Source organism: Lepeophtheirus salmonis, chromosome 6 (assembly GCF_016086655.4).
Source record: "Lepeophtheirus salmonis chromosome 6, UVic_Lsal_1.4, whole genome shotgun sequence".
NCBI classification, from domain to species: domain Eukaryota; kingdom Metazoa; phylum Arthropoda; class Copepoda; order Siphonostomatoida; family Caligidae; genus Lepeophtheirus; species Lepeophtheirus salmonis.
This window is the reverse complement of record NC_052136.2, coordinates 56332912-56405000: the sequence shown is the minus strand read 5'-3', so window position 1 is coordinate 56405000 and position 72089 is coordinate 56332912. Positions and strand designations below refer to the sequence as shown.

The window sequence follows — 72089 nt, the reverse complement described above, 5'->3', positions numbered from 1 at the left end:
TATTTATCCTAGAAACTTGGTAAATAAGACGTTCCAAAGGTAAACAATCTGCTGTTGTTCTTTATTAATGTAACTTCTGCATGAAGTTAACCAGAACCTATCAAAACGCATTTAAATTTTCTGCCGTTAATTGTTGCCTCCCATTAGAATTGGTATTTTTAAACATACTAAAAGACTTCAACATTAGTATTTAAAGCAAATTTGAAGTTGAGATTATCATCACCACCACTGCTTATATGGCAAACCTTTTGCAACAAATGGAAGATCAGGACTTCACATATTGGCGCAAAGGTATTCATCTTTTGTTGCAAGATTCAAGAGGGATTATTTAACAGTCAATTTTGTGACAAATGTTCCCTTCCTCTGATTGGCTGCTATCAAAATCTGACTCCCTTAAATATCCAATCATAACCATGGTATCATCATAATCATAGTTTTACCTCCAAAAAGAGCCCCTTATGAATGAGGTTTTTGGAGGTGGATTTTCTTACGAAGAATCTAAATTTTCTCTTTTTATTTATAACAAAAATGAGGAATTTCCCCAAAAAGACCAAAATGAGCAATGTTTTGAGTGATCGCCTACAAATCGTAAGTCGAGTGATGAACCAGCATATTTTTGGAGGATTATACATATATAGTTAAATGAAACTTATTATATAAAATAATTTAATGAAGGATTTCCCGTAGGTGTAAAACCCCAAAAAATCCTGGGAAAAGATCATTTGAAGAGAGAAACTATTGTATGCACATTGTACATATATCAATAGAAATAAAAGGTAAGACCATCACGTAATGGGCTTTCTAGAAATTTCAATCTGATGTATTGTACCGACTACTGGGCAATACAGGCAGATTTTGACAAAACACACAAGCACTCATAGTCTATGACGTCACCATTGCTAGAATTTTCACTTTGATATATAGTACCGACTGCTGGAGAAGAAAAACAGATTTTGGCAAAACACGCAACCACTCATCTCGTCGATATTAAAAGCGTGGTGGGAGTCAACTAACAGTCGTACACGCGTTAGGATATATCTTTGTATTTCTATTAACCTTGGTACATATTACATTTTATACAATATTTGAAACAAAACACAAATGATTACATTTTATAAGTAAAAATCTTGAATAGTCGTGTATTTGGTTTAATGTAATTATAAAATGGCGCCAGATATAAACTACAAAATTTGAATGTAAGTAGTTTAACAGCCTCTTTCTTTCTCTCTTTAAGTATATAAATTAAAGGCATTATACAAACTAAAGTACTTAAGCGTATAAATGTAAATATCTACATTAACGTCTGTCTATACAAAATGGCGCCACAACATCATAAAATACAACAAAATTAATCAATAGTGCATATATGTACACATACATAGTTCTACGGAGGTTCCATTTTGATAATTTCGAACCTGTTGTGTTTTTTTCTTTGCAATAATGCAAATATATACATATATATATTTATATATTATTTTTTGACCTTGTATTGTGATGATGTCTGTCATAAATCAGCAAATATATCTATCCCTGAAAAGGAAGGACATGCAGTCCCCTTCTTCCCCAGATCTCAGCCTAATGGACTTCTCCATATTCTGATGAGGGAGGTTAGTGTAACTTCCTACTGCAGAGTCGAAGACTTGAACACTACCATAGTGAGACAACTTGTCAGAGAACGCAGAACGTGTAAAGCAGTTCGGAAGCGTCTGAGAGATGCAGATACCGCAAATGGCAGCCATGCAGAATGAACTAGCACTCATTCTGAAGAAAAAAATGGTGTAAAAAATGTTTCCAGAAATGAATATTTGTGTACTTTCTTGGCTGTTGTCCTATGCTATCTACCATTAATTCAACTTACTTCAAAATATTGTGCGGATACTTATGCCCACCCCTGTAAATGTTCCCTTCTCAAGAATTAAATAATAAGAAACATCTTTATAAAATAACAAATCTTGCTCAGAGGCAAGGAAAAAAGTCTCATAGGCGTTCTAATTTATATTTTATACAGTCATGTATGTTTCTTTTTACAGAACCTAATGTATCGGCGTAGCATTAATTATTGTAGTGATGGGACAATTTAAAAAAAAATCAAAAATCCATTATTGTTCACAAAAAAATACTAATTTTTGGAAAACATTTAAATGTTACATTTTTTGGAGAAAAAAAATTATTAAAATATAAATTTAAATCGGAAAAAGTTTAAAAAAATTAATTAGAAATATAAATTTTGTTGAAAAAAGAGAGTTCTAATATTCAATTTTTCTCCGAAAAATTTAATCAAACTTCAAATATTACATTTTCTTGTAAAAAGCAAAAATTTCTTAATTTTAGAGGGGTATAGGTATAGAGTCGGAATCGCAAATCAAACATTCTTTTGGCGATCACGATTCCAGACAAAACAGCTGATCCTCCTTTTCCGATTAATCGTTCCATCACTAACTAATTGTGAATAATTCTTTCATTGGTTTGAGTTGAATTAGGTAGTTGACTAATGTATGAGTGATAATGAATCTAAGGAAATGGCAAGCAATAATAATGCCATAAGTAATATATTACTCTTCAAGTTTTGTACATATGTTTACTTCAGTAGAGAAATAAATAGATCGATAAGGGAAAAGTAATTTATTTAGAAATGTGAGTCATTTAAATGGGAAATAAAAAGCACACAAACAGCAAAATATTAATAATCAAATCCATATTATTATGAATGTCATAATATCAGACACAATCATAAACAATTCATGCATATATAAGTACATTTATGCAAATATGCAAATATTCATAATGCAAATTCCTTAGCCTTGTTGTTTGAGTAGTAGTCAAGTATTTCAATCAGTTACTTACTTAGGTAAGTACATATGTATTTTAAATTAGCTTATGTAACTCCTCTTGATTCTAAATTCTTTCCAAATCTCCATCATCTCTTGGTTTTTATTGTATGACCTAAATGATTCATTGTTTTTTCACGTTTAAGTACGGGGGTTAATTCATGAAAATGAGCAAATTAAATTTGAACCCAAATTTTGGGATGCAAAATGATCGTTTAACTACTGTGGGGGGAAAAAATTCAGGCCATCCCCTACCCCCAAAAAATTACTTTTTGACCCATGATGCAAATTTTTTTAATATTTTTTCCAAATAATAAGAAGAAACTATCATTAGAGCCTTTTATGCTTAAAGCAATAGTTATGTAACATTTTATGCATATAAAGTACAGATTTAAGGTCATATAAAAGGTTACAAAAAAGGTCTAGTTCTTCTGAATTTACTTGTAGTGTGTGTACTAGGCAGTCCAATTTATAGGGTGATTTGACCTTCTGTTGTAGGTATTTTAACGAAAAAATTGTATTTGTGAAGGTTTCAGTCTTCAAAGGGCGTTTTTTGACTCCTATAGTTATTACCTTCTCTATTTGTAAAGGGATTTAATTCTAAAATTAATTTGCCGAATATTATATAACTTTTACTTTAAGTCTAAAAAGGCTTTAATGATCCAAATATATTCACGATTTTTTTCTTATAACTTTGACAATAGATTAAAAAAATGGGCATTTATGGATCAAAAAGTATTTTTTGAGGTAGGGGTCGGATTTTTTTTGTAGAATAATGTCGTCGAAAAAATAACTCACTATAACTGTTTTATTTTTCCAAATATTTTTAAGAAATATATAAATTTTTGTGGCATTTCTTCGTAAAAAGAGAAAATTGACGTTTTATGAAAAGAAAAAGAAAATTAATAAAGAAACTTTACTTACTTTACAAATTTCATTAAAAATTCTTCTTTTTTTTCCCCCTGAAATAAACAAAACTGCAATTTTCACTTCTTTCTTCTTTTCCTTTAGCTTTTTTTTATTTTGAATAAAATTGAAAAATGTTTTTAATTTTTATAGTTGGTTTTTCAGACGCCAGTCACTTTTTGATTTATAATTCAACCCCCTATCTAGTTTCCTTGACCTCCAAAAAACAGTTTTTGTGTTTAAAGTATAGAATATATCCTCCACATATATTGGCACACCGTCTCAGCCTCACCAGATTAAAAAAAGAACCAATTCAAAATTTCAGCCTCCTAGGTCCAACAGTGTAGGCACCCATAAAGGAAACACTCAAGCTATATATATATATATAGACACATTTTATTTTATATAAACAATTAAATCTCAAAGTGGCCTCCTAGGCCTAAAAGGACATCTTCGCGTATTCCTCCAACATGTCAGCCAACTCCTTCTCAACGGCAGCCTTAAAGGCATCCACATTCACATGAGAAATGACGCAAGTCTTCTTGCCATGGCGCCCCTGATACCATAGCCAAGAGGGTTGCAGTCGTGTCATGACTCATTGACCCAGGGATAGAAATTCACCTAGTTGTCTCCACATCAATTTTTTGGTCTTGTGGCTTCCAGGCTTCCTCTCTAGGGTATTGTTGTCTTCATTAATCTTTTTAAACTTGTTAATGAGACTCACAGAGTAGAGGACGATGCGGAGATGTCGTCATAACTCATTTCTGCGTCAAGAAGCGCTGAAAAAATAAAAGGACAAAGGTGAAGAATTACTCCAATATCGATCCCCAATTCTACTCTGAGTCAAACAATGACTTACAGTTATAACACTGCAACAAATCCTCAAGGTCTTTTATGTGCACACACGAATGTTCAATCAAGTTTTGAACATAATTAAATCTAAAGAAGGAAAGGAAATTCACTGCTCAGGAATTATAATTAAGGCAACTGGTAAGGAAACGAAAATTCATTCTTGAGATTACTAATTCCAAAAAAACGGACCGGGTAAAAAAATTACACAATTTACATAACTACTTATTAAATAATAAGTAAAAAAGAAGAAAGAACACATGCATCCATCGTTTTTCTATTCACCCTCTCTTCAGTCTTTACATGATGGGCAAGGACGAAGAATATATTAGTGTATTCAATCATTAAGAAATTTAGGGAAGAGGGAGAGTATCGTATGAACAAGTATATACATGATATACAGGGTAGAGCAGCAAAACGTGGACTATTAATTCTCTCATTACTATGGAAAGGTTTAATGATCATTTTTTGATATTCTGATTCCGCCGTTCTTTTTACATAAACAAACTATACTAATACTATAAAATGGAGAAAACCTCTCTTGGATGTCATAAGCAAAGATCATATTTTATAGAGGGAAACAAAGTTTTTGTTAAGTTTGGAAAAGAATATAAAGGGGGATCCCACCTAGTTGATGAATTGCCTCGCCAACGACTTTTCTCTGGCTAATTGGACCATCAGAAGGGCTATCAAACACAAATTAGGAATATTTTCTTTCATCCGGAACCCACACCATCTTCTGAAAGAGAGTAGGAAAGCCTGGATGCTCCAGAGGAGCAAGAAAATCCTCACATGGATCATACAAATGGGGCAATTGTGAAAATTTTCACGGACAAGAAGATTTTCACAGTTAATCAATTCCAAAACCTTTGGCACGACCGTTTGCTTGTTGAAAAAAAGGAAGATGTCAAAGTGGTTTACCACACCAAATATCTGGCCCAAACAATGGTCCTCCGCGTTATGGCCTCCCATGGAAAAAAGATACCTCTACTCTTTTTTAAGCCTAGACAGAAAATCGTCCAAGGGGCCTACTATAATGTACTTAGGTACACCATTTTGCCATGGCTGAAGACCAACTACCCGGACAGTAACTACACGTGGACTCAGGAGGACAACTCCTCACACAGGTCTGTCAAGTACCAAAAGTTCTGCGCAGATAACATGGCTCGATTCTGGTCTAAAGACATATGACCCCCTTCCCCACAAGATTTGAACCGACTGGACTTTTTTTATATGGGGCTCTTTGGAGAGGAAAATCAACAGGGCTACACAGACCAAATGTAGACTCACTAAAGTTCTCCATAGTTGATGTATGGGACAAATTGTCGGAGGAGTTTGTCATCAACTCCTGCATAGCCTTCAATGATGGTGGCCATATTGAGTGAAAAAAGTTTTGCAAAAGCCTTGTCTACATATTTTGTTAAAATAACATTATTTATTTCTAAATCCATCTCTCGAGTACACGTTTTCCTACCCTACCCTGTATATCTCTGGTCTAAACCAAAATATATACAAATGTAAAAAGAGGATAGAACCATATACTCATTATCCATCAATTCATTTAAGGAGCAAAAGAAAGAATAAGACTTATAGCCCCTTTTAAGACGAAGAAGAGTCAAAGAAAATGCTTTTATTGGAATGATTGATGAAGAGTGAAAAATGACACAAAGTTGGGATTTTATAGTATTTTTAATTCATGGGGTTTTACCCCAAAAATATATGTAGGACAGACAATTGGAAAAGATAATACAAAGTTAAATTCACAAAATTGGTCCATCCTCAATAATTGTGGCAAGTATTTTTGTCTACCGTGCTCAAAATGTACAGGTCGGATAATTTAAACTTACACACTTGGTCAGAAAACTCTGCCATTTTTTATTTATACATTTATCAAAAAAATGTATTAATCTTTTTTCTGATACGATGGCGAGAAGCCTCTTGCAAAAAGAGTTGCAAGTATTTGAAATTAAGTTCGGCCACTCATCGTCAACAGAGGCATTTATGGATTCAACGTTCGGAAGACAGATGCTACAGGCCCTCTTCTGGATGTGCAGTCAGAAAGAAAAATTGAGGGGATTGACATACAGACTGTGTATTGGCCACATTCTGTGAGCGGGAGCTTCTTTTTGCAAAAAGACAATGTTGCAGTGAGGTAAATTTGCCTGAACCCTGAGTTTCATGTTGGCATTAAAACGTTGATGTGCATGTCTGACGTTACGTGATGTGCTAGCCTGCAGATCATGGCGTTCTTGAGGGCATACACAATAATGATGGGTTTTTTCTTGAGTTCCTTCCTCTCTATAGTCTCATTATGGTGGAGCCTTCTCTTAACATTATAGATAGGCATACGAGCCATTACCGTCAGCCTGATCACCTCTGCTGGAATGTAATAAACACGAAGAAGAGTTGATGCCCTAAGCCTCATTTAAAACATTCAAAAGCAGCAGGCGCTTGAGATAAATGACTACCTATACAATTACTAACAGTTCTAATATCTTCTAACATAACGTCTCAAATCAATATAATACAAGTGTATAAGTTTCTGCCAGCTATTTCGAGAGGAGAAGGTAGCAGGGTCGTGACTAAGACTTTTATTTTGGAAGTTGTTTTTTTTTTGTTTTTTTTTATAATGGCAGAATATTTTTTTATATTTAATTAACAAGGTTAATAGGGATTCACGAAACCTATGTGTAACAAGGTACACGTCATTCCTGACATCTGTGATATTAATTATAAATCAAGAGGACATAAGTGATTTTCTACCTATTCATTCGATTAAATAGTGATATAAGAGCCTGTGAACTCTTTTTGAGGACTTTGACTGACTTTTGACTGCCTAGATCTTTCCTTTTCTTCGTTGGAAAGTTATCAAGGGATTCAAAAATTAGGAAGTTTCAGCTGTTCCTTTGTCTTATACTAATTGTAATAAAATAAATATATATTGAACAGAACTTTTCAGATTTCAATATTGTTCAACCTCGCTCTACATAGACATAATATATAACTATATATATTAATTTATGTATAAATACCTATTAAGGATGATTTTAACATCGACCCAACAATGGGTAGTAAATGGGGGAAGAGTGTTATATCCCAATACAATGACCTAAAGACGGTATTAAAAGGGGACTCAAAAGAGGCCAATAAATCCTGATACAAAGAAGAATAAATCAAAGCAATCCCATAGCATTATGAAACGAGGGAGAGGGGGCCCAACTAATGAAACCCCTCCTTCAAAGAGAACTCATATTCTTCAAATACCTGCTGAGAGCAATAAATAATATAAAAAGAAACTAGACCCAAAAAAAGCTTCATTACGCCGACATTGCTAAGGAGGCAAACGAAATTGTCATTATAAGAAAGAATCATTGAAAAGAACAAAGTTATTAAAATACTTGACACAGACTACATACGTTTTCTGTCTGCGCCAATCAGAGGCTTTACGAATAAAAAAGCGGTAATTTATGTAAATGATTATGCTTAATTGCAAATACACCACTCCTCCCCACCTCATTGGATGAAGTAGAGCGAATGAGGTGTTAAGGAGAGGTGTATTTGTGACCTCATGGAATGAAGCAGAGCGAGTGGGGGAACCCAGAAAAGAGAAAAAATACCCCACCGGTTTCGCTCGTGGGGTGACTGGTAACATTGGAGGCAAGGTTTTTGCTTGCATTACAGCACACCAATTCAATATTCTTTAGATTAAAGGTAAGGTGGAACTTGCAAAATCTTAAATGACTAAGTTTATTAAGGTACTCTACATATACCTAGACCCACTGGTATTTGAAGTCCTACAATTGATAGACTTCACTATCAGAATATCCTCAGCAGGAAAAGTACGTTTTCAAGAATCAAGGAAAGCACCCATTATCCAACAAGAGGAAGAAGAAGTAGAGAGGGATATCACAAAACTAAATCAACGAGATGATAATAAATCCCAAACAACTTGTGACATTACTATAAAAGGTTATACTACCACTAGCAAAAGAGATAATACTTAAGTTAGTAAACAAACTGAGATTGATAGTGGTGGCAACAAATTAATGGATGTTGATGGTGCCACTGATGCCAATTGTTGAGGGACTGAAACTCTCAATGAAGATGACGGACCAAAATAACAAGCAAAAGCCAAGCCAAGTACGGAAAAAATCGATGAGGACCCAAAGATGGAAGTTAAAAATCAAACTAGGAAGAGTCCGAAAAATCAATTCCAAATAGACAAGTTATTTGATAGTGCTGCAGAAGAATTGATCTAGCTACAAATACCACTCAAAAAATAGTGATGATTAGGAGGTTGTATATTAACACTGAACACTATGAAGCAGCAAACTCGGAGCTCAAATTGCAAACATCACAAATATCCCTAATAACTGAGCCATATCTCAATAATGCTACAACAAAAAGTCTTGCTCTTAGAGGATTTATAATCCATGACTTACCTGGGTCAAGTGCAAGGGCTTGTATACGATCTGTTAACCATTTTGCAAGCATGATCAGTTCCAGAATTTTTAGACAGATACCTCTGCAAGGTATGTATGAAAATAGATGGTCTAGTAACGTATATACCTGTTGCTTACCTTGCCCCATTATTACCTATTGAGAATGAAGGATTGTTACGTCTCATTAAGCATTGTGAAAAAGAACAAAAGCCACTTCTCTTAGCTATGGATTCAAATGCCGGCAATCAACACTGGGTTAACGGAGGAACTGACATAAGAGGAGAGTCTCTGGAAAACATCATGTTGAATACAATCCAACTGTTATAAACAAGGGGAACGAGCCTACTTTCATCACCCAACGAGCCAGTTTAATCATCGACATCTCAATTGTGAATCAACAAGTTCGAGATAACAGGGTGTCATGTAGATCTTAGACCATCAATATCTGACGATAGATATATAGTCTTTGAATCTGGCAAATACATGCCAATCGCGGAGCAATTAGGAAATTTTAGAAAATCTAACTGTGACATCTTCAGGTACCACGCAGAATCAGCATCCTTACCGGTTATAGGTTCAAACCCAAATGTTATTGATTAGTGCACTGAATCGCTTAAGAAGGGTATCAACATGGCATTAGACATTGGGTATCCAAAAAGAAAATCTATCAGAGCAAAATCAATTCACTGGTGGACCCAACATTTTACCAGCCTAAGGTATAAACTCAGCAAACTCTAACCAAAGAGTCATCACAGTTCCCACAGAGATGAATACCTTATTGCAAAGAAGGTTATCGTTCAGCACTTAGAAAATAGCAGAGAGAATCATAGAGGAATTTCTGCAGCAAAGCGGAAGGTCCGAAAGATATTGCTCAACTTATAAGAAATCACAAACGACGTACAAACTGATCAGGACTACGCGTAATCACCAGCAAAATCACTAAAAATACTCATGGAAACTCATTTCCCACAATGTAGACTCAGTACGTTTTCTGGAACATCCATGCAAGTAAATGATTTTAACATAGACTTCTTGGATAGCAACAAAGTCAGAAAATCCTTTAACTCCTTTTGCTCATATATACAAAAGCTCCGGACCCGATGAACTGAAACCAGTTTTACTGCAACAACTTGGGGACAGCATCATCGCCTATATCGCAGAACTTTATAAAGTCATCCTCATCCTGGTTATACACCAAGATGCTGAAGAGAAATGAAAGTAAGTATTCTGCCAAAACCAGGTAAAAAAGATTACAGCCTAGCCATATCCTTCAGACTTATAACTCTTTCTAACTTTATGCTTAAATTGACTTGAGCGGATTTTACACTGGGAAGTTGAAGAAGTTCTTCCATCACTACACTCACAACATGCCTATAAAAGGGGTTTATCAACTGAGACGGCTTTTTCACAAGTGACCGATACCATAGAAAAATCCATCTATCAACAACAATGCATACTTATTGTCAGTTTTGATTGCACAGGTGAATTTGATTAAATACAATTTCATTCAGCTAATGTATCAAAAGAAAACTTCGTATTCCAGAGTATATCATATCTTGGTACAAAAATTTACAAAGTACTGCATGGTTACAGCCAAGCTTAATGGCAAAAAAGTTTGTGTCAATTCATCCTGTGGGAGCTAACAAGGGGGTGTTCCATCGCCGCTCCTTTGGAATATGGATAGTTTCCTTTATAAATTTAAAAAGGAGCAATCAAGGTCAGGTCGTTGGCTATGCAGACAACATCCTCCATTTAATTATTGGAATATATTATCACACCCTTGTCAATGCAATTCAAAGGGCAATCAAATACTGTTATTGAGTGGGGAAAAAGAAAATGGTATTACCTTTAACCTATCAAAATCAAGCGCTATAGTCCTTTCAAAAGCTTATAAAACTTAGATCAAAATACTTTCAACAATTAGAAATGGATGGCAAAGTGGTGGAATATGCCACACATATGATGTACCTAGGTGTGAACTTTGATCGAGGACTCACCTGGACAGAGCATTTGAAAAAAAAAAAAAAAAACCTCCACATCTTCTGGATATGGAATATGGCCAAGGTAATCATAGGACAAAAATGGGGACAGACCTCAGACAAGATTATCTGGTAGAATGAAGCTATGATCAGACCTATCATCTCCTTTGGGTGTCTAGTATGGGACACTACAAAGAAAAGTACAAGGAAAATATTAGACACCATTCAAAGGAAAGTTCTCCCGCCAATAATTCATACATTTCGATCCACACCAACCGCAGCAAAGGAGGCAGTTTTGGGTATTGCTCTTCTGGACCTTTATATTAAAGAACAGGCAACGAAATTAAGATGGAGAACATTAAAACATGAGGATTAATTGGCCTTATCCTCAAACATGACCAGCTAGATTCCATCGCTGATGACATGGAAAGTCTTTAAGGTACAACTTGTGTTTCCAGACTGTCGGCAGATACAGATTATACTTAGCGATTTTTTTTTCGAAATTTATTTCCAACGTGATACCTGGGATGGAATTTGTAATCTTCCAAAACGTTGTGGGTATTGGTTCCATAGCGATAAAATATTATACTAGTTGGAATGGATCAACCAAGTGACTACATAAAAAGTGATAGCATATGAATAAATAAGTCACATTAAGAATCCTGACAAGATCATCTATACGGACGGGTCTAAAGACGAATACGGAAACACTGGGGCTGGATGGGCTCTCACCAAAGGTCATGTATCAATTTTTCATTCAATGGCTTCATTGAATAAAGAGGCTTCTGTGTTTCAAGTAGAGGTTTTTGCCATAACACAAGGTGTAGAAGTGCGAAAAAACACTAAACAATGTAATAATCAGATCAAACTCCCAATCAGCAATTGCTCCAATCTTTAATCCACTTACTACTAGTAAAGAAGTTTTATAATGTAAAAAAAACCATCATCAAAGGAATGAGTGATAAAAATATACACGGTGCAAAGGACATTCTGACATTACAGGAGATAAGTATGCAGACCCCCTTGCGAAGAGGGTACTGAGAGCCAACCCAGTTTACCGTTGGGATGTCTCCAAGCTACATACAGAAGTTCATTCATTACTTATTCTGTCTATATTGGTGTGTCACCGATATAGAAAAGATCAAAGTATGAAACATACGGAACTATGCTTAATAAGCCAAGGTCAAAGTGTTTCAAGCTCGGAAGAGAAAAGTTGAGACTCATTGTACAAACCTAAACTGGACATGGCCCTTTTCTAGCCCACCTAAGCAAGTGGAAAGATATAAGCTCAACTTGCAATGTCTGTATAGAAGAACTGCAAAGTGCAGACCATCTCAGCAATAGATACCCGCCCTATCTTACGAAAGGCATCAATGAATGAATGAGGAAAACAAAGACTTTCGTATTTTAAAATTTATGAAATGTAAAAAAATAAAAAATATTACTGAACAAAATTTTAATGTAAACTAAGTTTTAGAATCTGCTGCAGTAGCACAAATCCCCTGTTGGTGGTTGTGTTTGTTGCCTTTTATTTGTAAAATTTTATCTTATGTATGTAAGGCAAGCAGTGATAAATATTTAACTAACTAAAAAAAAAAGCTAAGGTTGATAGAAATACAAGGGTAAACCGTAACGTATGTATGACTGATCAAACAATCTCCCACACTTTTTAATAGTAACTTCATAAAATATGATTGATTGCGTGTTTTGCCCAAGAGTCATTACTATACATCAAATTGAAAATTCTAGTAACAGTGACGTCATATAATATTATTGGTTACTTGTTTTGCCAAAATCTGCCTGTCTTGCCCTGCAGTCGGTACGATACCTTAAATTGAAAATTTTAGCAAGTCTGATTACATAATGGTCTAACCTTGTATTTTTATAGTAACCTTGATAAATAAAAAATTTGAAAAATAACTTTTTTTTATAACAAAAAACTTTTTTGAAAAGTATTACAGTTAAAGAAAACTTTTTAGATTTGGTAGGGATACAATTGAAGAAATTATCTTTTTTTAATATAAGACAATTTTTTTTTAATCACAAAAATATGGCATTTGAAATTTTTTATAAAATACAAAGATTTTTTTTTTTAGCATTGGTGTAAGTATACAGATTTATTTGAAGTAAGGGGGGCAATGCCACCTATAGTTCTGGTGCAACTGCTACAAGGACATATATCCTAAAAAAAAAAATAAAAAATATATTTCAGATATATTTACTTATAAGTACGTTTAAAGTGGTCTCACACAATGAGTCCAAAATGATTGAAAAAATCATTCTGAAATTTAGCGTGTAGAAATATTAAATAACCAAGCATTTTATATGATATTTTTTGGTCCTCTCTGTCTCATACCTCTTCTCTTCTCCCTTTGTTTATTTCAACATCTCTGTTTCTTTTCTTCTAAATTCATTTTTTGTTTCTATTCGCCTCTATTCAGTTCGGCACCCTCAGTTGGTATATATATAAAATAAAACTATTTTTATAAGTAATAATATAATGTTGTTGGTAATTTTTGGGGCTAAGTCCCCTTATTGATGAAGGGTAGCAACGTCCCTCAATGTAAATATTCTCTATTGGGATTCACGCCTATTATTCACTAACGGAATCCCTTTCAACTACAATTTTCGCGGTAAATGAGAAACTCTAGTGATTATGTCTCCTCTATTCGAAATATTACAGTTAAATGTTAACTCTGTCGATAACTTTCTGACTTTTTAAAATTAGAATCCTTGTCTATTTCTAAATACAAAAATATTTGTTATTTTTTTGAAACACAAAGATTTTTGAGTTTTTAAATAAAAATTGAGATTTAAAAAAAAAAATTAAGAGTAACTAACTGACTGTTCTTGATGTTTCTAAAAAAAAAAAATGATTGTTCCATATAATGCCTCTAAAATTATATTAGTAATTCTCTGAAAAGCACATTGTTTTAATACTTTTTTTGTGAGGCAATACGTTTGCGTCACTAGGAGGTCACAAGTAAGAAATTTGCATTGTTAAATATCTAATGACAAATAGTTTTATAATCCCATACCGAACTCTTTTCAAAATTTCTTCGTAATTCTTTAATGAAATTATGTGTCAAATTCTGTAGAATTTTCTTCATGTACAGAGGCAACCATAACCCTAATGGATGCATTGTATTGTACTTCAGCGACAGGACCGTAATCACTGGGGAGCAGAGTCCCATATAACAAAATCTTGATTACAGCAATGTATTTATTTTGTATATCATAATTGAAGTGCATCAAAAAAATCATAATGAAAATCCCTAGAAAGAGCGTAATATTAATTATGCTCTTTCTTAGCATCACATTTTTATATTGACCAGTTACTACATAGTAATCTATTTCTAATTAGACAGTAATTGACAGCTCATTTTTTGAATGAGTGACACTACAAATATTGAAATAAATTCATCTCTTCTAGAGAAAAGCACGATTAAAATATTGGGTCAAAATTACAGAGACAACGAGGGGGTTCTGAAAAGTGTCCGAGCTCACCGTAAAGATGGCAGCACTCCTAAATAAAAGCTAAGTAGCATCTGTTGACAGATACTCAACAAAGTTTGAGCCATTTTGAAGGTGTAGTTGTTATTTAACAGTACTTTGAGTGAGTTGATGTGAGTGTTTTTGTGAAAGTGAACAAAATTCACCTTTTTATGTGCTTTTGCTTCGACATTTTTACAATTAGAGACATGACATAAATAAAAACTTGTTTATTTTTGTTACAGCTGTTGTATGATTGCATAATCAGCTCGATACTCAATTTTTGTGCATTTTTACACAAACACTCACATTAACTCACTCAAACGACTGTTACATAACAACTGTGCGTCCAAAATATCTAAAACTTTGGTGAAATAATGTCAACAGACTCTAGATAGATGTGACTAGCTTTTATTTACGAAGCCTGACATCTTCACATTCAGGTTGGAAACTTTTCAGGCCATCTTTCTATATAGATTAAAAATATATCCAAGCAACTTCAAACCAACTACTCTTCAAAAGGATTAAATTATTATGACTTAGAGATACGTTCAAAGAGAGTCTCGTAGATAGATTGGGCCATTAATATTTAGTAACGCAGCTTTAGGACAATACAAAGTTTTAAGTGAGACTGACGTAATTGAGTTTGTCAAAATATATAATAACATAATTCACATGCGCTTCATATATCAATGTGGACCCATTTAAGAAAAAAAATCAGCATAATCATAAAACCGTGGCTAGAACCAAAAAGAGAATAATCAAATAAAAATGTGATTATTTAACTTTTTCACAAATGACATCAAGGTTGATATGATTTTATTTCTTAAAATTTCGAGGCTATGATTTTAAGCATCTAAAAGTATTGATACCTGGAGCTTATAGCTTTATTGTAAAGCCTTATTTTCTTAACTACGGGTGTGGTCTGAAAAGTTTCCAACCTAACAGAGATATAAAATATGATTTTTTTATTTTATTTTTCAAAATAGTCTTGTTGTAACTTAGCGATGCTCCCATCTCTATAACCCATCCAAATAGCAATTGGCGGTTTTCTCTGCGAAATAATTATTCTCGAAAGGTGATTGCCTCTTGATTCATATTTCTCTTTCAGTATTTATAAATTTTGACATTCTATTTTGAGATATAATTTCACTTCGTTAAGTAACAAAGTCTTCAAACCTATTTTTAATAACCATTGCACATCAATATTCTAAAATATTAGACCGAACTTCGATTTTGTCCACCCATCCAAACAACTGTTAAATATTCTTACCAGAAAATTTAATATTGGAATTGTAATAAAAATTATTTTCCACATTTAAATTTTCAAATATTTCAAATTTGATCATATTGACGCTTAGTTTACAGTCTATGATTATATCCTCTGTTCAAATTTAATTATTTGATTTTTACCTATATGAATTTGTGTTATAATTTTATGGATCACTATTGTTTGAATAAGTTTTTACGTTTTACCCGGAACAACTGTCATTTCTGACGATTGGGCAACTTATCGCAATCTTGGGAATGAGTTAGATGTGGTACACTTTACTGTTGTGCATATGTATAACTTTGTGTATCCATTCACCGTAGCTCATACTCAGACGATTGAGCCTTGGTGGAGTCATTTTAAGGGTATGCTTAAACGGGTAGGAGTAATGAATACTATGTGGAGGAAGTATATCGATATGAGGTTACAAATATTTTTCATTTATTTCTTTAAAGTATATTTATGCTCCCCTTTTTTTTGTTTCCTGACTTAGTGGATTTGATGGTATACATATATGTTCTTCACAATGATACCCATTACTTTCATCCAAGAGGAACTTTCATATCTGAAATATTATTCCCAAATTGGACTTATTTGATAGCTTTGAATCAAAACATTTTCTTTTGGATGGATTGTTTATTGAATTTAAACGAATTGGAAATTTGACTTCTTTAATTTAATGTTTTTAATTTCTTTTAGAACGCTCTTTTTATTTATTTAAGTATCCCCTTCCGCACAATGAGTGACCCTTTGATGTGCTAATTATCCGAATAACTCGAAAAAGTCGAGATCCTTCTCTTCTTCATCCGTCAATATATTCTTCGCTTCACTTTGCGTCCCTACAATTCACGTACATAAGTTATTATTCACCTTATTACTAAAAGGTTGCGAGAGTTGCATTTCAACTATCCTCTGTCACTGTTTCCAATTTCGAGATTGAAAGGACAAGTATGACGAGCGGTCAAACTTGTACAAGATACCCAATAATTTATGTTTGTGTGTAATCTACGTCCTCCTTAGAAAAAGCAATGATAAAAATGCATTTATTTAAAACACAGGGACAAATACGGACTTGAGGCATAAAATAATGGTTGTTTAAAATTCTGAGTTACGTATGTAAAGCTATGTTTGATTCTGATCATACCAGATTCCTGGGCTCTGGGGGGAAAGTTTAATTTTTTTCGTAAAACAAGATCGATTGTCCGTGCCTCAAAGTTTTTTTAAGGTATATGTTCTCGATTCAAAAATGCACCAAAAAAAAAAATTAAAATCCAAAAAAAGAATTAGTGAACTAACGTAAAAATGGAGAATGTGTATTAAATACGAATTAAAAAAGGGAATTAGTCACATTAAAGCATTAAACCAAGTAGTGCATCGAAGGCTAACGTCATGATTAGGAAAAAGAAATATCTTGGTCAAAGTTTACTTTTTTTTTGCCGCTAGAGGTATTATTATTTCAAGCATTTTGGATAATCATTTACTGTTCTCTCGTAAATGAGTCAAGTATTGTATTGTTTCTACTTTTATTTACTTCATTATTCATATCCTTTTTGCATGAACAATTATGGACTTTGTTTTTTTCCCCCGACTTCTTTTTAATTTTTAGGTGTGGGAAATTTAAGAAAGCGAACGTTTCCTTGAAGCTTTTGAAAATTTGACTCAGTTCTATTTTTGCATCTTCGTACACTACAATGGCCCATTATTTTGGAGTAATTTGTTTCAAATTTGCTTTATAATAATATGTAAATATTAAATATTTTAGACAAGAATAAATTATATACGTATTATTACTTATTCAAACTTATTAATACTACGTAATACGTACAATAAATAAATGAGTGTCGTCATAGAAAAGCGACATCTTGCGGAAATATTATGACAAATATTGACCATACTTTTTCCTCAGGCTAACGGTGCTCGATGCGCTACTTGGTTTAATGCTTTAAATTACATGAACAAAGAAGAGGATTTGCGAGTTTTTCTTAGTATGTATCTTCAATCTTCATTATGATTGAAGAAAGAACATGGTAAGTTAGCAATGGCAATAAATAAATCACAGGGTCAAATATTTAATAAAATTGCTTTATATTTACCAAAATCAGTATTTTCAAAGCGTCAATGAGTGTCGAAAGGGGATGTAGGTTTGATTATATTTACATCAAATTGACAAAAACAGCCAAAATTTTGTATATAAAGAGCTTTTAAAATAGAAATTTACCAATTACATAGTTATAGTTTTCATCTTGAGCAACACAATTTGCAGCCACACTTCTTTTGTCGAAGGAAGTCTGTGAAATGAGACTCCAGACACAGAGTCTGAAGTGTTCTTGCAATCCTTGGAAAACCCTGGATTCCTCAAATAATAACAATACTGAATAATCTATTTGAACTTAAGTCACAAGTATGTATTTATGATTTGAAGAGCCCAACAAGGCAACGCAACCTCTCTATTTACTTCTCGGACATCATTTTTTCTCCTTTTGTCACGTCCTTACCTTTATTGTATCACAAAACCTTTCTTGTGAAAAGAAACGGGGAAAAGGCCGGAAATCATCTGGTCATCTAGTACCAACATGAACTCCCTTACTATCGTGGTCATATTATTTCTTCAGCATTTTTAAAATTAATAATGCATTATTAAAATCTACGTAGTATTTTATTCGATACTGTATTATAATATTGCTTAGTAATATTTTATTAAAAGTGAAGTTATAGATTAGTAATTGTGTATGATAGCCAAAATTTATTCATAGGAGTAATAAGATGGATAATATATAACATAAACGACAAGGGATTTACAAGAAATTGTTTTAGTATCTGTCGCTAACTATTGTTAAATAAAGTCTAGTCATTATTATGTTATATTACATTGATAATTGGAGTCGATTGATTCGTTGTTCTCATTATTTCACATCTTGTCAGAATAAATTATCTGAAGAAAAATTTAGAAAAAAACAAATGGAACATTTTCATAAAATTTCATTTCCAAAAAGTTTTTTGTTGGTGATTATTTTTACATTTTACTTACTCGGATACTGAAATATACATCGATAGTTTCTGATCATATTTGCTTGAAAGAGCAACATTCAATTTTTTTTCCAAAAAGTGAAAAGGTATGGATTTTTTTTTCAAAAAATCCCCCCCTGAAGAAAATGTATATATATATATATAATCCGGCGGACACCCCTGGTAAACCCATTACATTTTGGTATTATGGCCAATTTCTCTTCACTATTTTTACAATAATTATTTATAACTTCAACTGTCTATTAATCGAATAGTTGTTATTTGTAAACGACCTTGGTTTTGTTTTTTTAAACATCATGAATATTTTATATTGATATTATCAAGGATTTGAAATACAATAAATGATACTTTTTAAACGACAACTTATAAATATCAAAAAGACTGCATACCCATTCTTCAGAAGGCTCCCATTTTCAACTATCGATATTATACATAATTAGTGATGTAAAATTGTCAAAATCTTGTGGAGTATACATTTTATAAAAATATATTTGTTGATAATCTGGTAAGTACTATAATGAATTACTTTCCCCTATTTTATAATTTTCAATGTATTAGCCAACAAGAAGCTTTATAGTTTTTGTAGTGATCTCTGCCAGCAAATTATAAATCAAAGTTGCCTAAATGTCATTTTCTTTTTGATTTATACCAGGGCTGCAGAGTCAGGAGTCGAAAAATTGGTACCGATTCCGGCTACAAAAATTATTATTATTTATATAAATAAAACTTATTTATGATCTAAGGCTTACATTGGGTGCTCGTAAAGTTTATTTATAAATGTTATAAATTATGTTAAGTACTACAGGGGGGCCAATGAAATCTGAATATTTACTAATCCAATAATTAATGATGGCTGAGGGATTTAAATTAATTAACATTTCGATATTTAAAGTATAAACTATTAGTTACAAAACAGATGAAACTTGAGCTCTCTAGCTTCAGTACAAGTCGATAAAAGGTCATTTGAACGTGATCCAAGAATTTCCATTCGCGGACTCTAAGCCGTTGGGCGTCTCCAGGACAACTTTCTAGGTTTCAACAAGTCCGAAACGTTGGAGACGAAGAAGGGTTCTATCAAGAAGGACAAACTCGATCCGGAGGAGTTTAACAAAAAAAAACCCAAGCCAATACCCTTAATTCCATGAGGGCCTATGCAAGAGATCTTGGCTTTTCACATCAGACTCTCCAAAGAGCTATCAAAAAATTGAGCTGAGTGAGCATTGTGCAGGTGGTGAGGTAATTCGGAGACCAGCAATAAAAAACCCATCCCCTCGGTTGAATGAGTTTGAAGAAGTCTTTTGAACTCTTTTTTGATATGTTTGCCCCCCCCCCTAAAACCCTGATGCTAACTTCGCGACTTGATGTCGAGATGAAGGACTGCAGTGTCCGTAATCTAAACACCGAGGCCCTCAATACAGCTGGACGCCATGAGAGAGGACTACATCCACAGCGTGTACCACCTAGAAGCCATCATTACAGTTAAGGGTGGCTACATTAATGATTAAAAGAACTCAGACCAGCATCTATTTATAGTATTAATTTTGTAGAAATTTAATTGTAAATTAATAAATTATATCCTATTGAAGTTTAAAATTCAAAGCAATCAGATTTTAATGCACCTCGATTTATTAAACATGAAAGTTGAAAATAATTTATAAGCTTCCTTCACAAATTTCAAAAGTGTTCTATATTCACCAATATCTCTAAAGTCTAAATTATTATGTTACGCAGAGCGTAGCCACTAGCCATGCTAGTTTATTACGTTTTAGTCTTGCGAGTAGTCAAGGTCATCAGGGACAGGTGTAAAGTTGTAGTGAGAGGTTGTGTGTATTTTTGTTCCTTGGTTACGAGTGTATAAATTATGTTTGGAAACTTATAAATGATCTAGAATATTTGTAAGTCCTTTAACTTTTGATCCATATCATTTGTTCGCCATTTTATTTATTGCTGGCCCTAATTATTTACTAAATAGAACTATTAACTACGAAAACTATGAATTAAACCTATATTTATAGCTCCTAAACTCGCAATAGTACATACAGGGCCGGCCCTAGCAATTTGGCGCCCAAGGCAACAATTTCAATGGTGCCCCTTGCATTGCAAAAGAAAAATAAAACTAATAGCTATGTTTCAATAATTGTTTTATTCATGAATTTTTAAAACAGAAATTGTGTGTGCACAAAAACTTGAAAAAAGGTTAAATGTTGTTTAAAAAATAATTAAACAACATACAAGACAATATAATAACACACAAAAGAACAATCATCATATAATATATAAAAAAAGGAGAAACTTTTAAACTTAAAACAAAATTTGAAAAAAACATATGAAAATTTTTTGTACGTGATTTTATCCGGACCTCTGGTGGTGGTGACAACAAAAGAAATGCACTGAACAAAATGCACCACGACATCCATAGTCTCACATCAAATACTACAACCCTAGTCTACGTGTCTTTTTTGCGACAAAGTCATTAATAATGGCCATCATACGGCAGCTGATATGAGAGCTCATTGTTGATGCTGATAATGGCGAGCCCACTTAGACAGTCCTGATGCATTGTTTTTATTAACTTGAGCTTTGAGAAGCTTCTTTCAGCAGCATCCACTGTATTGGGGAGGGTGGCTAAGATTTGTAAAGCAACCACATGTTTGGGTAAATTTCTGTGAGCTTGTTTGCACGCAGGAAGGCCAAGATTTCCATACCTGTCATATTGTTTGATGGCAATGGTGGGACATATTCAATTTCCTTGGTTAGTGCAGTGTCATCAATGTCCAGTTGACTGTCATGGGTAAGAGAAGCACTTAGGGGTTGGCACTTCTCTAGCAGGTCCTCTCTTCCTAAGTTGGTGTATTCGTGGAGCAGAGCAAAAGTGTTATTCACCTCTCCAAGCCCCTGAAATATCTCATCAAGTGACGAAAGTGCAGTATCTGCGACCACATTAAAAAAATACAGTTTCCATTTTTCGATATGCATCTCCTATAGGCTCATTTGGAGACTCATAGTCAAAGTGCCATTTGGTGGTTCCCAAATGCTTCTGAGTTCAGCCTCCACGTTCATCTCCTCAAACATATGTTTCACAGAAATCTGTGCAGCAGCAAAACAGTTTTTCTGTAGCTGGTAAGGAAATATTTGATTTCTTCAGCATGTTGACAGCTACACCAAGCTGCATGGAGGGGACTGCATCAGTTTACTGACATACTGGATCTTGCTAAGAACATCATACCATACAGCTGTACAAATGCAAAAGTGATAGGATCCAAGCTCATTGGCCAAAAACTGGACTTCAAATCTCACCACCAGATCTGCAGCTGTTTTTCTCGCCTCCAAAAGAGCCTCCCTGACTTGCTCAGCCTAATACCTTACTGCCTCAATACTTTTTATCCTACTTTCCCATCTGGTCTCTGCTCATAATTTCAGAGTGATTCTCACATGTTTCAGGAGGACGTCCCATCTATAGGTGGAGGCTGAGAAGAGCTTGAACAACTTTGTCAAATGTCCAAAGTAGTTAAGGGCGTCTGACATGCTTTTTGCAGCATCAGCTACAACCAAATTTAATGTGTGGGCACCAAATAGAATAAAAAAGCTCTTGAGTTCAGCTGAAGCAACTTTACCAGAACAACTTTTTTCCTCCCCTTCATGTTCGCCCTATTGTCATAAGACTGGCCTCGGCAATCCTCCAATGAACTGTTAAGCTCTTCTATCTTTTTCAGGATTAAAGATCAGAAATGTTCTCCTGTCGACTGTCGACAACAATAAAACCCAAGAAAAGCTCCTTAACTTAGGGTACGTCTTCTTGTGACACGACCGGGACTATGATAGAGAGCTGTTCATTATAACTCAGATCGGGGATGCAATCCAAAATGATTGAGAAATATTTGGACATTTTGACCTCGTAGACAATTTGCTCAATTATTTTAGAACTGATGGATTCAATCATTTCATTTTGGATTCTTTTGCCGAGATAAATTATGTTACTGCCAGCTCCACTTTCTAACCTACTGACATGCTGCTTCATTACAGCATCAAAATTTTGCCAATAGCTCAACTTTTTTGAGGGAATTCCCATTGCCTGGATTGTTCAATGTGTATGTGGAACCCCTAAAAGCCATGTTTCTGACCGCTACCGACAGAAATATTGCCACCAATTTACGTAAAACATTGCGCCACCTTCTTTTCAGTTCCATATCTTGTTTGTCAATCGTGAGCCCTTCTGCAAAAGGGACATCCAAATCCTTCAATATTGTCATGTTATGATTATGCTCCTGGCTATCGTCATGTACCTTCTGCAAGTGACCTGCATTTTTTCAATCCTTTAGTCCTACCTTTTGCAATTTGTCCTCTCTTTTAGAAACAAGTTTACAGCAAATGCATTTTTAGCTATCCTCTTTTTTGGAGTACATTAGCCAACTTCTTCTCACTTTTTCACTATTGACCAAGAGTCTGATAAAATAATCATGTTCACACGTTTGCCCATACTGTTTAGGGAATGTAAAGCTGCTTCTTATTTTAAGTGGACCAATCTCACCAATACCAGATAGTTTGGGACGTTTTGACATTGTCCAACTTGGTCCAGCGCAGCCGTTGCCTCAGGTTGGCTGGGTGATGTGACGCATTCACAATACTGCCATACCTGGAAGAAAATATACATTAGAGTGTGCCGAGGAAAATCTAAAACTCTGGCCAAAATCATACCCTGAAGGAAGCTTGTACCATCAGAAGAGCTGTTCAGAACTTACTTGCGAAGAATTGGTGCAAATGTGGAGGAAATATGAAGGAAAATCAAGAGCGACTTCAAGTCGGAAAGAATAAATGACCTCCTTACGGTCTCCTACCCAACACATCCGGAGATTTGGCTGGCATGCAAGTCACTAAAGGAGATCTTCAGGGACAATGGCAAATATTATCCCTTTATCAAAGGTATTTAATGTATCCGACTACAAAATTGAAAGAAGGAATCAAAAGAGGTCGTCCGTTGTCTATTTTCAGACATACGATCAATGCAAGTGTTTATAAACAATCAAATAAGTACATGAAGCAAATTGTGTTTGTCCCAATGACGTCAAAACAGGCATACTTAAAATACAGAGTCACACTACATTTACTGTACGGGTGAGAAAAACCTCCTTTGATCTCTGGGAATAAAAACAATAGTTCAATTCTTCAGAAACTGTCCTGCCTTAAACAAAAACTGTATTAAATCAGGGGCATTATTGTATGTGCTTTATAAATACGTATATATAAAAAGAAGTAAAAAACAAGCTAAGGGTACGAGTAAAATAGTTGAAGGGGACAAAAACTTCTTCTACCATAATAAAACCAACTCCTTTAAAGATTAGTGGACTTTCTTTCCTCCCCAATTTCTGCGCCCCTAGGAATCATGCGCCCTTAGCACTTGCATATATTGCCTATACGCACGGGCCAGCACTGAGTACATATACAGTTGAGCCCAAAAGTATTCGTACCCTTTCAATATTTGCCATATTTTTAGGAATGTAATTGATGATAATTACTATTTATTGACTAAAAATATCAACTTCTTAAATAAAATATTTCTCGAAAACAATTATTGCTTGTTTCAAAAATATTCATATACCTTCAAAAAGTAAAAATAACAAACACATTTTCTGTGTTCTTTTTTTTTATCATGGGGAAGTTTGGAAAGATTAAGAGGCTTCTATAAAGTACTCGAGAGATCAATAATTTCCTTGAACTATCTTCTGAGGTATAAAAGTGTGATGAGCAAATTTCTTGGTTCAGTCTTATTCAACACTCAACATGACCAAGATCAAGGAGTACAGTGAGGACATCTTTCAGCTTGAATTCAATTGCCATAATCAAGGTAACAACTACAAAGACATTTCCATCAAATATCTCTGTCCAAACCATCCTCACCAAATTCAAAAGAACTGTCCATGTTAAGAATCTTCCTCGACTTGGATGGAAGTCCAAGATGAGCTCAACACAAATGAGAAGTGCAGTCCGAAAGGTTGCCAAGAATCCAGCAACAACTCTCAAATCCATCCAGCAGGGATTGAAAGCGACCGAACTTTGTTTTGACGATCAACTGTGAAAAGGGTTTATGCACAAGAATGGGTTCCGGGGTTGTGTGCCAAGAAAGACTCCCCTCCTCAAGAGTAGGTACATAAAGGCCAGTATGAAGTATGCCAATCAAGACAAAGATGATAAACTCAACCAAAAACACTTTTCCCACAGTGAAACAAGGTGATGGAAGTATCATGATTTGGGATTTTTTTACTGCCAATGGAACTGGAGAACTTAACAAAAGTGATGGCACCATGAGAAAGGAAGACTACATGCAGATTCTTGAAATGCATCTGCATCAATCAGCAAAGCTGGTAAAGCTTGGAAGACATTGATGGTTCCAGCAAGACAATGACCGAAAGCAAACACCAAAAAAAGTTCAAGAATGGCTCAATATACATAATGCTAAGGTTATAGACTGGCCAGCCCAAAATCCTAACCTTAACCCTATTGAGAATCTATGAACTACATTGTGGAAAAGACACATCTCGATGATCTTTGGAGATTCTGTCAAGAAGAGGGAAGATAGATTCCATTGTAACCCTCAATTTGGTAAGGACTTATCCCAAGCCTATTCAATATTTGAAGAAAGCCAAAGACCATGTCATAAAGTATTAAGTTGGGTATGAATACTTATGAAACGCCAAAAATGATATTTTGATAATTGACTTGGAAAAATTTCTTTAATTAAGAGTAGTTTTGATTGACTAGGGATATTCTAAATGAGTTTTTAGATCCAATATTAATATCTAATTATATTTTATTAGCATTTTCGTGAGGGTATGAATAATTTTGGGCTCAATTGTAAAAAATATATTATTGTAAAAGTGTGTGTTGGAGTCGGAGTCGGTGACATTCAAAATACTGGAATTGGAGTTTGACATATTATTCACCCCATTTATACACAAAATGATTATGACAATTTTCACATCCCTATTCATAATGTACTATCATGTAATTTAATATTACAAACAAGAGTAAAGGTTAAGTTTAATTTGAGAAATTAAAAAAAATATAGACCAATTAATTTTAATCTTATATGGATGAACTGAAAAGTATATTTCCGAAACCAAAAAGATGAAAAGAATTATGGTTTTTACTAATAATTACAAAAAGATTATGAATTTTAATTGATTCAGCTCAATCAATTAAACTTAGGATTTTAGATCATATAAATGCTTAGAATTCCGTGGTTCAATCAACATAACAACAGCCATTAATTTAATACGGGGGATGCAAGATAGAAACCAAAATAGGGGGACTAAACAATCAAAATCGGAACAAGTGATCGCTATATTTAGGTATGTTACAAAATGCCGATTAACAGAGAGGAGAAATCTTGCAAGAAGCGTGCGAAAAGGTCTAGAAATGTTTTGGGGATCCCCGTAGAAATGCTGGATATGTATTACTTAAATTAGGTAAATCAATTGGAGGTCACTTATTTTTAGTATACATAAATTTTTTGTCTTTCATCCTGTCTTTTTTTTTTCAATTTGTTGCTGTGTTTAATCGCACCATTCGCTGGAATACAAGTAATCTCAAAATAGACTTCAAAATCACAAATAAAGTGTAATGGATCAAATAAAAATTATAATGGATTTTATAAAATTTATTTATCTAGTGTCTTGTAAAATTTTCAAAAAAGTTTGTTTATGCGACGTACATCAAATTAATCGGACATTATCACCTTCAATCTTTATTAATGTGAAATATGAAAGTACTTTGTCTTAAATTTTAACCTCTCCTTTTTTTCATTAATTTTCTGGAGAGCGTAGGAAGATATTCATATACTCGAATTTCATATTATACAATTTAATTGTAGGTATTTAAAAGTATCATCTTTTACACAATACTGTATTTTGTAATTCATGAAAATTTCATTCAATTCTCTTGATGTTTAAGAAAGTTGTGTTGTTTTATTGAAATATCCTATTTTATTAGATCACAGATTTTCATTTAGATTATTACCAAAGTTGATAATCCTCCAGAGAAAAACGCGTGTAAGGAGAAGGGGGAGAGAAAGACTCACGGTATCATTGTTTAAAATACTGATGTGATTATCAACTGCCTGCTTTATTATGATTTTTGAGGGCATAACGAAAGTATTTATTATCAAAATGTTTAATTAAGATATACTACGAATCATTGACTTAAACATTTTTTATCCGTTACAGTAGATTTGAAAACGTCACACTCCATGAAATTGTAATTCAATATGAACCATATTCTCAGAAGAATAACTAATGAAACGACAAAGTAGAGTATTTCAAAATATATTTGTAGTTCCAAGTTTAAAAAAGAATGCTTAAATTAAATATAATCTACATAGGTACTAAAAAATAAACCATCATACATTTATGTTAAATATACAAAATTAAACAATTGTAATCATATAACTAATAATAACAATAAATTATAAATACAGAATATTGAAATAATAGATTGATCCTAATAATATTTTCTTGGTCTGACATCCGAATTCAATTAAATATGTCATAACTTTAGCTTGCAAAACACAAGCCACACATGGAGTTTAATCAAAAAGATAATCACCCCTTTTTCTTCATGTCGAAGTATCTATACACAAAACGTTCAAAAAATTCATGGAGGAATACACGGTTAAACCCGTCCCTTCCTGAGGAACCATGATTAAATTAATGGAGGATGTTGGTAATGATGTCATTTATAGAAATACCCCCATTGTAAATTGTGAAGTTCAGATAATTTTCACCATGTTTTGAGTCATCCACACCAAATTACGATCAAAGTTATCAGTAAAAAATATAAAATATTTACTAATTTCGAAATGGAACTCTGAATTTTGTACTATCTAACAGTAAGTATTCAATTTTTTTTAAAACTAACCATAAAATATGACTCCTTTTTAGCTATCCATATCAAAAAATATGATGGACAACTCAATTAAATGGCAAAAACAACTGCTTAAATGGTCACAACAACGAGGGTAGTAGCTTTGGATGGTTCACAACTAGTTTGTCTGAGACTAGTTTCTTCACTTAAAGACTTGGGTATTATCATTAGGTTTTCCAATATTACATAGTCAATAAATATTACTTTTTTATCACTTAAGGCTTAGCTATGGTTGATAGGCTCCAAGAAATAGTGTTCAGAAAACTCATAAAAGACAAAAATAACTGTTTAAATGGTCACAACAATGGCGGTAGTTACATTGGGTGTTGCATTATAATTAACAATTGTGTATATCCTTCATGATAATAGTACGTTGTTATATAAGCATAAATAACGGGGAAGAAATCTTTTTTGATGCTCTTAATAAGGAGTAATATCACCGGACATTACTACATAATTAGCTTTTGCTCTAAATTTTTACGATGGATTTAATTCTAACATTTTTTTTGTTAGTATATTTACTGTCTAATTTTATGATTTTGACATTTACTTTATTATTAATAATTATTTAGATCTCATCGGTAGAGATATATCTATCCTGTGCACAATTGTATATAGCAACTTCTACATGAATCTTTTTGATTAAACTCCACGTCTGGCTTGTGTTTTGCAACCTAAAGTTATGACATATTTAACTGGATTCCGGTGTCAGACCAAGAAAATATTATTTGGATCAATCTATTATTTCAATATTCTGTATTTATAATTTATTGTTATTATTAGTTATATGATTATAATTGTTTAATTTTGTATATTTAACATAAATGTATGATGGTTTATTTTTTAGTATGTAGATTATATTTAATTTAAGCCTTCTTTTTAAACTTGGAAGTTCAAATGTATTTCGAAATACTCTACTTTGTGGTTTCATTAGTTATTATTCTGAGAATATGGTTCATACTGAATTACAATTTCATGGAGTGTGACGTTTTCTAATCTACTGTAACGGATAAAAAACGTCTAAGTCAATCTTCATTAAACATTTTGCTAATAAATACTTTCGTTATACCCTCAAAAATCATAATAAAGCAGGCAGCTGATAATCACATCAGTATTTTAAACAATGATACCATAAGTCTTTCTCCCCTCCCCCTTCTCCTTGCACGCATTTTTCTCTACAGAATTATCAACTTTAGTTATAACATAAATACTACGAAAAAAAGGCGTGAAATTTCGATGATAAATTGCTCATAACTTCCTTAATATTGAAGATTGAGACCTGATTTTGAAATCAAAATGGTTTTTTTACAATTATCTATTAGATAAAACGATTTAAAAGGGGGAAAATATGGAATTTGAAATTTTTTGTAACATATCTTCTCTATTCTCATTTGCCCCTTCAACCATAGAAACTTTTTTATACATATATAAATTCATTTATCTTTCCACACAAAAGCTTCAAAATAAATGAAGTTTTAGCTGTTTTGACAAAGCAGTTAAGAGTTCAAGAAAGCATACATATTTGTATTATATTTAATAATATGTCCCTCCGAGAGACAGTACATTTGGCCAGTGTTGTGTCGAAACTTATTTGAGACTGAAGACTGCAATCCCGACGAGTTCAGTCTCGGCCCAGTCCAGTTCAGACCTGCAAATCAGTCCTAAAACTTACAAGGTTTGTTCCTCGAACACGTCACTAAACTTTATTTCTTCTTCTTTTTTTTCAATTAGTTCTAGTAATAAGAGTCCGAAGGATCGACAGTCTTAGGGACCAATCTCACGGACTGATAGGACCAATCCCAAGACTGGACTGGAATTGAAAAAATAAAGAAGGGTTGACACAATACTACATTTGCCAATCTCACTCTAAAAGAAACTACGATATTCATAGCTTTCAATGTTCATATATCATTTATCAACAATAACTTTTATGATAAGCTCTCTCGTTAAACATGATTTAAAGTTTTATGAAGAAAAAAGAAGTGTGCCAATATTTTCTAAAATCTTTTAACACCATACGGATCATATTTGATTCATTAGTTTTTTAATTATCTGAGGAGTTTGACAATTATGTGACCCAAACACTTCAGTGATGTGATTCCAAGTATAAAAATCAATGGAGCATTAGATATTTAAAAAAATGCAAATTTCTACTTCAGACCTTCAAGGTGACACAAAAGTATTGCCTTATAGAAAAAGTATTAAAACCATAGTTTTTTTTAAAGAATTACTAATCTAATTTTAGAGGTATTATGTGGATAAATCATTATCATTCTTGTAAACATCAAGAACAATCAGTTTGTTACTTTGATTTTTTTATTTCAATTTGTAAGAAAAAACTGGAAAATCTTGGATTTTCAAAAAAGTAACCAATATTTTTGTATTTAGAAATAGACAAGGATTCTAATTTAACAAACTCATATAGTTATTGACAGGGTTAACATGTACCTGTAATATTTCGAGTAAAGGATACCTTTTTATTAGAGTTTCTCATTTCCCTCAAAAGTTATCGTAGAAAGGGATTCCGTTAGTAAATAACAGGTTTGAAATCCCGATAGAAAACCCCTAATACACACTTAAAAGGGTGTTGTTACCCTTCGTCATTTAGGGGGCTTAGCCTCAAAAATTATCAGCAGCATTATATTATTACTTATAAAAATAGTTTTATTTTATATTTATATACTAACAGAGGGTGCCATACTAAATAGAGGCAAATATAAACAAAGAATGAAGGTAGAAGAAAACAGACAGACAGAGAAGGATGTATAAAGATACAGAGGGAGAAGAGAAAAGGGATATCTAGAAAGAGAAAATGAGGTTTTATTTCAGTCAAAACAGGCTAAGGCCCAAACAAATATCATAAAAACATATTGGGTTATGTTCAAAAAGGGGATGTTGGTTGCATTTAAAGTTACATATTATATCAATATATATTAATTTATATAAAATTATAATATTTTCCCTGAACTAATATTATTTTAAATGAAGATGGTTCTCCTCTTTATAGCAGTAATTAAAGGCAGCGGATATTAACAATCATTAATAACAAATGTCTCGCTCCAGCCTTTTCCTCGCAGTCTTACAAAAAACAAAAAAAAAACATTAGTTATTTTATAGGTCTACTTGCTAAATTTCAGACTGCTCTATTCTACAATTTCGCATTACATACAGCACCAATGATAGCACCAAAAACAAACTTTTGAGTATATGATATTACATAAAGGGGGAGGAGGATTATAAACTTTTATAGGCTAGTCACGCCACTGCAAACATATATACTAGTAATGGGACGATTAAAAAAAATCCAAGTCGATTCTAATAAAAATTCTTGATTCCGATGCCGATTCTTTAATATTTCAAATAATAATTAAAAAATACCATTTTGTTCTAAATTTCTAAGAATTACATTGAATAAAATAAATGTAGATATTTATAATCAACATGTTAAATAATTCAATATTGATTATGATTGTATAGATTAAGATAAACTATACACTCATATAGTTTCTTTCTGTCCAATTTGATTTTTGAAATAAAAATACATAAATGAACAAAATTTAACTAGCTACTATATCCAATAAAACTATAATTTAAAATCAATTTAAGTTTATCTAACTGAAACTAAGGAACAACGTATAAATGATAATTAAAGCCTAATACCCTCCAATTATAAGGTAGGAACATTAGTATATCTCCATTGTCAGCAATCAGTAATTATTTTGAGAGAATAGATGGAACTGGCAGTACTGAAGAGTATTTCACTCTCCACGGAAGAAGGTGGTGACAGAGATACCTTTTACTAGGAAAGACATGTGTGGGAAGCTTGATTGATTAATTTTCCACTACACATTTGTCCATCCCAAACTTTATTTCAGCATTGATGATTTCCATGCAATTTCCATTCAATGTAGATTCAAGTCAAGCTAAGAAACTTTCAAAGAAATTACTAATTTCTTTAATATTAGTAAAGCTATTATGTAGTTGCAAGCCAAACTTTCATAAACAAATTTTCCAAAGGCGAGCTTTTCTAGATCCTATGAGACGGGATGCATTATATTTACAAAACTTATTCCCTAAAAAACAATTGCTGCACCGACCACCGCATGTGTTTAGAATACGTTCGTTCGCGTTGAGTTTGTGTTAAATGTGTTTCTCCTTAGGTTTCTAAGATTTTTTATTATAAAATTATACAATTCAAATTATAAATTCACATTTTTTATATCTTGACGAATAAAATCCTAATATTTTTTTTCATAACTTTAAAAAGCAATAGATAGTTAATACCAGTAATAAGCAGGCATGTTAATCGGAGTTTTTTCCTGATCGGCAATCAATTGTGATATGGCTATATTATATCGCTAATCGCAATCGGATCTTTATATCGCAAAAAAATTACAAAAAAATGCAATCCCATCAATTTGTCCAAAATTACATATCATATAATAATGCTGTGGTTCTCGAGACCGGGCTTTGTCTTGACTGTTTCTTATGGTTTTGCTCTCGACACAATTAAGTCTTGGTCTTGATTATCGTCTCGAGCTGGACTTGGTCTAGATCCTGATATACGTCATGGGAACTGATTTCGGCCAATATTTATAAATATGAATTTTTGGCACTGGAAGTACTGAAGAGTAACTTCTTCACTAAACGTCCCAAAAAGATGGATAAAGTCAAGCAGGAAGTAAAAAGATACCTGGCTGATGATGCAAATGATCTTGGCCTAACAAAGGGGCCAAAAGTTATTTCAAAGATACAATGTTGTGGTTCCTAGTAGTGCCAGCAGCGATTGTTTGTCCTCCAAGGCCAAACAGATCCTAGAAGGACTAGACAAAGGCTGAGAGACAACAATTTTGAGAAGCAGCTCCTGTTAATGTCAAATAAAGAGCTAGAAGAGAAATAATTTATGTAGATATTTTATTATTCGCCGGCAGAATATTTTTGGGTTTTTTCTACATATATTAATTATATCTTATGAATATAATAAAATGTTGTTAATAAATGCATTTGAAAAATGTTTATAATTCGATCATTTATGTTTAGCTTTAATAAAATTGTATGTTTGAATATGATTGTAATTAAATTAATCGGATCGCAAATGGCCCTGATCGTTATATCGAAAGAAATTTCTGATTGCATTTTTTTCCCTGATCGCTCACACGCATGTGACATAAGAATCGGGAAAGATTATTTTCCGATGCTGATTCCAGGAAAGCACCAGATTCTCCAATTAATCGTCCCATCACTAACATAAACAAATGAAAATACTGAGTAAATCAATTAATAAGGAACATATATTTGTATATTCTGAAAGTATAATCACATCATAATTAAAAGACAAGGTGGTTAAGCTAAACCCATAGCAAAATTAATAATAGCATAATAATAAATGTCTTTATAGATATATTGTTTAAATACATAATAGGATAATATAGATATATTTCTTCATTACAATTATTATATAAAACAACGCTTGAATTAATAAATATGTATGACTCCCATAAATTGAATAAGAGTAGAAAGAAAGCCAGATAGAGAAGGGGGAGATCCATGAAGCAATTCAATTACCGCCACCATTAACTAAAATTATATTATAATAGGTAAATCTAAATAATATATATATAAAGGAATTTTGTGTTTGCAGCTATCCCATAAAAAAAATAGTTAGTTTGTATCAACTCTGACTGAAACCTTCATATTCTTCTTGCTGAATTATTTCTACTCTGTTTCACAGGGATGAATAAGTATTACAAAACTGTACAGATAGATGTACTTGTAAAAGTATTTGTAGCATACATATATATAAAATATTATTATTATAAGAGATGTAACGTGAGAAGAAGCTGAGGAATTAGCTCAGGACAATTAGGATATCCTTCTCCTCGAAATAATAATTACAATTATTGTTATCAAAAGAGAGAAAAGTATGGATTGTGTTAGGAGGGTAAAATTATAAATATAATATAATATGTGGATATAAAGGCGGCGAATTTGTATGCATAATAATAACAATAACACTTGTTATAATTAATTAATTAATGATAATCATTGAAGATGACCGTAAAAACACATCACGTAAAGAGAACGAATGAATTTAATTGTTTGTTTTTAATTTTACACATGAATAAATTGTTATTTTTGATTGTTGAAGCATCAAAAGGTGGATATTTATCTCTCTTAGGAGATCTTCTCTGGAAGAATAATAGGAGGAGGCGGTGGCGGTGATTGGAGCATGATTTCCAACCAACAAGGACAATTAGTAACATTCTGACGCTTATAATTCGCTCCCCAACCCTTGGCAAAGCTCACGCGTACGGAGCAAACATCCAGTCGTGGAGCAGAATTGTTTCTTCTTTTGAGTAGGGGTTGAGAGACTCCGTAGTCGAAAACGAGGAGAGAATGTCCAGGAAGGAGCTTGTGAATGATGAACTTCCCCGTGAGAGGATGGAAATCCAATGTTGGAGAATTAACGAAAATTGCAGAGGAACTTTTGTTGTGGATCCAAACCCCGTTGGATTCCTGACTTAGGGACAAACCTGGAAATAAAAGATAGTGAGTGAATTACTCTTAAATATTAATATATACAAACATACCTCTTCCAATTTTCTTCCGAGTTTCTCTTGTGGAAGAGGATGGATTCTTGTTCTGAGTGAATATACTTGATAGGGATAAGCCGGAGCCTTTCAGAAACTCTGAAAAAACGTCCACAGATGAATCAAATACCGGGAATTGTGGTCCAACGCGTAGACATTCCTCCCAATAGGCTAACTTACACCATGGGAAAGAATCTGCAATGGGAAATACAAGATTTTATAAGACAGGGGAGTAAATATTTAATGATTAAGAGAAGGATATTATCATCAAGGATACACAACACACCAATTTGACTCTTTTTCTTTCTCCTCCCATCAAATCGGAGAAGGAAGGACTTGCACCACTTGAATAAGGGAATACAACAGGACTTCTTCATCATAGTAACTACTCAACAAATGAACCACTGCTATGTTCATATGAGCATACGAACTAAGCATGAAGAACTACTACTTACTACTAGTAGGACTACGGAACATTCACTGCGGGCAGGCGCCGGTAAATGTAATTATCCGCAGAAATAAAAATCCTTCATGAGCAAGCTAAGAGACAGAGATATGTATAGACAAAAACTAATTTGAATGATACAATAGCAAAAACAAAAACAATCCCTATCAGTGCTATCATTATCATGGAGCCAAAGCAAAGGACAGACAGAGTCATTTTTCTAATGTATGTATGTATTCAGTATTTCTACAACATTCATAGGACCCCTCAACATAATGATATTAGAAATGAAACATGTTCTTATGTTAATACATAGTGAATAGTTAGGCAAGCACATAGAAGATGAGTCGTAGTTGTTTTTCGGCGTCAGTATGTCGTGGACCTTGGAAATAAAAGCTATACATAATCTTTTATTAATATTTTTATATATATCTAGAAGAGACTGTATTTACATATTATTTGTCGGTAATGCTGTTATTATTAATAGTAGTAGCAATATTATTGTGTATGATAATGTCCCTGATAGGACTGAGGACTTGCTCCAGCCTCCTCCAAAGAATGAACAAAACAAAACAAACATCTACCCTAACAATCCTACCCCTCCCCCAAATCATCATCATTAAAATCTGGAAGAAGAGACATACGTAAACATTTTCAAAACGTAAAAAACAGATACTCAAAATATATACATTTCTGTATTTTATCAATGCTCGCATCTCCATTAAATATATATATATTTATTTATTTAGAGACGACTGGCGCCATTACACGCACCGTGGGTTCCCCCCATCCGTTACTCACTCACTCGTTCAAAGCCAATTGCTTAATACTTAGCAATCCTTGAGGAGGAAATAATCTTTAATTACAATTAACCCTCCTCATTTTCACATATCACGTGATTAGCAGCTTCTTCCTACCCCTCGCTCTCATCATATGTAAGTAAGATAGCGTCTCATCTCTCATAGACGCACGGTACAATGGCGCCATGAGAATATATACAGGTATAAAAAATAAGCAGTATTATTAATTATGAAGCACTACAATAAATGTAGTATTTGCTTCAACTTAGTTCGTTTAAGAATTACAGACTATTACATTGTACGAGAGAGGAGGGGGTGCTGAGGATTAGGAGGATTTTATTTATTATAATATAATATTTATGAGAGTGAATCCTATCGTCTCATAAGAAAAGATGATCTCTCATCCCCACTCTACGTCCAGTGCGTCACAGATAGAAATTAATAATTATTATATAAATTATACAATGGAAGAAGAGAGGGCGGGAAATTTGAAATTTTTTCTCCTTTTGCATGACGATAAAGGGGTGGAAAAGGGTACTATTTAAAAGTAAGACGGGGAAATGAATGTAAATGTATGATCCTGTAAACATGGAAATACATAATAATAGAGATGGATAGACAACACCTGTGCCTTGTCGCCCTTTATTACTATTAAATTCTTCCCTTTATTATTTTTTTTTAACAAAGATTAATAGAAGTACATATACATATATATTATTCTTTTTTTATGTCTCGGCGCCAAAATGTCGGCGCCAGTTAAGTATGTATGCACACACATAAATAACAGTTGAACCCCCAAAAAAGGGAAAATATCATTTTTAAAGTAATGATCAAAGTAGTAGTTGTTCTCTATTCTTCTTTTAATTATTAGAAGTGTATTTTTTATGTAAACCATGGAACATTTCATCAACCAACAACTTTGCCCTTTAAAGTTGTATTTACAAATAAGACGAAAAATATTCAAATTCAAGTCAAAAAACCAAGAGTATAGCATCGGGAACAGTCATAATTTTTAACCCGGACCGTTATTATAATTTTTCGGGGCATTGCTTTTTTATTAGAAAAGACGTAAAAAAATTGACTTAAAATAATTTCTTTTCGATTTGTCACAAAGAAAAAGAAGAACAAAAAAACAATATCAAAAAGGTGCACGGTAATTTTGGCTTAAGGATATTTTGCCTTAATAAATGAGGTTTATACGTCCTTATTGTTTATTTATGGTTGAAATTGATTTTCCCTTTGAAGTTTCTAAATCAAAATATGTAATGTGTATTACTAGAAAACACATTAAATGGTTGTTTTCTCTAGGAATAATGATGGAATTATGATCTCGCCTCATATTATGTTTGTTCGTCAATCTATGAATATTTTCTTGTATGAATAATCAATCCTGTCTAATGATAATTACTAACGGAGAAGTGATTAACACTTCCTCCGTTCGAATCGTTGCCGTCTTTATATAATTTTCTTATTATACTAATTTTATTACCTATTTTGTCTTTGGATCGAGTTCACTACATAGTGAGATTTTTTAGCTGTATGCATTGAAATTTTGGGGCCTGATTCCATCATTTTTCCAAACGAAAACAACACTTTAAGGCGTTTTATTGTAATACACATTATATATTTTGATTAACAAATTCCAAAGGAACATCAATTATAACCAAAAATAACAAAAGTGACCTATGAATCTCATTTATTTATATATTAAGGCAAAATATCCTGAGGCGAAATGGTTTAAGGAAAAATTACCTATTGTAAAAATTAAAAAACCTCCGCACACCCCATAGTGTGGACCCTGATTTCCACACTAAATTTGTTTTATTCGTATGTTTATAACTAGGGTTGTATCGGTAATTATTTAGGACCGAGGACTCAGGACAGCCCAGTCCCATTTGTCGGTCCTTCAAAGAGTAAAATTATATCCCTCGTGACATCAATGAAGGTTTTTTTCTTTTTTTTATTCCCTTGTAATAGAATATATTATATAACTAAGTAAAAATATAATACGTTCGTATTATAATGAAAAAAATAATATTTTTTTGCCGGATTTGTGCAATAATATTAATACACATATCTTATTTGGCTTAATAAACCTATCCCAAGGACTGATCAAACTGGACCAAATAAATAAGGACCGACACAACACTACTTTAAAAATTGAGTAGAGCAGCTGTCTCTCAAACTTTTTATAAATCGTACAACTTAATAAAAATATAACTTAGGATATCAAGTACAAACATTATTATAAACTTTTAAAATTTGACAATTATTGACAGAAAGGAATGCAATTTGGATTAACTTTCTTATATAAACTTTTTTTTAAAGATACTAACAGGGCCGCAGCTACATTATACGTAGAGTGCGTTATGCCTTAAGTTCCAACAGGGCCCCCGAAAACTAAGGTTGTGTGGGGATGCAGGAAGATGGAGAATTGATGATTGTTTTCAGTCTACACATACATAGTACACATATTTCGTAATAAGGGGGCCTCAGATAAAAATGTATTAGTATAGGTATAGTAAAGTTTGGGAAACCCTGGATTAAGAAATATTATAGTTATCATATAACAAGGGCCTGTCACGTATAGTAGGGGACCTGGATCCATCCCCTTCCCTCTTTTATTTACACCTTTTGGTGCCTAAAACCCCTTTTCCAGATCCATAAGAAGCCCTTAGCTATTTGGAACTCATATACAACTGTATCTCCCTGGGGACATACAAAAATCATTGGAAAACGTTACAATTGCACAAAAGAACCTCAGAAAATTGACTTATTCATTAAAGCTAATTTATTTTTTATAATATATATTGTATTCTATATTGAAAGAAAAGCACAATTGCGCAATATATTGCAGTCTCGGTTCGACTTTGTCGGTTCCAGTTCTAGCTAGAGCAATAAAAGCACAATCTTGCACATAAACATCACTAATCTGGCAGTTGTGGATCCCAGTGTAGTCAGTCCTCTGTACGAAGACCCAGGTAAAATTTCGTTACTACAATTTCATATAATAACTCAAACTTTAGCAAATAAAGAAAGTGTTGATTGAAATACCATGTGGCTTTGCTGCCTATAATATTACAACAAGGAAAAAATATTCCAGTTGCAGAATGGCACAAAATTCACTTTAGTATACCAACAATAATTTATTTCCAAAAATTATATTTTTATAACAACAGGTTGCGTAATTTAGCTAGTGATCATAGTTGCCTAACTAATAGTGCAAGGGTTCCGTCAACTGTGTTCAACCTTATCACAAAAATTTGATAACCCATTGAATATAGTTAGACTTTTGATATATTGTCGATTCATCAAAACAAATCATGAATCAGAATATATTAGAAGGTTTAGTAGTACTCTGGGCAAATCATTGTCCCCTTTAGAAATTAACAATAATCATATTAAGTTCAAAATATTTTTCCATTAAGTATATTACTAATCAACTCCCGTACTAACTCTTTGAAGTCCATATAGATAAAATATTTTTTCTTCTCTAGGAACGACCGGGGCGCGAACTTACGCACGATAAATTCTCCCGAGCGCGTCGTCCATTGACGGATGTCGTTACATTAAGGAGCTAATAGGGGATCTCTCCTAGGATCAAGTATTCGGGTTTTTTTTTTAAACCTACGAGAAATTATCAGGAAATCCCGCATATTTATTTAATTAAACAAGGATCATTTAATTATATATAATTAATTAATTAAACATTGATTACATATTACATTGTTTTCAAAGCAGTTTGAGATGTTTGACTTTTCAAATGTCTAATATTTTTATAAAAAGAGATCCCATGTCGAATTTGTAAGTTTGACGACCACTGACAAAAAAACAAGAAAATCTATCATTTGAATTATAGGTTTATTTTAATAGTGGACTAAATATGAATCAAATAAAGTGTTTGGAGGAAGAAAAATGCGGAGTATAACCTTAAGAACAACATTATCCACACCGGGATGGGAACATTATGTTTTGGGGGGTGTTTCTCTACTAATGGGAAAGAACGACTTAACCACATCGAAGGGATGATGGATAAGACCATAAGACCACCTAGGGCACAACTTCCCTCTCTTAGGGCAGATCACTAAAAATGGGTCGTGTTACGGGTCTTCCAGCACGACAATGACCCAAATATACGGCCAAAGAAACAAAGTAGTGGCTCAAGAAGAAGCTCATTAAGGTGATTGAGTGGCTTAGTCAGTCTTTGAACCTCAATTTCATAAAAAATCTTTATCAATGGGCTAACTTCCAAATTCGGTAAGGGATCAAATAGTTATTTCCTCCACTGTATATTCTAATGATGTACGAGTTAATTATTAACCTCGGGTCGGGTTACGGAATTGCAAAAAGGTGGCCAGTGAGCTCTAAAAACAACCTGCGCGTTATTATTGAAAATGATAACATTACGTAGACTTATTTAAAATATATTTTATTAAATTAAAAAATAAACTGAAATACCACAGTATTTATTATTAACTAAAGGGATACCGCCGCTCAATGACAATTTTCGTGTGAAATGAGAAATTGTAATATATGATGAAACAAATAAGTATGTAATGCCATTTTGAGAGGATCTCAACGTGTCAAAGACAACCCCTTAATAATTCATATATATTAAGCTAAGTAAAAATTTATGAGAGTTTTTCACCATATATCTTTAGTGAGTTATATCTGACGACATGGCATCAAAAAAAGCTTAAAGTATACTTAGAGGTTAAGTGTACAATTAGAAATGTTTCTTCGCAGTTTCTGTTTGGAGAAGCCAGTAGTGTGTTTCAGCTTTCCAAATTGGAAGTAAAATTAGAGAAAATTCGAGATGTTCTTTAGTATCACTACAACCAAAGTGAAAAGACGGAGCAGGTGGGTGGGGGGGGGAATTGAACAAACCATTTAAAAACCATCTAAATCAAATAATCCTAACTAATTGAGCTGTTTATGTACCTAATATAGTATCAAATGCAACAGCAAGGCGGGGGTTCCAACGATTAAGTTCTGGTATTATGGACGTCGAAAATGTCGATAAAATAATGGAAATCGCTGAGTTGGACTGGTATGTGAGCACTTATTCTATTGCCCAGGAACTGAAAATTAGTCAGAAAGCATCTAAATCGGATAATCCTAATTATCTTAATTTTATTGTCAAAATAAGGCAAAAAAATGCTCAGAACATTTTACTTCACTTATTATAAGCAAGTAAATCCAACGTTAACCCACAGATGGATGCAGAGGAAAATCAATAGTAATTAAATAACTCTTTTAAATTTGAGATCCAATTTGACCTAGAAAAAATCATTTAACATTCTTGAAAAACCTAACTAAAATCCCAGCTTTTGAGTGCTTGACAAAATAGAAGAAACAGGAGGGAAAAGGCCACAAATTCAATTGGTAGTTAGCCAATTACTATTCCCAACTACGGAATTATTGTTCGGTAATTCTTAGGAATTGTTCTCAGCTTAACAACAACTAATTCGAATACAAACAATCAAAACACTAATAACAGACATAAGAAGCAAAAAAGTCAATAGCAGACAATAAAGTATTAAAAAAAAACCACCACTAATCTAATGTTATTGAAGTAACGTCGTGAAAATGCATGTTGCATACTGAGTGGTCCATTAACATCTGAACACTTTGATTTTTAAACTTTTACAAGATATAATTTATTAATTAATTGTCCTTATGATGGCTTCCAGGCTGCAGCAGAAGGCCTGACAACCGCTGCAGATGTAGTCCTCTGTCATTACCTCACAGTGCTGACTAACAGTGGATTTGAGGACCTCAGTGTTTGATGACGGACACTGTAGGCCTTCCCTTCGACATGCACTCAAAAGTTGTAGTCGAAGAGGTTAGAATGAGGGCTGTAGTGGGGCAAAAGTGTCAAAATGAGTTAAAATGAACTCAAAAGACTGGTTCAAAAGAGTCTTGCAACGGAATTCCTGGTATTAAAAGTGACCTCTCCACCCTCACAAAGCTCTTTCCGCCAACTTTTTTGATAGTTCTCTAGACAGTCTGTCGTGAACCCCTGAGATATCTTACATGTGTCGTCATGAACTTAAGGGGATTGGCCTGAGCTGTTTTCTTTAACTCATCCGGGTCTAGTTTTACCTCTTCGATGGAGCCTTTCTTCCTCTCCTACGTTTTGGACTTACTGACGACGTAAACGGTGGTCCTGGAGAAGCCCAAGTGCTTGGAGGGCGGGAATGCAAACTCGTCGATCAGGTTCAAGTGTACTTTTCTCGACTGTTAAGCTTAAGAAATATGGATATTTTTTTGCTCAAAAATAGAGTATCTGTTAATTCGTAAAAAAAAATCCAGAAGCATCAAGTAGTTTGACTTAAATTGGTTATCATTTTCATAAAAAAGTATATCCTGGGCATAATTGATTAAGTTTTCACGAATATCGCTCATTCCGTATCTTGGTTGAGGCCTCTTGTAATGCGAAATTTTGCATAAAAGTATAAATGACCAATCAATTTAAGGCTTATTAAATTTCCAATAAAATGATATTTAAATCAAGCCTGTAGTCCTTTTTTATCAATAGATATGGATACCTAAAGCCAGGAATTTATCTTAAAGTGGGAATTTTTGATTCACTTTGCCACTTGATACATATTTTTTTAACGGCCATTGCACTAAAGTTAAGGAAGAAACAACTGAACAAACAGTTTTATTCTTAAGTCCTGGCTACTATTTATCATTTGAACATAAATAATGGTATTTTAACGCCCATTGTAGATTCCAAAGGTCTACAAAATTGGCATTTCAAAATTTTTGTCATGAAAAAACTATCCTTTTAAGGGAAAATGGGCCACAAATTCAAATTTCTTGGCTAAACAACACAAAATACAGGATTGAAGCTTTACAAAACCATAATCTACAATGTTTATTTTCTACCCCAAATATTTTTTTCACACTTTAGGCAGTGAACCGGGGTCAAATCTTCAACCATGTCGATTTTTAACTATAACTGGGTCATGTTTTTTTTTGTTATTTTTTTCAAATTAGACTGCACTCGCTATAACAATATGATAAATAATTTGACCATTCGTATTCGTAGTGTTTTGAATAAGATTTGCTATGGCTGTGAAGTCACGTAATCACACAAAAAAAGGATAAAAAGGAAAACTGCTATTTTCTAGATGAGAATAAGTAAGTAAATAGAATAGATCAAATGTAATGTAATGTAAGCCTCAGCCGTTAATTGTTCAATAACAAGAAAATGAATGATCTTGTAATTAATAAGGCGAGACATACATACAATTTGTAAGTTGCACAATCTACTTATACAAGAAGTAACTTGTACACAGCATACACAGGGTGGTTGACCTTATCTAGGGGTGCCCATTTTATTATTTTCAATCTGGAATGACAATGGTGCAAAATCAAGGAGGAGGCCTCATCTCCGAGAAAAAGATTTGCTCTTTCCTCATAAAAAAAAATTCACACTTGATGCCACTGTTAATATCATAACAACCCGCAACATCACAACCGAACATTCATACCATGTCTCATCTTCAGTGAGACATGTCTTCAGAACAAAAAAATCCAGTGACCTCCACAGTCGAGGTCATTTTTGTGGAGAGGAAGGAGCGTCTTAATGTAGATGCTCGCATCGAACTTCTGGATAAGAAAATGCAAAATTGGCCCGGATAAAATTTCGGATACATCCCTATTTTCACTCAAGACGGAGCTCCGTGTCATCGCACCACTAAGACCCATGCTCTCTTGAAAGACAACTTTCCGGACTTCTGGGACCTCAACATGTGGCTGCCCTCCCCTTTAGACACGAACCCCTTGGATCTAGACGTGTCTGGAGGAGAGGGTGTGTGCAACTCCTCACAGGAGTGTCCAGTCCAGAAAGAGTGGACCAAGCTCAAGTCCGTCTACATAGTCATGGCTTGAGGACTCGCATTTTGAATAAAAGTTGGGCCGAGCACTATTTTCAAAAGATTTTCTTAAATCAAGGTACTCACAAAACCTCTCATAAATATGTGTAAAACATATCTATTTATGTTGTTTTTTTTGCTCCTCACTACAAACAAACATCATAAATGCACATATACATATATTTTGCAATAAAAAGAGCAACAACGATTTCAAAGGCGGTAGAAATGAAACATAAGAAGGTCTGTCTCATTTTAAACATAAGTTTAATAATAGTAGTTGTTGATAATAATGTAATGGTGATGATCAAAGCTCAAAAGTCATTATTATTCCTTCAAAAAAACATATCCTCCTTCTCCTCACATCTCTTTATTCCCTCACTCACTATGTACTTCCTAATTTCTCGAGCATGTTGATAGAAAATATATGCATCATACTTATTGCAATGCTGCTTTTTATTTATTTAAACAACATCGACTTTACATATACAAGAATTAGTAACTGGATGGCAACAGCAGCTACAAACGAAGTAACATAATAATATGATTAGTGTGGCTGACTGAGGAAGGAAGCAGTTGAAAAATACTTAAAATATATCATTATTATGAGCGTCCGTATGCAAAGAAAAAATGTTAATTAAAAAACAAAAGTAAATTATTTTTAAGGATTTATTTTCTTTAAAAAAAAAAGGCAATTCGATCAAATTAGGCAGTAGAGCAAACATTCTCAGGACGTCCCAGGTTATGTATAATGATGAAAATCATGTGTATAATGGGCATGCTTTAAAAATAAGCCGAAAATCAACATGGTAACTCTGTAAAAAGAGGGAATTGTGTAAGAAGTATGAATATTTGAAGAAGGAAATAAACAAGTACTTTGGCAAGAATTACTCCGATTTCGATCCCTAATTCTACTCAGTCTGAGTACAACAAGGACTTGCAATTATAACTGCACAACAAATCCTCAGGGTTACACTCCGTCTTTTATGAGCACACAAGAATGTTCAATCAGGTTTTGAATATAGTTGAATATATTTAGGAAAGGAAGTTCACTGCTCAGTAGTTAAATAATAATGACAACTGCTAATGAAAAGAAAATTCACTCTTCAGATTTCCAATTTCAAAATAACGGCCCAAGGGGGAAAAAACTCAAAGGATTTACATCATGTATATAGATGTGAATATTGGCTAAATAAAGGCCAGCGAATCAAACTAGCCAAAGAGAAATTATAAAAAATATGGTTACTTAGAGAGACGATGTGAAAATTAACTAAATCCTCGAGAGTGTAAATCAAAAGAAAAGTATAAGTTGGTAACTTAGACATTTAAATAAACCATAGTGATCCTTGCTGACAGCTCTAGAGATGACATATCTATGGAGCACTATAAGTTGCAATCAAGAATGAGATTAATAATCGAAGGAAAATGTAATGATCGAAATTTCATTAAAGATGGCGGGCATAAAACTAACCATTAAAGAAGTCATCTATGACTTCTCTCATGGCAATTACAAATAACATAAGTGTTCTTCTTCACAATAGCGTAATCTCATTCGTTAATATATATTATAATAAATAAATAATCGATTGAAATTAAATGAGAGTATCAATTTACAAAGTTACTTAATATACCTGGTTTAGTACTTAAATTAGTCGTGAAGTGATCAATTTAATTTGCAACATGTACCATGTGTTTGTATATAAAAGTACACAAAATATGCACGTATAATAGAAATCCCCTCATAACAAATGAATTGAAGTCAAGTCAGTGCCTTACCTTCTCCATCCAGTCCAAACTGCAATGCAGATCCGGCGGTCGCAAGCGAGAAGCTAACATCTGACAATGTATTTGATTCTTTAAGGATTTCTGGAAAATAAAGGGCTTGTGTGTTGATAAATTTTTCATTTGGATTTTATGGACTTACTTTTAACTGTATCCGTGTCAGAGTCGGCATTCGGAAGTTCGGGGATATCTGAAAATAAAAAAAAGGAAAAGTGTAAGAAGTATGAATATATTGGAGCCATACAGAGAGAAAGGCCGTGGCATTCCTTTAAATTAAAAGAGAAATGGGGAATAAATCTATCCTCAAAAGTTTCAAATATTGAAGGAACCACAAATTTGAACAATATACATATACTTAAATCCCACTTCCTTAATGTATTTTAATGTAGCTATGTATACTAACGGAGATAGACGACAATCATGACTTATTCAACAAGAAGTTGATCCACTTTAATGAGTCGAAATAAAAAATAAAAAACCCCTTCTGCTAAAATGTAGCAAATGAAATGTCCACGAGGGTCATTCAAGAGTCCATTTTACTTTTTATTTATAGAATATATGTTTAAGTACACATTACTGACTTGTGTCTAAAAATACTACTTATTTGATTTATGTACAAAGGTACATGCGCATGTTATTTAATTAAGACAAGAAATGAAAAATGAGTAATAAAAATACATTTATCAATAAGAGATGTTAAGAAACTTGTGGCATCTAATAAAATGATGGAATTGCCGTCAGTTCAGCATAGTTTGACATCATTATCGTAAAGGAAAACATGCTTATTCCTACTACAATCTTTTATATATAGTAAAGCAAAGTTGTTTGTTCATTAGATATCAATAATAAGAAGAATAAGCTATTCTTATTAAATCACTTCAAAGCATGACTTTTAAACAATCTCATGTCAGGGGAGAGAGAAAAAAAAATTAAATTTTTTCTTTCATATTAAGACACATTTTCTTCCTTCTTTATCAAACATACATATATATGTATAAATATAAAATCAAGTTCATTTAAAGAGACAGAGATATGTACTCATTTTTGCAAGATATGAAAATTCGTATGGATAAGGTGGGCCTGTAAGGCGCCAAGACAAAAATTATCATAAGACATAAATAAGAAGATGTATGTAAGTCTAAAAACAAGTAGGAGAAGACGAGGAGAGAGAAGCCAGAGACTAAGACTAGAATGATACTACTCAAATGAATGATACACTGAGCTAGAGATGATAAATTATAAACCCGATCCCTACCAGGTAGAAAGATGAAATTCCAATGACGGGGATTGAGACAAAAGACCAGGTCCTCTTGTTGCTGTGGATCTCTTGAAGGGCAATCCCTCAGTCCTCTACTTTTGTTTAAAGAGCAGATGGGCTTGAGTGGTGCAAAGGGACGTGATGAGAACTTGAGAGTCTGGAGAAGGAGAAAGGTATCTGGATCCGGGGACAGCTTCAGACAGGTGTCACGGGGGATTCCTTTCCTAGGATCAAGGATAGATTTGAGAGATACAAGAGTGGGTCGATCAAAGGAGCAGAGTGCAAAGTAGGCGGCGTCAGCCTCTTCTTGGTAAGTCTCACTCTTCCCCTCTTCCACTTGCAGTTGGAGGGATCGTTTGGCCCAGATCTCACGAATCAAACCCTTTTTTCGACCGCAAATCCACATGTAGGAGCCACCATCCCAGCACTTCTCTCGCCTCTGGCCATCCAATCAGAACCAACCCCACTCAGAAATAGGAATCAAGACAGAAATACTGAATAGACGTAGACTGGGCGGGCAGTTGCACACGAATTCACTCCACTTCCACCAAGAATCACTAATCAGTAGTCACTCCTAACAGTCACACTCAATGCAAGAACACAAGCACACAACTAAATCAAATAGCAAAAGAACGCGCTCCCTCCTTAAGCTTCTCTCACCTCTCCAGTTCCACTTCTAGTGTGGAAGAAATTTTCTTTCTTCAGCAGCTGCTTGCTGCTCCCCAATAATGGATTGACCTCAGCAGCACTCAACACACACAAGGCGAACAAAAACTCAATCAAAAGAAGAAGAGAGGGAGAGAAGAACTTTACTAAGAAGAGCAAGAGAGCAGTTCTTGCCCCAAAGTAGAGGAAAAGTGTCCGCCAAGTATGTCAACCACCTAAGTAAGTGTAGGCCTTTTAAGACTGAGTAGCATTATTCCTTACTAAAGAAAAACTCATTCTTCTTCTTTCATACTTTAAATGCATTTTCTTTTTAGTTATCACTTGGCAAGGGATTGGGACAGCTCATCGAAGCTCCATAATGAGTTATTTTTTAATGTACTCCGAAATCCATATCTCGGATAATGAGATCCATATTATCAGTACGACGAGAAAAGGGATTATAGGAGAAAATGGCCAGATTCTTTTAAACTGATATAAAACCTATAACCAATTAGTAATAAAGAAATCAGGTGTGAGTTTGAAGTGTCCAGGTTATATAATTATCCGTATAGACAGCATCACGAAGTCAAACTTATAAATGGATTGGATATAAATGTGATAAAAATGAATTATTTCTGTAATATACTGTATACTACATCTATACTTACAACTTCTTTTTGATTCACAAAACCTTTGGACTCATGTAAGCATGACTTTCAATTCATTCCTCAGAAATCAGTAGAGAAAGAAAGGTGAGAGAAGCGAAGGGTAGGAACTGCGCTCAAAGATATTTCATTGATGGTCATTTAGATGGATCTGTCCTGCAGATCAATCGAATATATGGATCCTCATTTATCCATCCTTCCCGTTCCTAGGAATTCTTATTTTCCCTCTTGGATATCCAATGCACACGCATCCTGATACTATCTTCAATGACACGCTCTGTCAAGGGATCTCGCCTAATTGTGCTTCACAATTTTATCTCCTTTCATGGAAGGATCGTTCATTGTGCAGATGTCCCTTCATATCAAGGTGTGGGATAGTGACTCCTGATATCGTTAATCATTAACATTTGAATGCTACATAAATTCCTCCAGATCTTCTACGGAATCATCGTATACTTAAACATATAGGAACTAAGGGTTCCATAAAGCCACGGAATAACCCTCTAAAAGACCCAGTGACGATTATATAACCTAGATACTTCAAGTTCACACCTGATTTTTGTATTACTACTGTCTCTATTATCATTGGAAAAGAAGAGTAAGTTGTTTCTAAACTCGTAAAGATAATGCTTCTCTTTTCTCGATCTTTTGATCTGCAAAGCATATTCTATTCTGATATTACATACAAATAGTTATTAGGAACTGTTAAGTAATTATGTGTTTTTAAAAAAATTTAAGAGACCTCTTCCCTACTGTAGACTTTATTGTAATATCTGAATAATATATCATTGTAGTTCTAAGACGTATTGAGTCGGGAATACTCTTCTAAACAAGTAAATTTCGTTTCACCTTATTTGAATATTACTCTAACGAAAAACCAGGATCTCCACACAAAAAAATTAATTACGGATAATAAAAACAGTTATTTGGAACTTTAAAGTGATCTATGTTTTACACAATATATAACAGACCAAATGACTTATGTAGTAATATCTTTATACCATTGCAATTCTCCAACTTTTGAGTCGGGAATCTCCTTCGTAATGATCTAGGATCTCCAAACAAATAAATGAGTTATTAAATGTTTTCCATACTAGCTAATTAGACGTTTTTTTACTGAAAATAATAGTACGATTGTTTTAGTATTGATTGAAAAAATAATAAAGAATCAATGATATTCTTCAAAATTTACATTCACTATTTATGAGTTCCCCGTTATTTTATTTTTCTATCATATTGATTAATTCGATTTTATTTTCGACATGTAAATCCTATTTCGTTATTATGATTCTTGTCAGGCCAGTATAGATTTCTAAATCCTTCTTATTAATAGTTGAAGAAAGATTGGTCTATATTACAAACTGTTCCAAACAATATGAAAGTGAGGATGCTTTAAAAAATTTGAATTCCCAAAGTGTAATTCAAATGTATATTAATATATATATATCTCGGAAGAGAATAGTATTAATCACAAGGGTTATTCCATACATCAACTTCGGTTCTATTAGCAACATTGAACTCTATATTAAAGATAAATGACAAATTAATATCTTATTGTTAGTTTATGTTTTTCACATGACCATTTCATGTTTAGTACATATTCTTAATATATTATTGATTTCTCCACTATACTGATAGGTTTTTTATTTTTCAGAAAATAACAAAAAAACTTTATATTAAGATAATGGTGTATATCCCCTATTTAAAGACAATTGAAAAATACTCAAAAATGAAAAAGATGCAGTCATTTAAAGTTTCAAGGCAATTAATCGTAGATGGATCTTTTCTTTTTTCATACCTACAATGGTATAGTAGGAAAATAAGAAGAAATTATTCGTCTCTTCATAAACGTTCATTCTTGTCCAAGAGAACGAAACAGGCTGCATTACATAGTTATTCAAAGGATTCTAATCCGAAGTTATATTTCTCAATATATTATGCTAATGCTTGTTCGTCAATCCATGAGCCTTGTTCATGTCTAAAGTTAATACAATTGATAACGGAGAATTAATTGATAAGCACTTCTTCCATTCGAAACGCTGTCGTGTTTTTTAATTATTCTTTTATCTTAATATATATTATATTGGTGATTATTATATCATAATTAAATTCGTAATATCAGTATAAAAGAATCTTGTCATTTTTTCAACTTTGTCACTTTCCTTTTTTTTCCTCAACCATCTTTCCACTGGCATTCTTTCCTGATACAGAGAAAAGTACGTAGAGTACAAAAAGAGCGCAATTGGTAAGTCCTTTTTATATTTTACACTCTCAACCTCATCAAAGAAACTCTTGTAAATATTATCTTTTCGAAGGGCAACAAATTGCTTCATCTGGCCGGACAATGAGAGTTCATTGGATTCTAAACATCAAACGGGAGGGCTTGAATTTACTCTCATGCATCAACATCTAATAAGTATTGCTTAAAAAAGTTGTAAAAAGATCTTACTTTTCTGCTAAGGTGGAATATTATTTGTTTTATTCACGAATCATTTATAAATTGATAAGAATATTATCAAGATGGAGTTCAAGTTGAGGAGAAATTAATCCATTACTAAAAAAGAGTTTATAATCACTCGTTTAAGTTTTAACGGATTATTGGGTTCTAAAAGTATGTCATGGCTTGTGAGCTTTGCCATTGGGATCAGCTCCTGGTCAAGTGTGAATACAATCATTTTTCTGTTGATCGGAGATTTAATGACACAAGAGCGGATCCTACGTCGATTCAATGTGAATCGATCCCAGGGCCTGGATATAGTTAATAAGTCCATATCATCGTTATTCGCTATAGGTAATAAATAAAGTGATATATATTTATTTATAGGGTTGCCTCATGCGTTAGGCGTTTGGGGTTTTTCAATTTTCAGGGCTTAGATAAAGTTACTACGGGTTTAAAGTTTAAGGAATTTTTACTTTTTGATACTCTGTTCACATCAAAGTCCTCAAAATTCAAATTTATTTAAGATTTAATTTTAATCTTAGAAGGTTGGTTCAACTTGGGTATATTATACCTTTATTTATTTATGTATTTTTTGGCTAAATTTGAAATATTGGGGCCATAGATTGAATGAATGAGATAAACGTTCTATTCCTTAGGTATTTTTAATTGTACTTGTTCAATGTGTATAGAGATCATACTTCATAATTGCTTTATCTTATCTGGAGAAACTGGAAATTTTCTTTACATGAGTACTTACTTACAGGATCATCTGTGATTGGGAGTTATATTATTTTGTATTCGGAAGGATGGTCCTATATGACTCAAGTATGGACTGGAGGTTATTTTTGTACGATTTGTACGCAATGTATAAAGTGGTTCATTCCGAGGGCAAAAGTTTTTCATATTTTCTTAAAACAAAAGCTCTCCTTGTGGCACATCACTTGGCAATTGTTCTACTTTTTATACCTGTTATGTCGGATATCCAAGATCATCCTGGTCAAAATTTAATGATCGGCCTCGCTTTTTTAATGGAGCTCTCTACTCCATTTGTATCTCTAAGATCCATTCTTCACACTCTGGGTAATTTTTATTTCCTATATTGATATTGATTTAAAAATGAAGTTATTTTTTTAATATTCAAAATGAATTATTGAGCACCTTTACAATACATATTTATGTATCATGTTTATGCATCATTTAATAAATAAGGAAACTTAAAGATGTATTACCATTCTTTATTATAAATGATGGTAATTCTTATCAATGCTTACGTCTATTCTTAAAAAAAACTGCCTGAATTTCTTAAAACAAGTTCACGTCTTTATACTCATTTCAGGAAAGAAAAACACGACCGCCTACGTGATCAATGGCATTCTAATGACTCTGATCTTTTTTTACTGCCGTGTTGCGAATTATATATACATACTCCACGCTTTGAAAAATGTCGTCAATGCCGATTCAATATTCCAAGTATTTTTTTACCATACCCCAACGCGATGTAAAATTTGGTTTACAATTACATTACTGCCACAACTTTACTGGTGGAGTCTTATGATTAAAGGTGCAGTCCATACCATAAAGGGTTGGCACCATCATGCTCATTGAAAATAAACAATACACTGGTATTTATTGTAATAATTGTTTGAATTATTTGTGATAATTTAGATTACAGCTGTGTACTGTCAAATGTTCTTCCATTAAAAAAAAAAAAATCATTTTATCGATATATATTAAATGGTATAGGGAATTCAGGTTGTATCCACCATGTGAACTACTAGATTATATATATATATTTTTTTTTTTTTTTAAAGAGAGCGGTTTTCCTCTTACCCTTCCTGGTTGGCACTTATAGATTTGAAAGTACAAGGCGCTAACGAATATTTTTCCTATTAGATTACTTGTGCATTAAATTAATTATTTAAGGTGTTATTTTTGAAAATAGCACTTAGATATTAATTCATATCTAGCACTCCTTTTGTGCTAATTTTCGTAGTAAATATAATTAGGTGTAAAATTATCATTCCCACTTATATTTTTTAAACATGGATCTATGAAAACAACTTTAATACATAAAATCCGAGGATCGAAGGTATCTCGAGCTAGCATAGCTCTTTTAGACAAAAATAATTTGTAAAAATACATCCTTACAGTTATAATACTCCTTGGACAGATATACTAATCAATATTCAAGATAGTGAAGCGATTATGGTTGAACTCTCGTCTGTACATTATTCTTTTTTGATGAAAAGATGAATCAAACCCTCTTGAGTTACAAGTTTTGTTGTTTTTATTTTTAATAACAATGTGTACTCAAGATTCATGAAGTATGTATATAGTAACTAGCAAGAGTCGGCAATTTAAGTACAAAATCAAGTTTTAAGAACAATAAACTAAACAAGTTCTAGTTTCGGATCTCAGTACATTCACGAATTTCCATCCATAGGAAATGTTAACATATAAAGATTTTCTGTAGAGTATGAGTCAACTTTATAGAAATGTTTGACATTAAACCATCCTTCAAAAATAAACTTAAGTTTGTGTTTGTACAAGATAGTTATGTTATAAGTTTCATTCAAATAATTAATTAATATCATTCCTCGATTGATATTTCAATACTAATGTGATTAATTCATAAAATCAGTGGAGTCGAGTTTATTTGCACAAGGAGTCCAATGGATTTGGAGTTGAATAATTCAAATGGTTGGATTCAGAGCCAAAATCACGAAATATTATTCCAAACTATAAATTAAGAATAATTTATTATTGGATGTGTGTATTTTTAATGAAATTGTTTATGTTGATTTATAATATTTGGGACTGATAATTAATTTAAGTTGGATTTCTAGAGTATGATTCAAATAGTTTCTTGAGGTTGGATTTATAATATTTATAGATCCCGGCTCCGAATCTGCCGCTATTTTAAAATTTGTGGCTCCAAAATATACACATCCGATAAATATACATATTATCTATGTTCCAAACCGACTCCGTGAGTAAATACATGTGACTGCTGACTCCTGGCACATTCATCAGCTATACTTTATGAGAATTAAAGGTACCTAGTTACTAAAAATTACATTAATTTTATCCTTTAAAAGCTAATGAATGGGAATATATGAAATCGATACAGTCTAACTGATTTTTTCAAATTATTCCATTTCGGCACCAAAATAAGAATCTTGTTCTTCCAAATGAATTAATTACATTATTAATGAAAGTTACAACAGTAATAGTGGAATATTTCACAGTATTGGAATGGAAACTATTATAATTATACAAGGGACTTTACTAACTCCCGACTCATGTTATTTTTATTCTTCGAAATTCAGGAATTGGAAATATGAACAATTGATAGAGTCTGTATGAAGTTTTTTTTATCACTTTCGGCAATAAAAGTATAATTACATAATCATTGTTATGAATTAATTAAATTATTATTCAAAGATCAATGGAGGATATAATATTTCATATTATTTGAATGACAATTTATTTTTGAGGGGCGAATTCATCCATTTAAGTGATTAATTTAATAGTCTTTGTAAAGTTTACATTATAAAATCCTTTATCATTATATATTTTCTACTTTGATTTTGAGTTGTATAAATGAAGCTAGGTAGTGGTTTTATCTAACACCTTGACATGAAGTAAATTGAATCATTTTTAGCTCAAGAGCAATTTTTTAGGATTTCAAATATTATCCCAAAGATGGAAGAGTTGCTTAAAATACCACATGATGTTGATTTAGAATTACAACTACGACAAATATTTTAGCCTGATAATTGTTCATTCAATTAAAGTTAATGAGTTTACCAAGTGAAACTTGCTTATTAGTAGAAATTACGCAACTTTAAATTTTACAAATTATTATTATTTTCAAAAGTGTTCTTTTCGAGTTTCTGTTTCATTGTATATTTTATCCATCTTATTTTCAAACTATACCCTTGTAGGTATGAAAAAGTAAAATATAGTTAATTGAGTCTTCTTTTTTTTCAATCCATTGCTTCGTTTAATTGCACCATTTACTGGAAAATAAGTCATCTCAAAATAGCCTTCATAATCGCGAATATGTTGTAATGGATCAAATAAAAGGTATAATGGACGTTAATGCATTTATTTATCTAGTATCTCGTTAAGTTTTTATCCAATTTGTCCATCCGAAGTACATAAATTTTAAGCCAACATCAATCTTTATTATTGCGCAATATGAAAGTACCTTGTCTTAATTTTTAACATCTCCTTTTTTTCAATATCTATTAGTTGTATGGGGAACATGGGAAGATATTCATATACTGGAATTTTATATTATACAATTCAATTGCAGATATTTAAAAGATCTACTTTTACACAATACTGTACTCTATAATTCCTGAAAATTTAATTCAATTCTCTTGATGTTCAAGAAAGTTGTGTTGTTTTATTGAAAATCATATTTTATTAGATCACAGATTTTTGTGTAGGAAATTCGAGTATACGAATATCTTCCCATGCTCTCCAGACAATAAATGATAATTATTGAAAAAAAGGGAGGTTAAAAATTAAAACGAAGTACTTACATATAGCCCAGTAGTAAAGTTTAAAGGTGCTGATGTCGGATTGAGATTGATGTACGTCTAAGGAACATATTAAATTGAAACTTTACCAGATATTAGATTAATAAATGTTTTTAAGTCCTTTATAACTTATATTTGATCCATTACACTTCCGTGCACGTCTCCTGCAAGTTTTTCTCTCTCCGTAAATCGGCATTTTGTAACATACGTACTTTATTTGCTCTATTTTTAGGAAAGGTATTATATATAATTGACACTTACGTTTAGACTTTAATCTTGAACTCCAATCCAAGGTAATTAATTTATTGAAGCTCCAAAACACTATGAAATCAAACTGTCATATATTTGAGAAGTTGCCACCAATAATTATTTAATAAACTTAGAGAGAGACATATGTTTTTAAGGCCCGGTAGCATACACAGCTTGATGAATGGACCTAGTAAGCCGTGGAGGATTTATTATTCGAATATTAAATTCAAATCATTTGTCTTAAACTATAATTCGCAGTTGCGAGTCTTTGAGTACCTGCATAATTCTAGTCGATTTTATAGCTTCATCTTCGAGTTAGTTAGATTCAGTTACTCATTAGTCATTTGTGGGTCTCATGCAAAGCCACTTGAAAATAATTAAAAAAGACGAATGGAAGACGTTTGACGCTTCTCCCTACTATTGTTTTTTGTATTTAAATTTCATTTATATGTTATTGTGATCAACCATGCAATCGAACAGGGCCAATCCGAATAAATTTGGCGCCTTATGGAAAATATTAACCAATAATATGTACATTCAATATTATACTGTTACACAAAGCTGAATATATTAATTGCCTTAGACATTTATGTCAATGCAAAATATAAAATTGAACAATGTACTGTATACAAGTGTTACAAAAATAAAAATATTACAACTGCACGAATAAATGTATAGTGAAACAGTAAACCGTTGATATGAACTTATTATTTTCATACTAAGAAATGCAGTTATTAACTAGTCGGAGCAGTCCATATAGGTCAGGTTGAAGCCGAAAATATAGACAAGTGATTCGGGACTAATTTTATCCTCTCACCCCTCCTCCCCAAAGTCTTGCACTAATTTATCTAATAATAATAATAAATAAAAACAGAACCCACCTGTCTGGAGATGCTAACACTATAGACAAACTAGGACCACTTAGGGTATATCAGAGATGAACTCACAGAAGGAATTTAGAACCTTTTGAAAAAATCAGCAAAGCAATTAAAAACCAATCAGGGGCCTCTCCAAAAAAAAATCAGCTAGAAAATAAAAAAATGAAATCCGACTGACCTGACAAAGACCGACCAGATCCTAGTTTTATAGGTGAACTTGGCCCAAATATAATCTCGGAAAAATTATGCTACCCCCGAAAGTCTGTTTAGATTTGGGGTAACTTTTTTTTTCTTGGCACACATTATGGCATCGCTGAATGAACGGCGCACTTAGCATTTGCCTATATATTGTCTATGCCTTGGGTCAACCTTTTCATTAAATAAGGTAAATCAGAAAAAATATGTCGGATTTGCTTTTTTTTAAAGGAGGGAGGCTGTTGAAAATAAATTAGAGGTTGTCTTGAATAAATGTACTCCCTCTATTTTGAAGATATTAAAAAATCAAAAACAATTGGAAGAAAATGGACACCATTTTACAAAAATTGAGAGTATCATTTTAGGACCTCTGGAATTGCCTGTTTTGCTTTTAGTAAGCTAAGCCATTATTTATTAAGAAACAAAAAGGGCTTTATATACTAGATATATATTATATGAATAAATATAAATTCAAAAATGAACAATTGAACGGGTAAAAGCCTGGTATTTTTCAATATATTTTCTTTAAATAAGGGATGTACATCATTGTCTTAATATTAGGTATATTTTTATATATTCAGACCAAAATATGAAGAAAAAAGAAACACATTATCTCCGAGAGCCTAAAATTCAAGTACTAAGGAAATTTGGGAGTGAGGCTTGAAGTTTTCAAGATGTATTATTGTCAATATTTGCAGTACAGCACGAATTCAAACTTATAAATGGAATTGGTATTCGTGATACAGATTATTCAGTAGTGATTTGTGCATTAAAAACACTAAAGGACTATTATCAAGGAAAAAGTTTACTTAAAGTAGAAATTGAAGCGGGGTTGACTTTAGGAGGATTGAACACTAGAGTAGCAATGAAGGAGCTATGGGTGGAGGATAATAACGTTCTTTGTTTCTCACTGTACTTTCCATTAGGTATATTTTTCTTTGTGAAACTCTTCAGTTCAATAATATAAGTATAGGATGATTATTAAGTAACAAGATAGAATGAGTATTTATATGTAATAGCAGAATAGAATATGCATTGCAGGTCAATATATCGAGAAAAGAGAAGCCCATTATCTTTATGAGTCTAGAATCATCTTCCACTTGTTTTCCAATGAGAAAAGAGACTCAGCAGTAACAAAGAAATCAGGCGTGAGCTTGAAGTGTGGAGTTTATATATATCCGTATAGACCATGTTACATGTATCATGAAGTCCAACATATAAATGGAATTGATAATAATGTGATTGAGATGAGTGTTTTCTGCGATATATACATCAAGGGCACTGAAGGACTCTTATTAATGGAATAGTTTGCTTTGAGTAGGAGACGAAGCAGAGTTGACTTTCAATAATTTCAAAGAAAGAGCTGTGGATGGAGGAAGAGATCTCTCTCTGTTCCTCACTGGGTCGTCTTTCTGTCCTTTTATGGAACTCCTTAGTTCTTATATGTAGAAGTATACGATTATTCGGTAGAATATCAAGAGGAATTTATGTATAGAGACAATGATTAACGACATCAGAAGTCACTATCACAGGCCTTAATATGAAGAGGAACGATCCTTCTATTAAAGGAGATGAGATCCACAGAGTGAAGCACTTGTTAAAGTGATCTTGCCTTAAGAATGGAGATTCCTTGAATAAACCATGACATTGAAGTGAGTATAATTGACCAAATGACCATGAATTAAATCAGTCTTTTAACGTAGTTCCAACTCTTATCGTCTCTCACATCCCTCGTTTTATTAACTGCTAAATAATGTAATTGAAAGTCATCCCCACACGTGTCCAAAGGTTCTTTGAACCAAAAAGAAGTTGCAACTCCCTCTTTTTCTAAACCCAGTATATAACTAATTGAAAAAGCGCTTGACTTGTGTAAAAGCTGACACTATCACAAACAAAACAAATTTGAACATAATCTGACAGCCTTTGGAGATTGGAGTGGAGTAAGCGAGAAATGAGTGCCGAATTAAGGGGCATTCCTCCTCTAAAAAGTGCCAAATTTGAACGACTGGTTTTGTCTAAGGACAAGGCGTTTACCATGGGTCGATTTCAAGGAGCTTCCCTTCCAATTCTGGATATCAAAGTCTCGAGAAAGCCCGCAATTTTTGAGTTCGTCCACGGAAGTTGGACTCTTGTGGATAAAGCCGTGAGTTTCTTAACCTTTTTCTCCTGTAGTGTTTTGAATTTTGTTTTTTTCAGAGCATGAACGGAGTCTTTGTGAATGGCTCGCCCATTCCTAGCCAGGAACCCTACATCCTCTGCCACGGAGACATAATTAAGCTCGGCCCCATTCAAGACTATCGATGGATTTTCTTTTTCCAAGAGGAGGAGAACCCTCCTCCTCCCAAAAGAGTCAAGTCCCTCGAAGATAGTTCATTATCTTTAGATAGTGAGAGTCAAATGCTAGAGTCCATGGAGAGAATTGAAAAGGAGCGCTTAATTCTCGTGGAAGAAGTCAAGGAGAGTGAGGAAAAGACACTCAAATTGTTGAGTAAGCAAAAAGAAGATTTACACAAGTGCTACAGGACAAGGAGTGATGAATTAGCAATAAAGCAAGAGAACGAAAGGCAGGACATCCTAAGTAAGCTTCAAGGAATTGGAGATGAATGTGAACGGGAGAAACGATTGAGTGAGCTGGAGGAGCGACTTCATCTTGAGAAAAGGGAAATTGAAAATAAATCCACGACGGCATTGAGAGACGTTGAGCATCAAATTGAAACCAAAATGAGGCTTTTAGAGGAAAACAAGAGGACCATTGATACATTGCAAAAAGAAAAACAAGAGGCTCAAGATGTTCTAGAGAGAGAAAAAAAACGTTTTGAAGAAAAAATAGGTGTTCTCAAGGAGGAGTTTGAAAATAAAGTAAAAAATGAAGAGTCTTACCAGTTGGCTTACAAACATTTATCTGAAGAAATGGAAAGTAAGTTAAAGGCTGGATCTATCAAAATAGAGTCCGTCATCGAGAAGGAGAGGAAGGAAAAAGAGTCTTTAAAGATTGAATTCGAGAAAATGAAGACTCAAAGTTCCCATGCTCAACAACGACTGGAGGATGTTATGGGAACGTGCGAAGAGGAGTTTAAATGTACAATTTGTGAGGAAATTTTTATCAAAGTATGTAAATACTTAATAATTAAGTTTGACTCTTGAGTAATTTATATTTTTATGTAAACACTATTTTTAGTGTCGAAGTATATTTATTTCCGTGTATAAATGTCGTATTAATTTAGCTGACATCAGAGTTATGAAATGTGATGTTTTGAATAATTATATTTAAAGTTATCCTCTCTTGTTTCCACAGCCCGTAACGACAAATTGTGGACATGTATTTTGCGAATACTGTATCACAAAATGGAAGCATAAATGCAAGGAGAATCAATTGACATGTCCGAACTGCCGATTATCAGTTACATCTTACTCTAAAAATCATTACATAGAAAACCTTATCGAGTCACTAGTGAGAAAATTTGGAGATGACATTCAGAAAGAGAGGGAAAAACTCTCCAAGAACAGAGTAAATGGTGAGTGTAATATAAATATTTTATTTATTTCATCTTTTTAATTTAAATTATTTAGGACAAGTTGATGAAAATGAGTCAAAAGACAAGGAAAAGAAGATTCATCCACTCATTTTAGCTGCTACAGCAAATCGAATAAGTAACAAAAAGGAAGAGAAAAAGGCGATAAAGGCAACATTACTCTAGTTTTTTATCAATTGACTGTGATAATTAATATTTTAATTAGATTGACTCATTTAATTACATATGTATGTAATAACGGTTATTCCATTTAGCTCAAATTATTATTATATCCATACATAGTATTTTTTCTTCATTTGAGGTTCATCACATTTGATTTTATGGTGTACTTAATGTTTCAGAGGGAAAATAAATGTTAACTACTCATTTTGTGTATACAGCAATGTATGACAATATAGCGAGTCTTTTTTTTATTTTTTTAAATATTTTGTTTTTTGACCCCAAATGATCTATTCTTTCATGTTTTAAAGTTCCAGTACCTTACAAAAATGTTATGAAATACTTTTAATTAAGTTCACATATAAAAATGGGCTGTGTTGTAGCCTAAACAAAACTTACAGCTACAAACGGTAGACTCAAATGTGCATATATAATAAAAGTAAACGAATTTGCTCTATATATCCTAGGTGCCCAAATTTTTTATATAATCGGGCGAATTGCCACTTTTTTAATGGGCCACAGAACCTAATAAATTATATTTCATGAAAATGGCTTCATAAAACAAAACTATTAAATACAAATTTATTTTTTAAATTTAGGCCAATTAAAAAAATCCGGGCCACGGGTTGGACATCCCTATCCTAGGTCATATATGCTCAAATACTAAACTGAAGGTGTTACGGTTTTTTTTAGGATGGTACAAAGGTATATTCCTTCTAGTCGATAAAATGTTTTTATGGTGTGGTTTTATACCTAAAGTTCGGATTGCTCATTTGTTACCTCTGTTCTAGATTGAAAAAATTAGAATTGTCTGTTATCGAAAGAATGACAGTAAGAAAAATTTTTTTTTAAATTGGTGTGATTAGTATCGTCATTTCATTTTTATAATTTTATTGGGGCTGATACACATGGATAATAACAGAAAGGAGACGATCATGTTATAATACTTATAGTGTAGTTACTTTTAATACTAATTCATGCATTCTTAAACCATCAAAATAATCAGAATTTCAAAGAATATGTCATCTAAAACAGGCATATCTAACATGATCTATAATATACTAATTGATAGCAAAAAAAAATATAGATATCCATGGATATAATCCTATATACTTGAATATTTTTATATATAGTAAATGTTAAAAATTACTGAAGTTAATGTTAACTTCTGAGTTAACTGTGAACTTGAACTCTCGTCAAATCAAAATTTAATGAAACTACGACTTTTAAACTTTACTCGGACTCAAAATTAAAACTTTAGACTCGAACTTATAGACCACAAAATTTGATAAGGACTCCCAATGAAAAGACTGGCGTCTTGAATAGACTAAAAGTTCGACGAGGACACTTAAACATATTTGCATCTATAGCTTACATATTTTATTGGGACCATTGATGCTCTTTCAATTTGAATTATCTATTCAAATAGTTTTTAACTGAAATTTGTACCAAACTTTCAGTATAAGGTTGAAGTAATATTGATTTATAGTTGAGCTGAAATTCTTGGAATGAATTAAAATGTTTATCAACACTTTGAGTTTTTGATATTTAAATTCTAGGTCCTTGTACTTTCAATAGTGCTATGTTAATAACATTTGATGTTCAGTAAGTAAACTACCAAAATTGATATAATTCATATAAGTTTGCCATTTTTAAAAAAAATAAAAAAACGTCGGTATTCATGTAGAAAGGACAAGAAAATGTAGCTTCATTCTAATTAAAAAAATATATAACCTTTAAACTTAATATTTATTAAATTTAGTCGTTTTTAACATTTCATCTAAACTTGAAAATTTCGGCAGTTCTGAGTGGGTAGGTTGAAATTAAAAACCAAGCTCCCAACCCCCTTCCCCTCCCCCTAATACTATTATCTATGCCTTTGTATTTGTAAATGATAGCCACCATTTCTTCATAGAAATAATAAAATAGCCAAATATATGTTGCGTACAAGTTGCGATGTCTGTACAAGATGCAAGCAACTTGTAGAAGTAAGTTATACAGCCAAAAAATGAGATTAATAATTTTAAATGAAGGATTTACAGTACTTAAGGCTAGGCAATAATAGAATATTCAATGGATGCTCGATATAATAATAATGTAGTTTTAAACTATTTTAATACAAATTACCAATATATAATTATTCTATGGTACATTATATAGTTCAAATGATCAGAGTTATATTACTCATAAATACATAATAACCACGTAATTATTGGTATGTATTCGTGACTCCTTTCCTACACTCTGATCTTTTATTTATTGTTATTATTTAATATATGTGCTATCCTCATTATTCTTCTTATAAATAGTCGTGCATTGAGTATGTTTGTCAGAGGGGTAATGATTATGTATTAATAAGAATATATACGTGTTCCTATTAAATTACATCGTTGCTTTATTCCTCCACGTCTCTTCTCTCCTCATTTCTCTCGGTGTTCCTGGATTCCTTTATTTAATAGTTTGTGTCAAAATGATACGTTATGTTCAATGTAGAGTTGGTAATGTGAATACTCAATGTTCCAATTAAGTATTGCATTTTAAGACGAATAAAGTTTAACTTGTACAATTTGATTATACAAGTTGAATCTTGTATAGACATCGCAATTTGTACACAACGAAGGATCAACAAGAAATCGTTTTGGAAACGGAGCAAAAAGTATAAAATAGCTTAATACTTTTTCGAAAGAATAGATTATGAAATAACCATGATGTATTTTGTGTTAGCGAGGTGACGCCCTAAGCAATAACAAAATTATTATCCTTTCATAATTTGATAACCATCTATGTTTAAATGATTGTGTATGCCCAATTTTTTCTATAAATCATACTTTATTCGTTTAAATTGGATAAATCAAGAAAAATAATGAAAACATGAGATTCATTAATAGGTGTACGGTAACTTCGTAAAAGGATATTTTGTATAACAACAATTTCCTATAAATTTATGAGGAACCAGGGGATAGACTTTATAAACTATAATTTTGAACCCCGAATGTTAGGGGTATTTTCGGGTACAACCGATACTTAAGTAACTACTAATATTCCTCACCCCCCCCCCAATAGTACCCTGAATTGTGGGGGTGTTTTCGGGTGCACCTGGTGTTATGTATAGATACCGATCAATATGATGAGTAATTAAATATCCAGGATCGACTATTTGATTCCACAGGAGGGTAGTACCGAGTGGGTGGAAAGGTGTATTCAGGTTTTTAACATATAACTAACTAACTACAAAGAATATAATTTAACACAAATTGTATGTATACACATAAACCGGTAGGGATAGACCGGTCACAACATCTGGCTCCCGAAAAGGGATGTAACCTACTTCCGATACTTGAAGAAACTACTAAACCCCTCACAATCCCCCAATTGTACCCTGAATGTTTGGCGTGTTTTGGGGTACCGGATGCAACATTCGGGGTACCATTTTGGGTTTGTGAGGGGCTCTAAGTAGTTACTTAAGTATTGGCGGTAGATTGTATCCCATTTTGGGACCCAATGGTACTCGAAAACTCCCCTAACATTTGGGGTACAATTGAGGGGTTTTCAATTTATACGAAATATTTTTATAGGAAATCTCCTTATACGAAAATGTTTCATACGAATTGCCCTTATACGAATATGTTTTATACGAAGTTACCTATTACCTCATTTATAAAATAAGCTATATCAGGGAGGTTATTTTAAATATTGACCAACATTGGTAGAACCATACAAAAATATATGCCCAATTGACAGTTTTGGATTTTGGAATATGCAGAGCCCGCTTAAAAATTCTTAATAAACAAACTTTTTTCATTAGTAGAATATATGCACTATTTTCAATCCAGCTATATCTTAAAATGCAAAGATCTTATGCTTACATTTAATTGAGAGGTTCAAGTACTTGTTAGCAGCGCCTCTTTTTAAAAGTCTTATAATCATTTATATCTAGAACCGTTGGATTTTTTTACGGGGGGCCCTCCAAAAGTAATTGCTTATTTTTTGAAAAAAAATTTAGGACTAACTTCTAATTTTTTCCTTTTTATAAAGTAATTTATTTCTATAATTGATTTTTAAAAAAGATAAATTTATCATTTTAGCGACTCAAATATGAAATATTTCTTTTTTAGAAACGATATTTAATTTTTTTTCCAGTCATTGAATCACTAATCCAAATTTTCCTTCTGACATCCCATTCTTCCAACCCTAATTATGATCCATAGAGGATGTCAACCCCCCCTCCCGTTGCAACGGCCTTGTTGTTCCTCAAAACTTTTAACGAATATGATTGTAAATGTAAATGTATCTATGTTTTACAGTCGTATACATATTTTTTTCATATTTATATCAGTCAACTCAGTGCTTTGCAAACTCTCCTTCAGTGGTATGTAGAGGCTTTGAGTAGTAGGGGGAGTTTTTATTTCTAAAAAAAAGAGTTGAGCAAAATAAAATAAAGGTCAACAAATAATATACACATACAAAATTTGTCAATTTCTAAATTAAAAAAATAAAATAAAATAACAGTAGTATCGGGTGCTCCATTGGAATCTGAACACATACTAATTCAATAATTAATGTAGGTTGAGTGATTGAAATTTATTATGCTTCTTTATGTTAAAGCAAAAATAATTAGTTACAAAACAAAACAAATACCAGCTCTCTAACTTACGTACAAGTCGAGAAAATGACATTTGAATGTGATCGACGAATTTCTATTCGCGCACGCCAAGCAGTTGGGCGTCTCCAGAACCACTGTCTATGCTGTCAGCAAGTCCGTAACTTTGGAGAGGAAGAAAGGCTCTGTGAAAAAGGCCAAACTGGACCCAGAGGAGTTAAAGAAAACAACCCAGGCCAATCCCATCAAGTCCATGAGGGTCCATGTAAGAGATATCGGGATTTCACACCAGACTCCAGAAAGCTATAAAAAAGTGGGTGGAAACATGCACTTTTGACACCAGCAATGAAAAAACCCAATCTCCTCTGTCGCAAGATTCTTTTGAACTCTTTTTTTTGACACTTTTGGCCCCTACATCCCTGATGCCAACGCCCTCGACTATACTTCTTGTGTGCATGTTGAGGGGAAGGCCTTCCGTGTTCCAAACACCGAGGCTCTTAAAGCTACTGTCAGCCATCACTGGGATGTTGTGAGAGAGTACTACATCTAAAGTGGGTACCAGGTCTTTCACCACCGCTCGGAAGCCATCATTGCCGCTAAGGGCGGCTACACTAATGATCAGGATAACTTTGACACACATCTATATATAGTATTAATTTTGTTGAAATTTTAATAATTAATAAATTATATCTTGTTGAAGTTTAAACTTCAAAGTGTTCTGATTTGAATGGACCCCTCAGTACTTGGAGATCTTAATATATATTCTCATGTGTTAGCAATGTATAAACTTTGAGAACTACTGGTTTAAATAATGTTAAATGCAACTGTATATGATTATGATTGTTTGTTTTTTATTCAATATTTGCTACAACTCCTAATAAGATTCAAATCCTTAGCTCAATACTAACTAACCAAGAAAACATCTGCTTCTACTCCAGTATCATGATGACCTACAAACAAAAATCTCAGCTGCTGCCACTACTGCTTCTGAAGGTCCATTTAATCATATTGTGGAGAATATTATTTGTTAAACTAGTACATATTTCTTAAGCAAGAGATCAAATAGTAAATATACACACATGCGCTTTTCAAAACAATTTTATGATTGAATTGCACGTAGGGGGAAAATGAGATGAGTTCGTTCCTTCGTCGTTCTTTTTCTTCTTGTCTTCATTTGCATAGCTATAGCTCAAGGATGGCCAACCTTTTAATATAATTGGTAGCATTGTCAATTGAAATATTTGAATGGGTCACAGAACCTATTAAATTTAATTTCATGAAAAATAGCTTTATAAAACAAAACTATTTATTTAAAATTTAGGCCAATTTTAATTTTTCAAAAAATAACTGCCTAAAAAAGGCTAATCTAGCAACCCTGTTTAGGGGCATTTCTTCGAATTTTTTGGAAACATTCAAAAAATTTCCTCTGCTACAAAAATTTTTAGGTAAAAAAATCTTGATTTTTTTCCCCCTATGTTTTCTTATTTGTTTCTCAAGAGCAATGCTTTTTCAAAAAATACTACTTGAAATGATAATAAGTAGTGGGCTGCAATGCGGCCTGCAGTCCACGTCTTGGACATTTGATATTTATATTATGTTCATGCAAGAAACTAAAGAGATTTACACCCCTCTCCACACAAAATGTATTGTGTAAGTAATTATATGACAAAAATCTTACAGACGCCTATGCGGATCAACTTTGAAGAGATTATGGTTAAAATTCAATAATCCACTGAGAGGAAATTTAAATAATAAATAGGATTTCTGAAAAACAATAACAAAAAAAAGTCATTCAATGAAAATATGCATTTTATTTTCTAAAAATAATAAGTGACAAAATGATTTTAAATTAAATTTATTTTGAAAAAAGTTACAATTTAAAAAAAAGGAAAGAAAAGGGACTAGCAATTAAATCTTAATTTAATCAAGTCAAGGAGTGCGCGATTGGAAATTAGACTTAAATCCTTGTTAGACTCAAATTAACAACCTAAGCCTCTTTCCTCCAAATCTTTTTTCAAATACCCTCTTGATTTTTAACGTGCCCAAAAGACGCACAATTTTTTTACTCCCTACGTATGAGTGTCTTACGAAGATGAATGAAGGTAATCTAAAATAACACCACGCTAATCTTGTAAAATATACAATAATTTCTTAAAGTGTCGGAATGGGTATTCAATGTGTATCTACTGTATGTATAAGTATGATAGCTACCAGTTGTAAAAAAGTAATGCCACCTTCTAAAAATACATTTTTGAATCGGTGTTGTTCATAAAATCTTAAAGGTTGGGTAATTTTTTAAGTAGCTTAGAGTCTAAGCCTTTGATTAATGTACATGTTGTAAACAAAATTCTGTAAATGTCGCAAAAATTTAATCCACCCCGGGAGGACCATCACGGACATCATGAAGGCCTTAAACGTCAACAAGGCCACAGTCTGTCGGGTCAGAAATCGTTTGGCTGATGGAGACAACGTTTTGGACGAACCAAAGAGTGGAAGACCCACCAAAGTGAAGCCTGAAGACATCATGGATGCCTTTAAGGTGAACCCAACGACGAAGAACACCAAGAAAAAGAAGGTGCGTCGGTCTACTTTGTGTAAGGCCATCCGAAAGGCTGGAAGAAGGTCGCTTAGAAGAATTGAGATGCCATTCCTGTCCCAAGGTCAAAAAGAACTCCGTCTTCAGTGATGTCAACAACTCTTGAAAGATCTGAAGCACAACAGTAACTGGGTAATTTTTTATCTGATGAAAAGACCTTTACTGTTGACCCCCGTATACAACAAGCAATAATAATTTAAAAATAATTTCAAAAATACATTGTTACTAAGAAGATCAATTTTTTGTCTAAAAATTGAAAAATTAATTTTTTTTTGAAAAAAACAGTAAAAAATTAAATTAAATTTTTTCTTGTAAAACATTATTTTTTTAATAATTAAGGGAAGTAATAAATACGAATCAAAATTGCAAATTAAGCATTATTTTGCCAATGCCGATTCGAATTCCAGAAGAAAAAAACCCTGCTACTCGGATTCAGGATTCCGATTAATCATCACATCAATAATATATATATATATGAATGTTTAAGAGCTGGTTGGCAAGCAACAACTAAGTAAACAAAGTTCATGTTCTATTGATATTATCCTTCTTGGAGAAATAATATTTCTATCCAACAAGGCGCCACTCTATGAAGCCTTGATTACAAACTAATATAAGTAACCAACGCTCATGCCCTATTATTTGAAGGAAAGCCAGCCCTAAACTATTTAACTCAACTTATCATTTAAGCACTTATTAAGAAGATTGAGCCATTATCAGTCTAGTGGGTTGAACGGTTCCGGTTCTTCAACTGCTAGAACCAAAACTGATAAAGTCGAACTGAGATTGCAATATATTGGCTTATCGGTCTGGGTTCTTGTGCTTATTTTTGTTTGATGTATTTTTTGGTTTATTCATTATAACCTTTTAATATTCCATCTACATAATTTTATGTGAATGAAACACGTCGTTACCTTTATTGTCTCACGTAACCTTTTCTCTAAAAGGAAACAGAAAAAAGGACCGGAATAATCTGGGAGTTAGAATTATGTATATTGGGCTCAATTCATCAATTACTTAGAAATGGATGAACATAACATTTACTATAGAAAAGTTTTATATTATATATAAATTAATAGAGAATACGAGAGACAAACTCCTCGTGAAATACGAGTCATCTCAATTAAAACTTCTGTCAAAGTTATTGTGAGCATATAAATTAAAATGAGTGACTCCCCTTTGACTGATTCAGCCTTCATCAATCATGTTGAGGATCAAGACTTGGTTTTAAAACTCTTTATTCTTGTAGATGTCATCTGTTATTTTTTTAAGTGGAAACCGCAAAGAACATAAATATATAATGCGGTAGAAAGAGTCATTCAAAATTGACCGAAACAAATTTGTTACTTGAGTCTTTTGAAATTGATAAATGGTACATTTGTATTTACCACACATCTTCTTTTTTTGTTGTTGAAGAAATACCTTTCTATCTGGGTCATTTACATATGTACATATTTTAGAGTCATAAATCCTCCAAAACCCTCCAAAATGAAAGGAAAAAGCCTTTCAGTCCATCAGCAAATTATTATTTTTGTTTGAAAAATATACAGTTTCCTGAAAATGAAATATAAAAATATTTCATGGCAAAGAGTAGAGATGATGTGGGTAAACTACGGCCTTTGATCCACATGCACCCCTCGACTATTTTCTGTGTGACTCACAAAAGCCTGTAGCAAATAAAGTGAAAACAATATACAATCACGTTAATACGAGGATGGTCTGAAAAATTTCCGAGCTCAACGTGAAGATGACCGCCCTAGTATATACAAGCTAGTCACATCTATCAAGCATCTGTTGACAGCTATTTATCAAAGTTTTACTCATTTTGGACCAGCAGTTGTAATGTAGCAGTCGTTTGAGTGTGTTGATGTGAGTGTTTGTGTAAAAATGGACAAAATCGAGGTTTGAGCTATTATTAAATACTTGTTTTTGGAAGGGTATTCTTTTAATGGAATCAAACAATAGCAAACATATAAAGGGTTATTATCTTATAATTGGATGCGTCTAAGTTAATCCAACTTGGAGTGATTAAGGCAAAAACAAAAAGTGTCTTGTGAAGAAATTTTTATACAGAAGAAGTAAATTTAACTAGTAGTAATAGACCAAAAAACATGAAATGTGAACAATTATTTTGCTGAAAAAAAGACGGAGAACTATTTGGAAGGATCACAGAGATAGGAGCATCCCTGGGAGAAGTGTGTAGAGTTACAAAAGGAAGACTATGTTGAAAAATAAAAATTCAGAAAAAATGTCTTGTATCTTTGTTTGGTCGGAAACTTTTCAGACCACCCTTGTACTAATTTTAATAGGTACGGATCAAGGGAAAATTGTTATTTGCTCAACTAATATATCTAAACAACGAATATTTGAGATCGTTCTGATAAAATTTATAGCCCCAATAAACATGAAATTCCTGCTAAATGTAGTGCAAATGTAATTGCAAAATCTACTCACGCCCTAAAATGAAGAAGAACTCCTAAAGATAGAGCAGGGTACATTGTTCAAGGGAGCAGTGAAAAAGCTTAAATTTTATAGTAAAAAGCTGCACTCTTCAGACTTTGTTTGTATTACTATAACGTTCTCGTATATGTCAATTGAATTACATGCAATTTGAGATTCATTTACGAAAAGTAGGAATGATGGCTTCTAGGTGGCACCCGTCATAGATGTAGTCCTCTGTCATGGTGTCCTGTTGTATTGAGGACCTCGGTGTTTGGGCTATGGACACTGCAGTCCTTCTCTTCGACATGCACCCCAATGGTGTAGTCGAGAGGGTCGGCATCAGAGCTGTAGGGGTGTCAGAAGTGTTTGGGACAGAAGGGAATGTTGTTGGCCAACCATTCCAATGCCTTATTTGAGGTGTGTTCAGGCGTACCATCCCGCTCGAAAACTATACTTCCATCAAAATAGTTTGCCTGCATCTACGGTAATTGATTCTCCTCCAAGGCCCACAGTGAGACCCTGTGAGCCTGTAGCCAACCCGAAAACAACTCCAGTGAGACTGCCTCACTGTCAGAGACCACAAATCCCAAGGACATGGTGGAAGCAGGGTGCTTTGTGGTAATAAGTGTCCTCATTGATTCATCAATGCCTCCAAAGCGTAAGTACCTCTTAGTCCGCCTGTTTGTATGGGGATTGGTCCAGATCTTCTCGTTGCTGAAAATGATGACCCGCTTGGCTTTGGCCTTTTAGAGGTCATTCAAAAGAGTCATGCAACGGAGGAGATGGATTTCTTTCATTGCTCGTATCAAAAGTGGCCTCTCCATCCTCTCAAAGCTTTTTCCACAGAATGTCTTCATAGCTCTCTGGATAGAGTAGTGTGAAACCCTGAGATCTCTTACATGGTCCCGCATTGACTTGAGGAGATTGGCCTGGGCTGTTTTCTTTAACTCCTTCGGATCCAGTTTGGAGTGATTAACAGAGCTCTTCTTCTTCTCCAACGTTTCAGATTTGCTGACGTTGTAAACGGTGGTCCTGGAGATACCCAACTGCTTGGAAACTTCCGTCCGGATTTTTCCAGCGTCAAGGAGTGCGCGATTGGAAATTAGTCGATCACGTTTATGTGTCATTTTCCCGACTTGTACGTAAGTTAGAGATCTCAGGTTTGTCTTGTAACTAATTGTTTATGCTTTAATATATCGGAATATTAATTATTTTCAAGCACTCATCCTTAATTAAGTATTGCATTAGTAAGTGTTCAGATTTCTATGGACCACCACGTAGAGGGACTGAAAGACGTTATTTGAGCCATGAGTTGCGTCGTGAACGGATTATTGGCAGAAAACATTTTTGCTCAAGGACAATTTTCCCAACGGAGAACCATTTGGGGCATTTGGCCGAAAAAAGATATTTAATATATTGATATGGACAATTGTATATTTTAATTTAATTTATAATTATTAATTAGTTTTTAATAACTACAAGACTGTACTATGTGGTTCGAATGAATTTCGAATCTTTACTGTTGTATTACTCTAAGGACATTAAATAATTAAAAACACGAGAGAAACTCGAATGGAAAAAGTGTTACTCACTTTTCTGTTATCAATAAATTATCATTCTACATGATGGCTTTTTCATATTGGAAAATACTCATGGATTGACGAACAAGCATAGTAGCTTTTCCATTCGAGTAGTTGTTGTGTTGGTATATAATTTAATTAACTTAAAGTATTACATTCGAACCCCATACTACTGTGTTGTGTTTATATAATGCTCATTAATAAATAAATAAATATATTTTTGCAAAATAATATTAATTAATTGAGTTATATGAATTCTTATTTTAGAGGGAGATGTTAACACAGCACGACTGATTAAATAATGAGCAAAAAAGGAGAAAAAGCACACGCATCAACCATTTTTACTTTTTTAATTGTTATACATAGTTTTTTCTTTACTCAAATCCCTTCTTTACCTATACTATATGCCTTGTCGCTAGAGAGATTATCCAAATTTTTTATTATTTGTGAAATCAGGTAGCAAGGTTTTGGTTAGTATTTAACATTATTTTCTGCTGTTATATATATTTGAATACGTACTCGTATATATTTAAAATATATTTCATTTATAATACATAAATATCTTTTATGGTTATAAGCCTCGAAACCTAGGTGACTGTTAAATCTAAAAAAAAGGTAAAGGAAACTGATAAATACTTAACAAGTATTTTATTTTCATACTACAATTTTTTTCTGAGTATTTAATTCGTCTGATATACAAACATATATTACATTTACGATGATTAACCAATATTTTTAATGACTTATTCACCTCTTAAAAGAGTGAATTAATTCATTCACAATGAACAACTACAGGAAACTGTTTTAACCTTCCCCTCTTCAAAATATTAATTAACAACTGAAGGGCCCCGATGGCACGTTTTGTTCAAATAATAAAATCTCCTTCTTTTTTCGTCCATGTTCTCTAAAAAGACGTAACCATAAAAAAAAATGATGTCCGAGAAGTGCAAACTAATTTAATGCCGGGTGGAAAATTAAATCTTACACACTTGAAAAAAAAAAAAAAAAAAAATAGCTTGTCATTCTATAATTATAAATTTAACATAAATCTATATTACTCTTTTTCTGAAACAATTGTCAAATTGATTTATTC

General features: G+C 33.0%; 3 protein-coding genes across 3 annotated transcripts; 2 read left to right on the top strand and 1 right to left on the bottom strand.

The window, feature by feature from the left end:
• Positions 1 to 32982: 32982 nt before the first annotated feature.
• Positions 32983 to 47066, bottom strand: LOC121119240 (mothers against decapentaplegic homolog 6). Its single transcript, XM_040713860.2, has 5 exons — positions 46465 to 47066; positions 45352 to 45399; positions 45204 to 45293; positions 34300 to 34494; positions 32983 to 34242 (listed from the first exon to the last, which is right to left on the bottom strand). Exons 1-5 carry the CDS (start codon positions 46871 to 46873, stop codon positions 33884 to 33886), a joined length of 1101 nt encoding a protein of 366 aa, XP_040569794.1. The 5' UTR covers positions 46874 to 47066; the 3' UTR covers positions 32983 to 33883.
• Positions 47067 to 47221: 155 nt separating this feature from the next.
• Positions 47222 to 52234, top strand: LOC121119241 (TLC domain-containing protein 3A). Its single transcript, XM_040713861.2, is given in 7 exon segments — positions 47222 to 47352; positions 47448 to 47552; positions 49988 to 50022; positions 50093 to 50568; positions 50981 to 51061; positions 51064 to 51297; positions 51554 to 52234. Coding segments are annotated over 4 exon segments (762 nt in total). The 5' UTR covers positions 47222 to 47352; positions 47448 to 47552; positions 49988 to 50022; positions 50093 to 50390; the 3' UTR covers positions 51823 to 52234.
• A 285-nt stretch (positions 52235 to 52519) lies between these two features.
• LOC121120230 (uncharacterized) lies at positions 52520 to 59988 on the top strand. Its single transcript, XM_071889759.1, has 4 exons — positions 52520 to 58232; positions 58286 to 59197; positions 59385 to 59604; positions 59660 to 59988. The coding sequence occupies exons 1-4, from the start codon at positions 58041 to 58043 to the stop codon at positions 59785 to 59787; spliced, it is 1452 nt and encodes a 483-aa protein (XP_071745860.1). The 5' UTR covers positions 52520 to 58040; the 3' UTR covers positions 59788 to 59988.
• The last annotated feature ends 12101 nt before the right edge of the window (positions 59989 to 72089 follow it).

Coding starts and splice junctions, on each gene's coding strand:
- LOC121119240 (XM_040713860.2), bottom strand. CDS start 46,873: ATGTGGATTTGCGGTCGAAAAAAGGGTTTGATTCGTGAGATCTGGGCC. Junction 45,400..46,464: donor GAATTTCATCTTTCTACCTG/GTAGGGATCGGG, acceptor TTTTATTTTCAG/ATATCCCCGAACTTCCGAAT. Junction 45,294..45,351: donor TGACACGGATACAGTTAAAA/GTAAGTCCATAA, acceptor TTTATTTTCCAG/AAATCCTTAAAGAATCAAAT.
- LOC121120230 (XM_071889759.1), top strand. CDS start 58,041: ATGAGTGCCGAATTAAGGGGCATTCCTCCTCTAAAAAGTGCCAAATTT. Junction 58,233..58,285: donor GGACTCTTGTGGATAAAGCC/GTGAGTTTCTTA, acceptor TGTTTTTTTCAG/AGCATGAACGGAGTCTTTGT. Junction 59,605..59,659: donor CTCCAAGAACAGAGTAAATG/GTGAGTGTAATA, acceptor TAAATTATTTAG/GACAAGTTGATGAAAATGAG.